General features: G+C 36.6%; 1 protein-coding gene across 1 annotated transcript; it reads right to left on the bottom strand.

Annotated features, from left to right (window-relative positions):
• Positions 1–32,530: 32,530 nt before the first annotated feature.
• Positions 32,531–52,093, bottom strand: RGS21 (regulator of G protein signaling 21). Its single transcript, XM_019740169.1, has 4 exons — positions 52,083–52,093; positions 47,666–47,742; positions 43,889–44,055; positions 32,531–32,734 (listed from the first exon to the last, which is right to left on the bottom strand). Exons 1-4 carry the CDS (start codon positions 52,091–52,093, stop codon positions 32,531–32,533), a joined length of 459 nt encoding a protein of 152 aa, XP_019595728.1.
• Between the last annotated feature and the right edge of the window lie 19,996 nt (positions 52,094–72,089).

Here is a 72,089-nt window from a genome sequence, read left to right as displayed (position 1 = left end):
TCATGTATCACTTTGATGAACCATTTTCCCAAACCTTCAATCCTACTGTTTTTCTTTTATTAGCAAGGTGTCTTAGCTGTCTTACTCCTAGAATTTACAAGGTGTCCTTTCTCTCATTCCATTACTTATTGTTTTTGCTGCCTCTACCATTGGATGGTTTTCTGATTAATACAATGCTAGGTCCTCAGTAACCACTTATTGAATACTTGATTAATGAAGGAATGCACCTTCCGATGCAATTGGCCAGGTTGCTGAATTAAAGATTTTTGAGAAGAGAGCAGTTGTCACAAATACGTGTCTTGACTCATTATTTCGCTTTTGGAAGTCCCAAAGTCAGGGGTTCTTTAGTATATTTATTTCATATTTACTCAGCCGCTAGCAGAGTTTGTTACCCATAGTATGTGTCATAATGCTGTCTTTACAATTTCTGGTTCTGTAACTAGAAATTCTGTGGTTCTACCATTTATTAGCTGTATTAACGATTCCTACAGCTTAATTCCCACTGTAAAATGTAGAGAATAATACTACCCAGCTTGTAGATTTCTTGTGAAGATTAAATGAGATAACACAACAAAAACATTTAGCATCATCTTTCCTGGCATCCATGGCTGCTTAATAAACCGCCCCTTAAAATTTACTGGTGCAAAATAGAAACTTTTATTATGCTCACAAATTCAGATAGAGGACATTGAATTCTGGGGCTTCAGCTTGACTCAAAGAGCTTGGGATTCATCAAATGCTGGAATCATATGGAGGGCTGTCTCCTTACACGCCGGATCTCAATAACTTGAAGAGCAGGCTCCCTGTGGCTGCCTACACATAGCCTCTCTATGTGGCCTGTGCTTCTTACAGCATGATGGCTGGGTTCCAGGAGTGTCCTCAGAGGGGATGTCTGGAAAGCAAGTGTTCCCAGAGGACCGGGTGGAAGATGCATAGTTTTCTGACATAACCTCAAATGTCACACAACGCCACTTTCTTATGTTGGTTTGGTTACAAACTGGTCACTAAGTCCAACCTAGATCCCATGGAAAAGTGATGAATTAGATTCTGTCTAATAATGGGCAGGAGAACTCACAGGTGGAAGGTATTGCTGTCGTCTTTGTTTAATGCAATCTGTCGAAATAATGCTTGACATACACTAAGTGATCCAACACATTTTTGCCATTATTGTGAAGGGGGCTGTATCAGTATAATTTATACTTATGAGTGTTTTTGCATTTGTAGGATTAGTAATCGGCTCTGAATTTAGTGAGCAGTCTGAGTTCAGCACCTGGGACAGCGACCCACTTGGTTGGCTCTGTCATGATTAGTTGACTAAATATGACTGATTTGGTGACTGAACTGGTTCCAGCCTCTGATCACACTTTCAGGTTCTTGATCTCCATTACTGCCTGATACCTTTTCCTGGAATGAGCCACGAGGGTTTGTCCACTGTGATGACTAGCGCCTGTAGATTCATGGTTTTCATAGAGTACAATGAATAGTCCCCAGATCCAGGCTGTGTGTCGTCCCTTCTTCTCATAGCACCATAGTGATATGCATCAGCTCCTTGGGGCTGGGAAGGGCAGTTGTCCTTGTTTAGACGAATTGTAATGTATATGAGTATGTATGGCAGCTCTATCTTGGTCTCCTTTGCTGGTTCCTCATCTTCTCAGTTTCTAACCAAAGTGCCCAGGACTCAGTCCTTGCACTTCTGTTGTTCTTCCTCTAAACTTCCTGCCTTAGTGATCTCATCTAGTGCCATGGCTTAAAAAAACTCTATCCATCTATCCATCCATCCATCCTTCCAAAGCTTTCACACACACATAATTTCTGGTCCAAGCCACCTACGCTACATCTCCACTTGGCTACTGAATAGCAGTTTCAAACTTAACACGTCCAAAACTGTATTTCTGACATCCCATGAGCCTTCAGACCTGCCGACCTGCACCCAGAAACCTCCTGCCTCTTCGGTCTCCTGCCTCTTCGGTCTTCCCCATCCTTTCAGTTGCTCAGGTTAAAACCATCTCATCGTTTGTCTCCCCTCTTTCTCCTGCCATCTGTTGGAAGAGCGCTCCCTTTGAAATACCTTGTTACCATTTCTCACATCCATGGCTGTGACCCCGAGCCATTCCATCGCCACCTCCCTTCTGCTTTATATTCTCATTGCCTCCTCGCTGACCTCAGTGCTCGTGTGTTTGCCTCCCTCCAAGGCTATTATATTTTCAACACAACCGTCAGAATAATTCTTTTAAAAATACGAGCTAGTTCATGTTACTTCTTTGTTCGAAAACCCTCCTATTTTACTCAATGTCTTCCTATCTTACTTAGAGGAAAGTCTAAGTTCTTATTATGACCTAAAAGGCCCTGCAAGTGTGCACGGTGCATAAACACACATACACACACATACACCCACCCATACCCCTGACCGCTCTTGTTTTCTCCCCCTGTTGTCTTCACACCTACACTGTCCTCCTTCCAAACATGTTCCTGCCTCAGGGCCTTTGCAGATGCTGTTCCCTCATCCTATATTTCTCTTTCCAGAGAGCCAGGAGACCAGCTTGCTCATCTTCAGGCCATTGTACAAATTTCACCTTTTAAACGAGGTCTTTCTGACCATCCTATTGAAATCACAACCACCCCAACTGTCCCCATCATCCCTCTCAGCTTTATTTTTTCTGACAGCAGTTATTTACCATCAGCCATACTATTTATTCACTTCTTTTGTTGACTCTCCATTCCTTCACTCAGAAGTGCTGTGAGGGTAGGGATATTTCTTTGCTTTGTTTTCCTTATTTTTCTCCCAGCTCCTGGCGCAATGTCTGTCTGTGCACTCAGGAAATGTTTGCTGAATTGATGAATACATTAATAATGTATACAATATTGCAATATGTTTATATTCAAATGAAATATACTTACAATTACTATCTGTAAGATATTTATCAAGAATAAATACCCATGAAAACCCTGAATATGTATTTTTTGCATAGGCTAGGTTTTCCAGGTATCTTAATTTGTCTCATGCTACTTTGCTTCCCACAGAACCCCACCAGGCTGCAGAACCCTTTTTCACTGCTTTGTGCACTACAGTGCAGCCTACCTTGTGAAATAACTTACACGTTAAGAGTCACTTTAGGTCCCAGGACAATCTGGCTTCACTCATTTTGAATATATTACCATTAAAAGATTTCCCTGTATCATTTTGGGAGATATTGTCATGTCTTCTTAAAAATACTATTTTATAAGTTATTTTTGTCCAATAAATACAGAAATGATTAGTGATTTCAACTATAAGACAAATGCAGAACAAGTCAAGTCAAAGTTTGAGTCACCTATTACCAAATGATAAATGTTCTGGTCTTACAAATAAATATGTTTAGTGCAGAAGTATACGGCCAAGTAGAAATTGATTCTCACGTGTACACATAAGATCAAGAACATAATTTGTCTTCTGAATCTAGGCTGGAAACAATGTAAATTATGTGCATTATAAAATTTAGGTGCATAGTTTGGCCACGTGCTCCATTTTTTCAAAGCTTATATGAAAACCTGTTTAAACACTACTGAGCTCCCCAACAAATGATCTACTTTATCTCTGTACATTTCTCTTAAAAGCCAGAGAAAAGATGGAAAAAAATGTGTTTTACTTTCAAAGGTGAACTGTTCGTGCTACATTTAAGACATGGGTTTTGTTCTGTCGCTCTTGCTTGACTTTTAAATCAGTTGTCAATGTTGTGATACGATTTGAAAAAGCTGACTTTAAATTTGAGTTGTTTGACATGACTGGTTAAACTCATTAAGAATATTGAGAACTGAGTAAACATTTATGGGCTGGTTTATTTATAATCACAACGCTTACATTACAGAATTCCATATGCATATATAGTCATAACCATATAGCAAATTTTCTGTGTTGTTAAAGAGATTGGGTGAATGTAAGAAAAAAAAAAATCCTAGTTCAGAAGGGATTATGCCCTGTTGGAAGTTGTTTTTAAGGCACATCATGGGCTCATAGCAGAATATGTAATGTAGCTGGGCTCCAACACCATCTCAACTGGGTTTCAGGTTGTCTAAAAAACGCTTGGAGAGGTGATGGGGTGAGTGGGTCACTGGGGAACTGGGAGAGCTACTGGGAGGTGACTGGCTATAAGCAAAGACAAAGCCAGGCACGTTGGGCTGCACTCAGTGACACAGCTCGGTTACCTTGGGAGGTGGTGGTCCTGAGCTCAGAGAGGTGGCTGGCACATGAATTTATTCAAGGCCAATGGCTTGTGTCTGGGACTAGAAGAAGAATGAACAAAAACTGAACCACTTGTTTTACTGAAACTATTTTAAAATATTGTTGGAACATTGCCTTGGGATTTCTTATGCAAAGGGGGCAAGAGGCATTGCATCATTTGCCAGAGACCACTCCACATCTCAGTCTGGCATTGGGCGAGCCCAGTGGGGACATAGCTTCCCCATGAGAAAGAGCAAAGCAGCATCTCAGGGCTCCTCCTTGAGCACAATCCTTGGGATTCTCGGAACTATTTTGAAAACACAGCCCTTTGAAGTGTCTGGGGTTAGTATTAGTAAATACCAGGAGAATCTGAGTCGATGTTTTCATATGACCCTGTTTGTCCCCAGAGGTTGGTTAGGCTACTGAGATTCACCAAACACTAAAATCACAATGACAATGTCTGAGATTATACACGAGGGTTAAATAGCTAGCCACGTCTGGCAGATGCTAGTTGCTCAACACAAGTTGACTGAATGAATGAACATTTAGAAATAACAGAACAGGACTAGCGTGCAGAGAAAATCCATCTTCTTTGGAAGGCAGAGTTTATGTTCTAGGGGTAGAGTGGGAAGTCTAGCTCGGGACGAGTTCTGTGAGCTTGACCAAGTCCCTCCCCATCTCCATGGATACTGTTCATCATGGGAGTTTGAAATGGAAGCTTTGTCATGATCCTCTTAGCCAGTAAGTTTGCCACAGTGCAAGGTGATAGGAAAAAAAATGCTACACAATGCTTGATGCTTTGTCCTTTCTTCTTTGTGTTCTTTATTTAGGTGCCGAGTGCCCATTCCCTTAAATTCAGGTGCTCAATGACTTTCTATCCCCCTTTCCTCCAGATCCAGTATTATTTTATTTATGTTAACATATTCATATTTATTCATATTTAGCAGTAATATACATTGGCCCCATTCTTCCTTTCTCTTTCTGAAACAGCTTTGTCAAGGTATAATGTACATACCATGAAACTCACGTGGTAAGTGTGCAATTCAATGATTTTACTAAATTTACAGAATTGTGCAATCTTCATCAAAATCCAATTTTAAAACATTTCCATTTGTCCCCAAAAGTTCCTGCGTGCCTATTTGGAGTTAATCCCTGTTTCCACTCAGCAATATACATTGACGCTCATATAGCATCTCTCATAGATAATTACATTTCTCCTGGTCTTAAAGAATTCCAGATATTAAAGAGGAGACATATTGATGAATAAACGACTGTTAACCAAAGAGGCTGAAATCAGCATCGTGACAACGTAAACTTTTTAAATGTTTCCACGGTACTCTAGCTCCAAGCGTCTAATGTCTGACTTTTCCTGATGAGAGCTAACAGGTCCCTTTAGCTCTCTGCCTGAGAGATGGTATTACGAGGTGCTGCCGAGGAAGTGACCTGCATGGTAGCAATACCTGTGTGGATTGCTCAGAGGGCATTGTGTTCGTGTCAGATGGAAGGGGGTGGGTTTGAGCCCTCCTTTGTCACTTACTGACTGTGTGATACTTGTTTAGCTAGGTGCTGTCACGGGGCTCGTTTTCTCATTGGTAAAAATGGGAGTAATACTTATTTTTCTTTTATTGATGCATGGGGTCATTACAAGGAAGGAAATGTCTGTGAAAGCACCTTGTAAATAGAAAAGTCCTACACGTAGCTTAGTTTTTCTCCCTCGTGATTCATAAAGTTAGACCAATGGTGTCCCCGTTCATTCATTTTACCAAAGCTCCAAAATTGAGTAAATAAAGAAAAGTATGTATCATCTGTTTTTATAGATTCCGTGGTTCATGAGATTCATGGGTTGAAAGTAATTAGTATCCATTTGAATTATACTTTTGTATCACTTGGTTGACTGAAATCTTAGTTATTAGTAGTGCATGTTGAGACTTTATTGAAATGTTCATATCATTTTATCTTGAAGTCCCAGAAATCTAATGTTTGACTCTTCCTGACGAAATTGGCCGAGAGCTTTCATGTTTCCACTGGAGAAAGAATTTGGAATCGTGGGGGACACTCTGTGGGAAATCTCCCGCACAATGGCGTCCCAGTTTCACTCTCAGCCAAGGTTGAAAGCCCAAAAGCTCTCTTGTCTTATAAGGTAGAAGCGAGCTGTTCGAATTGTCTTTGAGTGAAAAGAAATGGAAAAGGGAATTGATGAAATTCTTCAAATCCCACTTCTCAAGCCTCTTTTCTGTCAGATTCCCCTGCTTTTGAACGGAACCCATTGTTCACAAAGGCACCTGAGCCTCCTGAGGCCCAGCGTTCTCGTCTGGGCATGGCGGAGACTTAGGCTTTGCAGGCACACATCGCACAGCTTGAAGGATGGAACCGTTTGGATTTTAAGTTCCATTTAAGTATTATTTCCTGTTGGGGTGCCAGATTTAGTGAGCGGGTCGGCAGTCTTCGTGCTGTTTGGATATGTCCATTTGAAACAGCAGAATCTAAAAGCAGGTGGACACCTCAATAAAAATTTTCAAATACAGTTTCACCACAATCATTGCCTCAGTTATTCTGTCATTAAAACCAAATCAGGGATGAAGAACTGATAATAAATAACTAAATGCACCCTCTTGTTTCTCTATGGCTTTGGGAAGAATAACTGCTGTATTTTTCCTCTCCAGAGTTTCTTACTCTCTAGTTGGGTAAACCCTCATTTGCATGTTTTCATCTTGACTTTGGCTTGCTTTTTACTGACTTAAACATTTTTAATTGAAAAGCACAATAGAACGGTTTTCCATCGCCCTCAAAAATCTAACCTCCGTTCCCTGGCTTACACATCTCTACGTGATCTAACACTGACCTCTCCCTCTGGGCTGAAACGTATTCTGATCTCAACTTGAACCATTCTTTTGAACCATTCACTCTACAGTGACTTGTTCCTTCCTGTTTGGAAAGCCTTAGCACCAGCAATCCCCTCTTCCTGGAATGTTCATCTGTCTCTCTCATCATGCCATATCTGGCAATGCAGGTTTAGTTTCCCAGGACACAGAGTCTGGGGTGGAAATAGGATGCTCCCGAGAGCATCTCTGTGTAAGGGAGGAAAGTGAGATTCGGCACAGAGAGAAGCTGGGCTTTAACACAGTCTCAGGTGGCCCCAATGGGAACTGGGGTGCTGTCTGCATGGGGCCCAGGGAGCCAGGACTTCATTCCTCACCTTTAACAGGTATTGAGTGAAAGCTGTTCCTGGAAAGGGTGTGAAGGCTTGGGGAAGGCTGCTCTCTCTCCAGGGAGGGAAATTTCTAGAGAGGGCTCACCATTGTTTAGAGATAAACTGTCTTTCCAGCCCCCACGTTCTGCCTGACAATCAGATAAGCTGAAGGAGGTTATGACCAGGTAGTAAAGGTCAGAGCGTGTTAAAAACTAGGAAGCAATCCATCCCTCTCAGCACACCTCTCCATTTTTCAGAAGATACAAACCAAGAAAAGCACCCAACACTTTACATTATACAGGCTTACTTTGTTCTTTTTTTTGTATATTTGTTTATGTTTCTATTACAGAAGTAATAGATACTCATAATGGAAAAGTGGGAAAACAGGAAAAACACACATCCAAAGAACACACACACACAAAAACCCCCCAAACTAGGATGCAGGCCCCTCATTTTTTTTGTCCTCGGTAGCAATATATGATTCTAAAGTCTTTTTCACAGTAATTTTAGTTTGCTTTTAAATTACAGAAGTAGTGTTTGTGAAATACATACATATATACTTACATACATGCATACGTATAGATTTCCACACCACTGAAGAACGTAAAAAAAACAAACAAACCAGCAAACCATCGTTCCCCTACTTTTATTTCATTCAATAGAAACTGTTAGCATTTTGGGTTATATCTTTTTTCCAGATGAGAGGGAGAATGTGTGTAGGATACATTCAGGCTATTCTCCACTATTCTGCAAATTATTGTAGCTTTCGTCATCTTGATCTCATAGAAATTTTATTAGACGTATAGTAAAGTATTTAAATTTTCTTGATGCTACTGTAAATTGTATTGTTTTGAATTGCAAATTGCACTTGTTTGTTGCTGTTTTGTAGGGAAGCGATTGAACTTTGGCTTGTTGACCTTGTATCCTCCAACCTGGCTATCACTGCTTTGCCTACATATCGTAAGAGTCACATCTATGAATACAATCTGTTTCACATTGTCTAAACATTTAGTAGATACTATATGTAAATTGGTACTCGTTTAACATAGTTAACTATTCTTCATGTGTTAAATCATATCCAAATGTTATTTCCATTTCTCTTGACTAATCAAGATTTGGAAAATCTTTTTCTTTTCCTTCCTATCTTCCTACATTTATATGTATACCCATGTAGATTTTTATGTACATAAATAATTATTTCTTCAAATGAAGTATAATATTGAATGAACTTCTCTCATGGCACATTTTTCCTTTTAGGTAAAGAATATATAGAGAGAGTGAACCACATATTCTATTATGGCTTGAGAGAAATTAAAAATGTCTCATACTTGAAGTATACATTTCATGTTAATGGAGGAAAGGTGTTTTTGGTTTTTTTCATTTTATTTATGTCTTTGTAAATTTACCTTTTCTGAAGTATAATGTTCTATATCTAGGCCTTAACTTTAATTTTTTTTAAAAGCCGTCAAGGTTAGTGTTGAAGTATGTTCTCTGCCTTCCTGAAAAGGAGTATAGGTATCTTCTGACTGTAGAATTCATTCATCACTCTTGGAATAGGGTATGGGAAGTCTCTCCCGTCTAAACCATCCCAGGTGGCCCGCTCGTCAGTTACAGCCTAACAATCATCAGAATTTCTCTGGGAATATTTAGTTCCTCGTGATATTCCAGTCAGAGAGTCTGGTTCGAATATGTTGCCCTTCCCAGGTTGTACCTTGGCCTCCGTGGTTGGGAATTCTGAATGCCATGCTATTGCCCACAAAGCGACACCATAATCACACATGCCTCAGCACACGCATTCAGAGAGGCAGTTTTTTGTAATATCATTCGTGTCTCTACCATGATTATTGGTTTTGTTTCCCAACTTCCCTTTTCAAATGCTTTCAAGATAGTATTTATCATCCAGCTCAGGGGTCAGCATACCTTTTCTTTCCAGGGCAAGATGTTAAGTATAAATATTTTAGGCTGTGTGGACCCCAGGAACTCTGCTGCAAGTGCTCAAGGTTAAGTTTGTAGTGGGAAAGCAGCCATAGATAATGATGCTGCTGCTGATGACAAAATGGGCATGACTGCGTTCCAATAAAACTTTATTTACACAAAACAGGTGGTGGGTCAGATTTGGCTCACCGGCCTTAACTTGCTGACCCCTGCTGCAGCTCATTGTTACGCATAGCTGACCAGTCTAGAATGAGATAAGGAGCTGTTGACTGTGTTGAATGTCAGTCACCACAGAGCTTTCTCCATTGAGGAACAGTTGTTAGGAAACACGTGTCAGTTGAACTCAGTATTGCTTAATAACGAAGGAGTTGGCTTATATTCTGTTACAAGCTCCTTCTTTCACCAAGGACCGGGAAACATATTCCGTCTAACAAGGACAATTTAAAACTGTTATTGTGGATATATTTCCCGCAGGTCCAGTCTTCAAACAATACCAGATATGAAATTTTAAGTGTGTAAAATGAGATTCTGTTCTTTCTTCTGTCCTGATCTACATGTGGTAGAACTTTCACCTTCTCAAATCTGAACTATTGGGTGCTTTTCTGTGCCGTATCATGTCTCTCACATTAAGCACTTAAGCTTAAAATAATTGTACACACTGGCCATTCAGTTTTGAATTTGTATCTAAATTTTTTTAACCTATTAATTGACAGTTTAAAATGGACTAAATGGCTTACATGTCAAATCTGTCACCATTTAAATATTTTGTTTTACTAGTTGAGATTGGTGAATAATTTGTGGGATGGTGTGATAATTTACTGGCACAAACAAATAATCTTACGGCACAGATTGCATCCCTATTCACATTTGAAAAGAACTTTTCTATAGTCAAAATGCATAGGATTTCAACCATGATTAATACAGCACCTGTCCCTTCTCCCATCAATCACTCAAAATAGGTTGCAAGTCTTGGCTTCATGTGGATGTTTCGAGATGTGAAAGAAAGGATCTCAAAAGATAAAGTGTAGCTTGGTGGAACCATATATTCCTTCCCTCATTACTCATTTCTTGGCCCTTTATTCAGTGTGCAGGATTTTTGCTTAAAACACCAAAAGGTAACAATTCAGTTTGATAGGACTTCGAAAATGTGCTTTATAATTTAGATTTAGGTTTTCATGGCTTTTACCACTTTGGTCACATACAAGCAGGGCTATTTGATCACATTCTATTTCCTGTTTCAACCCTCTCCAGGGCAGAAATGAAAGATTATGGCTGCGTTACATTTCTACAGCGCTTTCATTTATACCCCAACCCTAGCATACTTTCATGTCTGCAATAACAATTTTGATCCAAGTCGGATTTAAGGGAACATTATTTTTTTTCCGATTGACCTATCTTGTGACTGAATTTTGCAATGAAACCGTATCAGGTTGTTATACACCATTGCAACCGGGCACCTTAACATTAAATGGAAGAAACAGCATATGTTACTAGATAAAAAGCGGGTTTTACCTTGTTTCATATTTTTTGAGCATAGAAGCCACTTTAAAACTTTTCAAGTCTTTAAAGCATTAGCTCCAGATATTTTAAATGTGCTAAGGTTAGAAAGTGCAGAGAAAAATACAGAACAGAGTGTGAAGGAAATTCTGATGCCCTATTAAATGGAGAAAAGTAGATGACAGTTCAGGGCCACACTGGAAAGAAACCAAGAAAACTAGGTTTCCTTGTGTTAACTTTCCTACCTACTGGTTGTGAGACAAGATGGGTAAGTCACGATCTTCCTATGTCACAAGATGTCTACAGAATTCTGATCGTAATTTGTAACCAATTAGTGTTACCACGTTGAATGGACATAATGTGATCAAAGTCCATGCAGCAATGTTTTATTTAGAGCGTGTAAAATAGATACATGTACAATGTGTCTAAGACAGTTTGGAATGGAAAATAGCTACATGCCGCCCATGACTCTCCGGAAATGAATAGTGACCAAAATATCTCGGTTGCTTGGGGTCGAATGTTGATGCAGCCCGTTACTAACTGAATGACCTTGGGAAAAGCTTCCTCTTCTCTCTGTGCACGAATCTCTTTGTCTATACAATGAAGAATACTAATCTCATAGCTTTGCTGCAAGGGTGAGCTATCTAATACATGTAAAGTATATGGAACAGTTCCTGAATACAGCAGGCACATAACAAATTGCTGTAAAGTCAGTTTTCTGTGCTACAGCCTGACGATGCTACTTTTGGACTATATGCTTAAGTGTACTGAAGAGCAGAAATTTTTCTGAGTTATTGATAGTCATGCATACACCATAAAAGACTGGGTAAATAAGATCATGTGTAAGAGAGCCCATACTCTAATAAATATGATAATTATGGTGGATAATAATATACTAAAGTTATTCTAAATGGTAGAGTGCTCTGGGTGACATTTTTTCCACAAACTACCATTCTAGTAACATGCATTTGCTTTAGTATTTCACTTGGGAAGGACGGTTTTGCCTCAGCAGCTATGACTTAAAAGTACGATAGGTTCTATGTGGTGAAACACCTTATCTAAGTATTGATTGGAGTACTTTGTGTTCTATAGCAAGGTGACACAAAGTAATATACATTTAAACAGTTGCTGGTTTGATTTTATTACATTTAGTTCTGAGCTTTGCAGATCTATGTTAGCTGAGGTCCACTTGGCACCATATGCTAATAACAGCGCTGGTACAAGAAAGTTTATGTGTATACAAGCAGTGTTACTGTGCTTTTTGTTTAAATGTGTGGATGTGCCTGATAGCCACGTTGTCACTTCTACTTAGGAAAATATATTACCTTGAGAAACACAATCACAGTACCTCTCTCCAAGGTCCTATAGAATGTTCTGGATTTAGAAATTTTATATTCTGACGTATATATATACACACATATGTATATATATATACACACATATATATGTGTTATATATGTATATATATAACATGTATATGTGTTGTATATATAACATATATATGTATATATAATGTATATATGTATAATATAAATCCGAATTTCTTATGAGCAGCGCACATTTGCATAACTTCACAGGAATTCTAATTTTTAAATTTGAAAAATTTGTGATAATAGAAAATGTTATAACTATCTTCATTCTTTCTTACTTTAAAATAAATTGCCTAAAAGGGGTTTGAAACTTTCTTCTTTAAGGCCTTTGGACTCTGTCTCCCTTTCCACATTCACAAAATGGTGTCAGCTCTTTTACATCACTGACAAAAAACATACCAAAAGATAAATGTGACAAATAGAATATTTAATAGTTCACAATTGAAATATAGTTAATTTTAATAGGAAAATGATTCATTTCTTAAGTATGTGTCATACAGTTTTGTCCACAATGGTAGATTCATTTGGAAAATGCAGAATGTTTTTTTTTTCTTCTGTAATAATAATGTTTTTTATTTGCTTATAGTTTGAATTAAAGTTGAAAATATTCATATCATAGGGTAAATGGATAATTTGTAAAGATTGCTTAGGGGTATTCTGTATTACATTTTGTTCTGTGGTAGACTGTAGAATTTTATGTTTATTGGGTCTAGATCATTGACTGACATACTTTATAAAATGGTAAATCATTTTAGGTCATAGTTAGCAGAATATGGATGTGACTTCTGTTTTTCAAATTATGTCTGATGGACTTGTATAGAAATTTCTTTATAAGAATTCAACAAATCTAATTCTCATAATTTGTTGTAATTGAATATTTTACTCACTCTTTCTGTGCACGTCCTAGGCAAGATTGCAGATAGATTGCTAATAATCCGTGTTTTCTTTTAAACAATACTTGAAAATATATGATGACATAGGAATGACAAAGTAACAGTTCATATTTTGATATTGGAATATGTATTTTAATATTGTCATCATCCTTACTGTCCTCGGTGATTCAAGCAGAGAATAGACAGAAAGATCCCTCCTTTCAGTTGTCAGAGTCAGGTGCTTTAAAGGGAAATGCATGCAGTGAATTTCATAATTTTGTTTAAAAATATCAACAGCCCAAACCTGGAACTCAGGGGGTTTGTACCAGTGAAAGAAAATTGATGATGAGTTGAGGTAACACAGAACTCTGGATTGTCAAGTCAGACCCGCTCGCAGGAGAGCTCTTACCCAATAACAAGCTTTACTAATCATTTCGGGAAGACATATAGTCATGTGAAAGGCAACCAGGGGACGATCCAAGATCTTCAGGGCACTTCCTCAGGTTGCACCGTGCCAGACAGGATGTGCTCTGGTTCAGGTGATATTTGAGTCTCTCTGTGATATTTATGGCTACATAAATGACACAAAAGAGGGCCATTTTACTCTGACATATTGCCATTTTATTTCCAGATGGTTGTATAGCTTATGTGACATTTTCCAGGGAGCCATGTGCTATAAATTTATAGATTCCGGGTTTGTTTCATACAAACAATCCTAGACAAACCAAGTGTTTTCTGCTAAAACATTTTCATGGATGAGGACTCTCCTGGGAGAGAATACCATTAGTTTGTGTACCAGAAGAACTGTCATTATGTTTACAAGGTTTGGCTAGACTAGCTTCTTTGTTTCCCAGAGTGACTTCCCTATACCCCTCCTCCCACTAGGAGCCATTCTTGAAGACGATGGGTTCAACCACGGGGCAGAAAAGAGACTGGAAGAAAAGTTCTTGCAATTTAATGCTCAACTCTGGAGGTAGCAGTTAAGTTTAGAGGAATCGCAGAGCTCATGACTTATGAGTATCAGGGCACAGCTAAGCAAGATGGTAAGTGCCTCGGAATATCAGAGTTGTGGGTTATCAGTGTTTGAGTGAAGTACCCTATGGACCAGCCTGCATCACCGTGATATCATAGAGTTCTACACATCCAGGCCCGACAGGTGGAGGCAAGATTTATAAGTTTACTGGATCTCTAAGAAAGGTGTGGAACTAGATAAGAGAGGTAGGAGAGAGGAGAGGGAGGGAGGGAGGGAAGGGGGGGAGAGAGAGTGAGTGAGAGAGAGAGAGAGAGAGAGAACTTGATTTGATTCAATTTTATATTGTAAAGGTCTATATTACCTTGAACTGGCAAGATAAATTCTTTTGGTGAAAGGGAAAAGTGTGAGCCAAATTCCATTCAGTTGTAGAACAGTAAAAATTCAAGTTTTGCAAAGACTGAATTCATGACAGTGGAGTTTCAAACACTATTACCTTTGCTGTAGAGCAAAGAAATAATAGAGTGGAATTCTGTAAGAAAACACTTCTGCTCTTACTAGTTGTGTTGTGTGCATGGTGTTACTTAATCTCACGGATTCTCAGTTTCTTTATTTTGTAAAGTAAGTATCACTATGCCTATTTATACAGTTAGTGCAAAGAGGACATGATATACAAATGAAAGCACCTACTGTGTGGCCTGCTACATGCTTGGCAAAGCACAATCAGAAGCAATGTCATCGATATGATAATGCTCCTTGTCATTTTGAAACGTATTTAGCGTCTGCTTCCACACTAAGACAACTCTTCTGTGATCCTTTGAGACTTGAAGTCACTTTTTGTATTCTTCTGCTTCTGGTATCCAAACATTGTGGCTACCAAGTGTTCAAGCGTTATTAGAAGTAGAAGTTACTGCTCCAAATGACTGAAAAATATATCAGGTATTATACACAAAAATCCCTTTGTATCAGTATAGTCATAGGTAAAATCAATCAGTGATTCTCTACAGCTGCTGGTCTGAAATAAGCCTTGCATTTCTAGTAGTCCTTTATAGCAGTGATCTTTTTTTTTCCCCTCCTAATGCTGATGTTTAGTTATTTGAATTCATAATGGGACTTTTGTCGTCCCATTGCAATTTATATGTGAGGATGAGGCGAACACATTTGTGATAGTTCATTTCTTATTCATTTATCCATTTTATTTTACCATGTCAGTGGAAGTACTGATATTATGGGCATGTGTGCTATACTTTACATTTCGTGAATATATATGAGTGTGTGTGTGTGTGTGTGTGTGTGTGTATTTATAGTTGGCATTCAATATTAGTTTACATTAGTTTCAGGTGTACAGTGTAGTGGTTCGGCATTTATATAATTTATGAAGTGTTGGTCATCAATGTAAATTAACATAAAAAGTACTGAGCCTCACCTCTACAGTGGATAGACTGCAGATGTTTATAGACAGAAGGAAAAAAGAACCTTGAATATTTAACAAAATGACAAATACAAAACATAGGTTGTGATTTTTCACTCTTCCAGTGGCACGTCATGCTAATTTAAATTATATAAAGAAAAAAAACCCCACTTTATACAATCTACTTGAATTTCTGAAGAGTATCTTTGAGGTCCCACAGAGAACTAGGGTTTAACATATTGTATCAGTGTAACATAGTTATTTTTTTCATGACAATGGCTTAGAGCTAGAAAACCAAGGACGAGGACGTAGTTATTCTGTGCTAAAGAGACATGCCAGCAGTTATCCCAGTGGAAAGGTGTCAGGTTAGTGTCATGTTTGCAAAAATGGTAAAGCTACAGATTATTTTAAAGCAGTTAAATATTTAATAGGTATTGATGTAGGTAGTGGAAAAGCATTTTAGATACAGAGATGGTATCCGAAAGGGTTAATTTACAGTGATGCAGCAACAAAAAATGCTATGAAATGGACAGAGGTGGGTAGAAACTTTTAGGCTTAAAAATCTTAAAGAACGAATTGCATAGAAATCGAATCTAGATGTACAAAATCATGAGCAACCTGGATAAGGGAAACCTTGTTTTTCCTACAAAAATCTTGAAGTGATAGAATAAATGCACGTATTTCAAAACCTTAGTGAAAAAAAAGAAACTTTTACTTGATAAATGAATAACAGAATTTAAGGAAACTAAAGGTTAATAGTTATAGAGAATACAGTTTAATAAGAAGGGTTATAGATTGTTTTCTTTTACTCAAAGAGCCTCGTGTAAGTTATTACAATGTCTGGCATTGGTTTTGATGGACAGCACGAGATCCTACAGGGTTACTTTTAGGGTCCTACATGCAAATACATTTAAAATCCACAAGGGAGCTAAATATAACAATTCCTGTTTGGATCATTTGAAGGAATCGTTGAAATAGATGGAGTTAAGTTCAACAGAACCAGATTTTACAATATGCAGAGGTAGAATTAATTTAAATAAATATTAAACAAAACACGATTTGATATCATTAAGCACTGCAAGAAAAATTCACTAAAATATTGCTTCACAATTGGCTAAATAATGTCAATAAAATATTGTTAAAACTGTGTATCCTACTTATGCTTTTTAATATTATATAAAATATAACTGGACAAAACTGTAGGAAACTTGTTTATTATAGATGCATATAACTATATATAAATATACACTTCAGATTTTAGGAAGCTTTAAACATTGTCGCAGGATCCATTCATATGGATATAAACAGCTGACTTGACTATTAATGATTCTTAGCTAATATTAAAGTCTTTCTGAGTTTTGATTATGGAATGTATGGAAGAGAAATTTGTATCTTTCCAAGGAACCTGCAGATTTATGAGGAAAGAATAGGCAGGTTGGTAAAATTAAGATTTGTGTCTCTCTTAGGGAACCTCACGCTTATAAAGAATGGCCACTGTGAGTAGCAGGTAAGAAAGAGCCAGGGACTGATTTGTGCCTGAAGTAGCTGTCTGTCTTTCCCTTTGGTTTCATGAAATGACTTCTTGAGCAGCAACTTTCTGTCATTAAGATGAAAACTCTGTCAAAATTGTCCTGGAGGAATTCTAAAAGGTCTGGGGAAGTAGTTTTGGTATTAGCAAGGCTGCCAGTTTTTCACATGAAAAAAAGATTCCTTTTCTTAAATCCTAATTTATGTATTTATGTGGTGTGTGTGTGTGTGTGTGTGTGTGTGTGTGTGTGTGCGTGTGTGTAGGTGTGGGACAGAATGAAAAATAACTGAAGAATGGGTAGATAGATATTCCATCAGAAATATCAGATTTCTTTTTTTTTTTTTTTGTATATGCAAGTGTGAAGTTTTAGAATGTCTGAGGGTGAATGCCTATGGTTTGTTCTAGTTGACAGAATAGTCTAGGAGTCATACTGTATCGTGAGAATATATGTTGAGAAGCACATTTACATGGAATGACGAAAGCAAAATAATTTAGGTTAGTCCTTGAGGTTAAATAAGAGCGACATATTCAAGTTTCCACATAACGTTTTAACCCTTTTCTCGAAAAGCACAATATCATTCCATGAAAAAGGCACTGTGAAAAGGAGGGGCCTGCATCAGGATTTTCAGAGTTAAAAAACAACAACAAAAAAAACTAACCAGAAGACAAAAGCCTCTTAGTAAAGCCTCTTAGGGCTTTACTGTGAAGGGGAATCCCTCACGATGTCACCACCCGAATTTAGGTTTTCCTTGTACTCCCAGCTCTGGGAGAAGAGAGAAAAGCTTCATGTACTTTTTTGCTTGGTATGATTTCATATTTTAAACTAATTATTTTTACTGTGCTTCTTTTTTCTTGATTGCACAAAAAAAAAAAAAAAAAAGGAAAATGAATGGAGTTTCAAGTGATAGAATGAGAGCACAAGAACCTGTCCTGTTTCCAGCTTCTGTAAGACTCTGTTGGAATTGATACAATGTGGGGTTATTTTTGCTCATGAATAAGGGGGGCGGGGAAGCAAATAAATTCACCCCGAACTTGTGAAGCCAAGCAGAAAAGCATGGTTTTCATATTAACTCCTTGATTTTATAATTGTCATCCATGAAATAATTATGGTTTGGGATATAATTCTTTTCAATGTTCAGACCTCTTCAGAGCACTCTGGTGTTTAGAGCTTGCTTTGAAGTTAAGAAAGCTCTGGATACAGGTCAGATTTCTGGGGAAAAAAAAAATACTGTGAAAGTGCTAGATCAGATTTCACTGGCAGAAAAAGGTGAAGTCGTAATAGGGGATTTTCGTCGTGTTTTGGAAGGTGCCAAAACAGTCACGTCAGCACAGCTTTTGTGCGATTGGTTTTTTATTCATGCTGCTCAGTTCCATGAGGGATCATCAGAGATTCCCAGTGGCCTGGCCACATTTCTCTCCCATTATTGTTCTTATTTTAGAACTTTGCTTTTGCTTTAAAAAAAAAAAAAAGCATGACATGCCAACCTCACGGCAAACTATCTCCATCCATGTGATTTCTATTGAAATAGCTGCAATTTACAGAGGCTACAGATAAAGAGGACAGTTTATTTTCTATCATGTGATATTATTCAGGAAATAGCCTTGATGTTTAGATTCAGGACTTGAGGTGTCACATATTTGCTCTCTACCTAAAGGCGCCCCATGGATTTCACTTTCATCCTGAGCCACAGCCGCTCTGCGTCCATGCTCACCATTTCTCCCAGCACTTCCATCTTCTTCCCAAAATTTCCGCTCGTCCTGCAGGCCACTCTTGACTTCCACGTGGGTTGGGTGGTTGCCTTCTTTGTGGTCATGGAAACTCACACCCTTTATGGAGTGATGCTAAATGTGGTTTAGCACCTACATTAAGCTTTCTTCTTTGTAGAAGCAGAAGAATTAAAAATCCCAAAGATAAAACTTCGGAGGGAAAAACAGAATATGAACAGTGGGCACTTGTCTGAAATGTTCTGCATCTGGAATAAACATTTGCAACTTTGTATTCTGAGGCATCTCCTGTCACCGGTCTTTGTATTCCACAGGGCTGTTTGGTCGGAATATGGCAGTGTAATTATTTATTCACTTAGTGTTGTTTCACGAAAATTTCAAGTGGCTCCTAAGGTATTAGTACACAGTTAGGAAGACGTGTAGGTAGATGTTAGGACAACTGTTCTCCATTGAAATTCTAGACCTTTCTATGTCTGTTTTTTCTTTTGTTTGTTGTTAAATGTTAATATTTTGGTAGCTACTAAAAAGCCTAGCTAGTAACTACTAAACCATTAATGCCTGTGTCATTTCATGTACAGTGTTCAAATCACTTCTCTAATTGTTTTAAATTCCTGTAGCTAATTGAAAAATCTAGGTAGTTATTCCACTGTTGCCCCTTGGAAGGTGGGATGCCTTCCCCACCCCAGATTTGGTCTGGACGTCAAGACCGATGGCACCACACGTGCAGTAGGAGAGTATGAAGGATGTATGACTCACAGGAAGAGGATTCTGGGGAAAGCAGGGCAGGCTCCCACAGGGCTCTGAAAACGGCTGGGTAGGACAGACAAAGAGTTTGGGTTTTCCTGGGGTGAGAGGGGTGGTGCGGGGAGGGTTCTCGGGAGGAGTAGAGACTTGCCTCATTTGAACTTCCCACTAAGGGGACTTGGCACTAAGGGAAGGAGCAAGCTGGCCCTTCTTATTGGTTGCCCAGATGTGGGGCAAGAGGGAAAGTGGAAGAGATGGGGCTGTCAGTGGTCACATGTCGAAAGTGGAGTCCAACTCTTTATTACAACAGCAGTAAAAATGACCTCTTTAAATCAGACCCTTGATAATGTTTCTCCTCTCTACAGGCGTTGTAATCTGTCTGTCTCTCTCTTTCCCTCTCTTCCTTCCTTCCTTCCTTCCTTCCTTCCTTCCTTCCTTCCTTCCTTCCTTCCTTCCTTCCTTTTTTTCTTATTTTCATGGAACCGGTCACAGTCTGACATATAACTGTGACTCTGTTTATTGTTTGCATCTTCCAGCTGCCGTTGTGATGTCCCGAGAGCTAGGATTATGCCACTCTGTTTTCTTTACGGCTGTATCCTCAGCAGGAAGCATAATACGCATAGAATAATCTTTTAAAAAATAAATGTCCGTCAGTTTTGCTCGACTATATGCACCATGAAGGCAAGACTGCCCGCTTCTATCACGGTTCATTCCAGTGATTCAGAGAAATACTTCGCACCTCAGTAAATATTGGTGGAAAGAATTCATTCCTTTAGTTACTTTAATATACTACTTCTGCATGCTTCTCGTATCTTTTACTTTAAACAAAGAGACTAAAGCTATCTTTTATAACATCTTGACTCAATAAAGTCCTGAACTAGAGCAAGAAATAGTCTATGGAGTCTTGTTGATTTGTTTAAAAGTGTGGGCAGAGCAGCAACTTAACTGAAGAAGTAAGACTTGGGAATGCATTTTTGATGACCAAAAGATGCTAGAATTTTAAATAATTTTGGGATTAGGTAGCCATAATTACTGTTTTGTTCATAGAAGCAAGAAGAACTGTCTTACTTCCTGGAACACTAAGTGAATTTTGAATTTAAAATCAATTATGTAAACTGCAGGACAGAACAATTGAAGCCTTGGAAAATCTGATGAATAACCTTCAGATGAAGTTCATTGCATGTGTTTACTAACAAACTATCCCCCAATCTAAATGGATAAATAATAGATAAATAGACATAAAGATAAATAAGTCAAAAAATGCATAAATGAGGTGTTGTTATGTTTTCCAGTCTACCCCACATACATAAGAACACAAAAGTTATTGTCTTCGAACTAAGCAATCATTTTTTGATTTAAGGAATGTCCTGAGACTTAAGCTGATTATTTTCAGTTTTCTTAAACATTTAGTTGACTCTAATTTAGTAACTGTGATTGCAAAGGCATTTGATATTTTGGAACTGTGCAATTATATGGCTGCCAAACTCCATGACCGATTGCAGTGCTGTCGCAGCCTGGGAAAGGTGGCCAGGCCAGAAGCCTTTTCTGGTCTCCCAGCCTCAGGTAAGTTAGCTTCTCCTGCCTGCCTTTCCCTGACTAAGGGAGGTGGAGACCTGTGTGCTTTTCAGAGAGTCTGTTGCTCAGCAACCGGCCTTCCCTCTTAGGAAACAGGTGGGGCAGGGAAGGAAAAGAGATGAGGGGGTGATTAAATGTTTGTCTGCTATCTCTGATAAAGCAGAAATCTCTGATAAAGCAGAAAAGAAATTGTTCTGGATAGAGATCTGTAACACACAGGACAACAAATTAATCTCATTAGGCAAGAGGTTAATATCTGTTACCTAGAAATGCTATTTGCTCTCTCATCTGGGGGAGAGTTGTAGTGGTTTAAATAGTATCGAAGGCCAATAGCATTGCATTTGATAAAGTTAGAAATTTTCGTGTGTTATGGCCATTACCTCAAGGTCAAAGAAGAAAATCCATTCTTGAAAGACAAGAAAGGCTGTTTTGTTTGATACAGTTGACTTATTTAGTTATTCAGAGACATTTAAGTGTCATAACAAATTCTAGCTCTTTTTAATGGCATAGCAATTTATTGAAATGTCTTTCTTTTTCTGAGATTTAGGAACACTGACGGATAATGTCTCTCAAGAAAAATTCCCAGTGAAAAACTGCTTTGCAAAATTTTGAGTCGCTATAATTGAGAAATTTAAAACAGAAAATGCTTTTTTAAAACCAAAAATTTCTTTCCTGTATTAAATGATGTGAGCTTGTGATAGCTATATACCATTTGGTGGATTTAAATTCTAAAAGATTTAAACGTCAGATCTGCAAACTGATGGTAAACACAGACATTTTGGTGAGGAATATTACGTGGAAAGAAGAATCCATGATTCCTTAAAAGTTCAAGCTTTCCATTCCTCTTAAATCTTTCTTTTAAAAAATATTTTGTCTCAGCTGGAATCATTATACATGCAAAATGATCACACTTTTTTTCTCTTTGTGATGTGACTGGTATGCTATTTAAAAGGGACAATTCACTTTTCAGTTAAGACCTTTTAAGTGTTGTCAGGGATCCAGCATCTCAGTTTTAAAGTGTAGGTCAATTTAGGAAAGATGGCGTTACCTCCCAGGAAACAGTCACGTGTCTATGCAGGGCACTGGGGGTGTTTCTAAAGACTGGTTGATGGCTTCGCCAGAAGCTAAAACTGGATATTTGTGCTTACCTGTGTATCTGTTTACAATTCATTCATTCAGTTACAATTCAGCTTTTACAAGGCCAACAAGAAATATGAATTAATTAATTTGGGAAGGATTTACTGCCTTTCCCCTTGTTTTCTCAGTAGGGAATATATTGGCTTTGAGAATTGAAGACAACTGAACCTACTTAAAACCCTTTGAAAAATGTTTGGTGAGAGTGAGCCCATTTTTATTCATGATGAGCTCACTATATTATAAATCCCTAAGTCAACTTCTACATCATGTTCTGTAAAGTGGGGTTTAAACTTCCTCTTACATCTTTGATATGGTATTGTATTGGGGTGCTGTCTGAGATTTTCTTTTTGAAAGTATTTTAGATCTTAGCTATGGTTAATTATGTAATAATTGAGAATAATACTGCTACATAACTAATACTAATCTACCTATATAAAATAATATATGTTTCTATTCATATTTACATATCATATTTTTGAGTTTAGTTCATATAGTTGTAATTATTACGATTTTGTTTAATATTGCTACATGATGAAACATGGAAAAAATATTTTTTTATCACATACACACATATTTATATTTTACCATGACCCTGTAGAATTAGTTCAACACATTGCAATTGTAACTTTGATTTCATATCTCCATCTTATATTGGTCTTTCAAACTAGAACATTTTTTTGCCTACGTCTTTCTCATTCTCACTTTTCAGTTCTTGCGCTGACACGTAAGCCTCTGAGAGTCAGAGCACAGGGACATTCTACCCACATCCAGAACCATTTTCCAATCCCTTGTATTATTGCTCAGCTCCCTTTACTAAAATAAAAAGAGGAATAGCATGCCTCAAAACGCACACAATTTAAGACTATTTTCCCATAGGGTATTTACATTTTAACATAGCCTTGTTGTGTTTAGCTCAGGAAAACGTGGCAAAAGTATGCGTATATTATTTAGGCACAATGTACTTTTTAAAAGAATAATAACACAGGTGCATATTATCCTCGCAGCTTTACCTAAAGCATGGACTCTCTTGCTATTAAAGATAGAGATATTTAAGGTTTCTTCATGACTGTAACAGACTAGCAGTGTATTGAACAATTTGCATTTAAACGTGATAATCAGGAAAAGGAGATTCTTTACAATATAAAGCTCAGATAAAGAACAAATTTTATATGCAACTGTGCTGATTTAGATGCAGAGGAGGAATTCTAACAGTGGGGCAACTGTAGAAATTAAGGCTAACGCTTTTCCTGAGTGCCCAGTAATGCTGAATTACAATTGAACCCCTATAGAAATAAATGTGACATCCAGATGGTTACCAAATGAATATATTATGCTCTGTGATGTTTCAGTGAATTCTGAACGAGTTCGGAAGGATGACATACCAGGAGATGCTGAAGCACTTCAGACACAGTCAAATGCCTGTGGTTAAATAGAACTCTGTGGAATGTTCCTTATAGAAAGCGGGTTTTCTTATTCCGAAGGAAAGTAGAGCAATTTGTTCTTTTCTTGTAAAGTCTCATCACAAGTAGGACTTCAGTTTAAAAACTTGCTTTAGTTTTCAAAGAAACTCTTGTGTTCGAAAGTTACTTTGCAGTGTTTTCAAACTTTAATGTGCTAAACTTGCAATCTTGCCTTTACAATGTCTGTACGATTTATTCAGCTACATTTTCTGTGTTTAATATGAAAAGCAGTGGTGATAAGTCCTGGATAAGTGGACTAATGGGCAGAATATTAATAGTTTATGTTACCAAAAGGCTTTCCAGTAAACTAGGGAATGAGAAATTCTGGTTAAGTGTGTGTGTGTGTGTGTGTGTGTGTGTGTGTACGTGTACGTGTGTACACGCGCTGTTGAGTCAGAATAACTGGTGTCTGTATGTGCCGTCCTCACAGCCCTGCTCAGCTCCTGGAGACTCAGCCTGTGGCCCCTTTTATGGAGTCAGTCCATCTCCTATTTGGTCTCTCTCTTTTCCTGCTCCCTGCTATTTTCCTAACATTCTTTTCCAGAGAACCCTGCCCTCCCACGATGTCCCACAGTAGGACAGCTGCAGCTTTGGTGTTTTGCCTCCAGCGATGTTCAGACTTAACTTGCTCTAGGACCCCCTCGTTCGTCTTCCTGGCTGTCCAGGGTCTCCACAGAACTCCTCCCAACACGATAGTGCAAATGAACCATTTTCTTTCCCATCCGCCTTCTTCCCGGTCCAACCTTTGCGTCCATATGTAGTAAGTGGGAACACGAGGGTGTGATGGTCTCAGCCTTGATCCCTAATGACACATCTGTGCTCTTGGTGACCTTTCCTAGTTTTTCCATCACTGCCCTTCCGAGTCTCAGCCTTCTCTTAACTTCTTGGCTGTAGTCTCCATTTGAATTGATGATTGAACCAAGCAAATCTTTAACAGGGAGAGACCTCGCCTCACAATTTTAGAGAATCAAAAACCTTAGGGCCAATTGACTATTAGAGAAAACTCTTAAAGTATAGCATGAGTATTAGGGCAACTTGCTAAAGGTAACATAGGCCCTCCCTCTCAGATGTGTGGCACTAGATCCTAACTGTCACTGAGATTAGTTTGAGAAACCCTTCTCTGGGTGAAGCAGTCCATGCAGCTACAGCTGTGACTTCTGTGGGGCCAGATCCCCAAGGCTCTGGCGCTCAGCAGTTAAACTTAGTTGGCTAGCCACCCTTCCTTGGGGATTGTGGAAAAGCCGAATGAGCTGCAAGCACTTTCCCTTGTCATTTCCTTGTATATTTAGACTTTGAACCGGATGCAAATTTAGGGAAGAGCTGTTTTCCCTAATGGAATGAATTTTGATGTGGACTAATCAGGCTGAAGGTGCTTTCCTTCTACAATACATATGTGGGTCCCACTGGGAAACTCATCTGGAGATAAGCTGGAGATTTACATCAGAGTTTAGTCTGTGAAAAGTGGTGGCTGTTTTCTCATTACCCTTCTAGACCGTAGGCCAAGGAAATGGGCAAGAGAGTGGCTAGCTGATATTTTTAAGGAACTGGTTACAGAATTTTACTCACATCTTGGCAGTAACTGCATTTTTGTCAACTTGTATTATCCTTTTGTTCCAACAAAAGATTAAGCAGACCAGACTGAAAACTCTGCAGAAAGAAATTAATAGCAGAATAATAAGCAAAATAAAATACTCACATAAAAAAACTTACTGAAAGCAGTCTGGTGCCGTGTCTTAGACATTTGTATTACACAATAATGGGTCAAATTACCTAACATATTTTCCCATTCTGTGGAGATTTTCATTAGGGTTGGAGTAGAGATAGCATAATTTTAAAAATGAGACCAAAAAAAGGAAAGTAAGTAATTTCGATGCATTGTTTTGATTATGGTTTTCCTCAAAACTTAGAGTTTATTTAGTTCAAGCGTGTATTACGAGGATATCTCTGGATTGACAAGGAGCTGTCCCGTGCCCCTCACAGTGGAAAACTGTTTAATTATTTTGAAGATTTGGATAACACCAGAATACAGTATCACTGCCTACATATGCCAGTGGGTTTAAAGGGGACTGGAAGGAAGGCTTAGATGCCTACTGCACAGCGCTTTCAGGGCTGAGGCAACACGGAACATGGAGCCGACTTGCAAGTGGGCAGTGTTGTTTTGCCATATTGCAGAATACCATGTGGGGCCACAAGTGGTGTGACACAACTAACACCGTCTGTGGGAACACAGGATTGGAAACCATGACTTCCTTTCAAAAGATAGCAAACAGCAGATCCGGGAGCCCTGAAGTTTCCGTTGAGTCATCTCACTCGTCACACTTATTTTACATGCAGTCTGTTTATCTCAGTATTGCCATCTGTAGCATATATAGGCCTCTCCCCCCGCCCCCCACCCAGGGATTTCTCTTATTCATTTGCATGCAGCTTGTTGAAGAGCTTCCAAAGAGAAAAGCCCATCTCACAAAGTCATATACTTTGGCATATTTTTATGGAGAGTATCTTCTCTGATAAAAGATGACTATTATCTTTCTCTAGTGATTATTTCCTCCTGCTCAGGGAATGGCTTCCCGCAAGTTCAAGTGCCTCTCTGAGTTCACCATCCACAGAGCAAAGATGTCTGAGCCTTTTCCCTATGTTCTCTGTAACAAGACTAGTTATTGTCTAGTCGTTGGGGGGTGTTTGGGAGACGGTGCTCCACGGGTCGCTCACATTTCTGCCCATCTTGCACGCAGAGGCACTGATACTTTTGTTCCAGTTTACATTTTCACAGTTGTTGTATCGCAAACAGGCTTGGAAAATAGAGTGACTCCCTCCAGGTGAAAAGATAAACGTGATATCTGCCCATTATGAAAGTTTCAGGTTCCCTAAGCTCAGGCTTTCTCTCTTGTAACACAAACCATCGAGTATGCAGGTCCCATCGCCCTGGGACTTTACCTGCTCAAGGTGGGACTCAAGCATCCCGATAATCTGCTATTGCTACGAGTAACAACATCTTTTGTCTCTGATTTCAGAGTCCTGGGTCTTCTGCTAAAAACAACAGAATTGTGGTCATCTAACTTGTTGGCTTGAAAATAGGGTTACATCTCATATCCTTCGCAGGAAGTGAAAATAGTAAGGTAAGATACATTATTTAAAGCATTGTGATAGAGAATTAATTAATGAAAGCTTTGGTTTTAACACGTACTCCCACCATACATTTACTAACATTTTACTGATGGTGAGTTGTTGTATGGTAACTTTCGAATAGTACTAACAAGAAATGTTTCATTATGATCCAGGACGTGCATTGGTTCAGTGTTATAATGAAGGTAGAATTATATTTGCATAATGTATTACACAGCTCTTGACAGCCAGTATACTGTGTGCTTTGTCCCAAAGTTGCTACTTTCCTAAGCTTAACATTTTAATCTCAAGAGGAAGATAATCTTAAATGGAAAGAGTTTTACAGTTAAAAGTTTTTCAGGTACTTTCTACCATAAAGTTCCTCAATTATCTTCTCATATTTTATATCCCCTAAGAAATTGTGTTTTGCCCAAGACATGTTTCTGAAATAGTCATGCTAACAAAAATCTCTTTGTTCACAGTCCAATACGGTTATATTTAAAAACTGGTATGATTTAATTACTATGAAATATTGTTTTCAATTCATAGAACATTGTGATTATTTATAAGTTAGGTAGGATTTTCTTAAAATCTTCAAGAAACCTAATACGAACAACAGTTTGGTGTTACTAAAGTATAGTTTTATAATATAGGCATTTCCTTAGATAAAAATTTTCATTAAGCACTTCCATAAGAAATCAAATACCTTTTTATTTCATACTGTAGATTTAATAAAAGTAATTTAGCATAACAATTTTGTTCTTTAGGTTTTAGAGTTACCTAAAAAGTGCAAGTTCTTTTTCATTAAGCAAATTTAGTAGATTTTAAGAATATTGTCTAATAATTATGATGTTAATAATGATAAATGTGTTTGAAGTTAGTGACTTATGTATATTTTGTAGTTTTCTTTTTTTTTTTTAACATCTTTTGCTAAATAAATAATCGCCGTGCAATTAAGTGTGAGTGAAGCTTCCACAGGAGGTTGGTGCACTTGGCCATGACCAAGCCTTTGCTTGGAAGCCCTTCCTTCTGACGACACCAGTCCTGTGTGGAAAGCCCTTCTGTAAAATGGGGACATCCGGAGTTAGGGTTTATTTGCTATTTTAGAAAACTGCTTCTAGGAAAAAGGGAATCCTCTAAAAGAGTCTGTGGAATTGTTGGACAATAGACAATACTTTAAAAGCAAACTTTGAGTAGATCAATTATCAATTCAACATTTAAATCTCTCTAGAAGGGCTCTCATTTTTAATAATAGATTTTGGAATGATCTCATAAAAGATTCATGTTCATATATTAAACAAACATCACCTTGAATGATTAATTTTAAAATGTATTATTTCCTACTAAATGATAGGAATTTCCCATACCTTTTCTGTTTATAGTAAGTCAGGAAAACCAGTCTTATTATTTTGAATTCATCATTATGTGTCTTTGTGGTAAACATGACATATTTGGCAAGTAGGACAAAAACAATAATTCACAGTCATCATTCAGAAAAATATTTACTTTTTTAAAGGCCTGAACAAATGCTTTTAAAATAAGACATTTCAATTAAAATCTATGTAAAATAAATGCAAGAATATTTAATGCACCTACATTATAAAACATTCAATTTTTTTCTTATCAATTTTTAAAAAGTGCCATCACTTATTAAATTTTACATCTAAGGCATCCATCATCATTCACAAACTTAATGGTTCAAATATTACAACTTATTTTTCTAAATGCACAAAAGGAAAAAAGTATCAGAATAAGGGCACCATATCATATATGTAAGGAATTAACTGCTTCAAAATTCTTAGTTGTAAAAATATGTCAATAAAATAACGTTTTATGTGAGATATCCAGGAATAGTTAATTAAACAATTGCCATCCAAGAAAAAAATGCGAATCGAACAAGACAGTTTTCTTTTCTCAGAAATATGCATAGCTGACTTTACATACGGCACAAGGCATAAATATTCAGTGGCTAAATAATAATGTGATTAAACTTCATTTTTTTTTCTCTGCTAGACATCCAATCCTGTTTTTGCATTTTAAACAAAATAAGGAGAAAAAAAAATGATTTGGCTTCTTAAAGAAATGGGTTCTTTTGAAAATATTGTTTTTCCATCTTCTGTATCCTGGGAAACACACCAATATCTGTTCACTTATTATTTGAATTAATTAGGCATACATATTTTATAGTGAAACACACACTATAAATAGTAATTGTATAAAACAAAAAAATTCCTCTGGAATGGCATAGCTGAAGTAAATAGTTGTCAATTAATATTCACTCCTGATGCTTTGCCATTAAAATGCAATGGCAAATGTGACAAAACATAAGAGGTACATTGAGCAAGTGACTCTATCCGTATAATAATTGATTACTGCTTTAACATCATCCCACCTTTTTCACACAGTTGTGAACAAAGTTCACTTTACATTAATTGGCGTCACCATGAAATAAATTACATGAGTATGTGGTTGGAAAGCCAATTAGGCCCGCATTAAATATCATTGGGATAAAACTGTTAGGGCTGTGTGGGTGAAGCCTAGTGACAGAATTTGTTCACAGGAAATAAAAGTGTGAAGGCTAGCGATACTGAGACCAATTGTCTGTTTTGTTTGTAAAGAGATTTTCTTTGTTTATAATGGATTTTTTTTTTAGTTTTCCAACAATGATTGCTATTGATTGCTTATATTACAACATAGCCTATATGATTGGGAAGATTAGCTTATCAGCTTCCATCTAAACAAAGGGAAGATCTATTCAATCTAAATTTCCAATCAGGATTAATAGAATTAAACTTTCCTTGAAATTCCAGGAAAGAAATCTAGACTGTTCTCCAAAGTTATAGGCTAGAATGCTACGATTGTATAAAAGCCAAGATGATGTTAAGCTTATGACAAAGGATATTGGAAAGGAAACGGAAAACGTTTTTCTGTGCTTTTATTATATCAACATGTGCTCTCATCAGGAAGAATACAATGGATGCACATGGTTACTATGCCACATGAAACTATTAGAAAACTCTAGAGAAAAGTAAAACAATGAAGCTGAGTAAAATGAATCCTATATATAGATAGATTGAAAGAAAGTTTGGGAAAGTAAAGTTTGACACTAGCTCATGTTTGTAATGCCCTAAAGCTTTCAGATTCTTGCAATATTATATTTTAAAAAATCTGTTGATTGCAGTTTGAGACTGAAATAGATCCTTGCTGGGCAAATAAAAGAAACTCTATTTGCGTAAACTCACAGGAATCAGTATTCATTATTGATGAATTACTGCTATTTGATATGCAAATAAATTCAAAATAATTTTAGGTAAATTCATGTCATAGCTCTACTTTGGATTGTTAAGGAAGCTAAGATTCTTTTAGGAATATGCCATTTGATTTTTTTAGGTCTGTCCAATGGAGGGCAAACAAAAATTGCTTTAAAATATATTCTGTAGGAACTGTCAGAAAGTGGAAAACACTGTGTTTGGGCAAACTCATAATTTGACATGTATATGTCAATGTCTTATAACTTTATTACTGTTTACTGCACAGCTTACTTTTTAATGTACGCACTTCATTTCTTAAAGCCGATGCAAATATTTTTAGAAAACAACATTATGGGATCATGAAATATTTAAGTATTTTACCAGGAATGTTAATATTGTTATTCATTTTTTGCAAAGAAGCCCTTTTTATTTCAAAATCCCATCCATAGACTCACTCATCAATGATCAGTGATGAAATAAAGTAACATATGGAGTGAAAGTGACATAAATAGAACCACATGAGAAAGGTACACATTCTCATTTCCAAGTATTCCAAAACCTTGAAATTTGTTTTTATCCCAAAAACCTGGAAAAAAAATTTAATTCCCTAAACCTGAAATTGTTTCCTTTCGTGTCCTGTTAAGTTTCGTGTACAGCTTGAAATGGGAATGAATTGGGATGGGGAAAGTATTGCTATTGAGGGTCTTTGGTTGGCGTCTATAAAACGTCATTCAGCAGCTGCTTGTTTAGCAAACCATTGTGACACCTGCTGCGTTTCTACCCACTATGAACCATCTCCTGCTCCGAGGTTCCCAGGGCACCATTAGGGCAAACCTGAGAGGCAGTCATTAAAAATGCAGCGTTACAAACTAGCTGTAAAAGGACATTTGGAATATTCGGTAAAAGGAGCAGTGCCTGGATATTTGAGGATTGGTAGGAACTAGATTCCAGGCTGCAGCACAGTTCTCACTGGGAAAGAGAATCCAGTGCTGCTCGGGAGTCAGTTACTCGGGTGGCACCTTGGGAAAGAAAGCACTGTTCTTACCAGCTCTGCATCTTGCCAGCTGTGTGACCTCCGGGAATACCTGAGTTCCCATTTTGTTCACGTCTAAAAGATGGGATATGATTTTAATTTCTAAGTGTCCTATCTTCCAAAGTCTTTTTCATCTATGGAAATGATTTTTAAGTTTCCTATTTCAATAGAGACAAAATTAAGGGTGGAGACTTCAGAATAAATGTTCAAAAGTATGTATCTATTTTCCACCAAGTGTATTTTAAGGTGCAGTGAACACTTCACAATCAGTTTGTATTATGTCTTCCTTTAAAAAAAATTTGCAAGTGTACAGGGAATATTCCATTTGCATGTGTTTAAATGTTTATTTTTGGTGACAAAGGGCAGATAAAATTTTGTCTATCAAATGAATACTTTATGGAAATATAAAATGCCATGCTGTTTTTTTCTTTAAATTTTTTAATGTTCATATAATCTGCAAAATAGAGATGTCAACAAAGATAAATAAATCTGTGTGAGCAAAATGGAAAGATAGAAGATGTGTTGAATCTTCATAGATTTTCTTATTGACATGAAATTATTCACACTTATCACAAGGCATTTGTATACAGATAGAAATGGTTTTAGGAACATCTCAAAATAAATGCATTCAAAAATTTTCTTTGAGTTTTATAAACAAGTTCCTGTGCTAAATGAGTAACAGATACTTAGCTCTATATTTATTTGAGTAGATAATGTTGCAATAATTTTTACTTTATGGGACAATTGCTGCTATGCCGTTCATCATATAACAGCTTATCCATACTCCTTATTCATTCTCTTCTCTTTATCTTCTTATTAATCTAAGAAAATCGATCTTCTCTACCCCCAAGGCCCTTTCCATACATGCCCATGTGATGCCACTGGATTAAACCAAGTGATATATTTTGACAAAGTTCGGTCAGTGGTATTATTAGACAGATTATAAATGTCTCATACATTCTTGCTATTTTTCTAATTAATCTGAGGGCGGCCACAGCAGTTGAGATAACCGTCCCATCACTATGCAGCAGACCCTGATTGGAAAGAAATAGTTAAATACACTAAATGAGGGGGTGTGTTTGGTTCCGAATTTCTCTTTTTATAGAAGTGAGATTTTGAATAATGCAGATGGTATTTAGAATCATGTCTATGATGCTAAACAGTCTCCCACTCAGCAACATGAAAATATAAAGTTCCTTGGATTTATAATATCATAAAAATATCCACTTATGGTTTCAGAGTATATCATCTCTCTCTAAATTCCCTTTGTATTTTCCTAGTAGATGATTTTTTAAGGACCTGGTAAAATGAATAAATTTTAAACAAATGACTTAGAAATTCAGGCTTCATATATAAACTATTATTTTTCTGTTGGAGTAAAACAATGTTTTCTAAACCCTAAAAGACGTAAGATTGCATTTGTAGATGTAAAACATTAAAATATTTTTTTGCCTTGAAGTAAGGGTTGATCTGTCCTATTGCTTGTTTCCCCCCAAGTTAGAAGCTGATTATTAGTTTCTCACTTACCCTCTTTACAAGAAAGGGAGCCATTTTTTATGATTTCCAACCTGTTTGCTATTTACCAGTGTCTTATAAATCTCTGACTTGAGAAATCGAGGAAACGAATCCTTGGCCATGAGACTGTAGATCAGCTTCTGAGCCTCGTCGAAGCATTTGAGAGTTGGTTCTGCAATATTCTTTGAGATGAGATCCCTCGTGCTGAAATCAATGTTAATCTGTGGAAGTAAGTTTGCATATCATTAGATTAGTTTAATCAAAGAATACACGGTTTATGCAGGTGGTAGATTCGCATGTTATTTGATTTTCTTTCCCCTAAACACAACGATAATCAGATGCAAAGCAGCAGAAAGGTGAAGCATTCATTGTCAGAGGCACAACACATGTTTGGTGTGTTTATGTCAGGTCGAGAGGGTTGGATTGGACAGGGAACACAGGTGAAGCCTTCCTGTGAGATGATAAAAACTGGAAAAGTGAAAAGGCAAACCAAATATTGTATGATTTTAAATTTATTTTCCCACCCATCCTTTATTTTTGTCTAGTGCTTTGGCCTTCATACCTAAAATGTACTTTCCAGAGGCAGAACAATGGCTAGAACAATAACCAGGCTGGCCTCCACTAACCCATTCCCATTCTCTATACTTCCTGTGCGTTTGCCACAATGTTGCTTTTCATTCTCATTTGTACTTTTTTTGTTTGCCAAAATGGACCAAATATCACCCCCTCTACACTGACCCCATGCCTCCCACAGAATATGTGTGTGTGTGTGTGTGTGTGTGTGTGTGTGTAACCTGTCCCATTACCATCACCACACATCACACATCACCATCATATGGAAACACACCATTCACCTGCCAATATGTAAAATGCCCCAAACCTTCTTGTGGGGAGACTTGTCCAACTGTACACATAACCCAGGATATGTTCAAGTTGTTTCATTTAAAATGAAAATATTCATGAAGTGCAAAAGAGATTAGAATCTTAAAATTGAGAGCTCATTAAAGGCAGGTGCTGTATATCTTATTCACCATTCTATTTCTCGGCACTTAGCAGAATATCTAACATATAATCAGCAATGAATAGTTGTTTGTTGAATCGAATTAAAATGTCTCTTGGAAAAATGAGGGAGATTGTAAAAATGCCAGAATTTTGGAGTCTGGTAAAAGTAAGACTATAAAGGACAATTTATGTTTAGTGAATTGAAGTTACAAGATAGACAGACAGACCTGCAGTCAAATCCATCCTCAGCTACTTACTTGCTGTTCGTATGAGCGATGCAAGTTCTGTGATTTCCTTTTATCTTCAATTTTCAGGGTGTAAAATGCCATTTTCATGGCATCTATCTTAAAGAGTTTTAAGGACTAAATGAAATAAGGAATATCAAACTATTTCAACATTATTATTCTAGGAAGAAGAGAAGAGGAGAAAAAATTTAACTTAAGAAAAATCATCAAAAGGCCACTATTTGCTCACAGAGTTTTTCTTTCTTAAGTCCTCCATCAAAGTTCCAGATCAAACGCTCCAGTTCTCGGGAAGGCCTCAAAGTCTGGAATCAATGTCTAAATCTTCACACAGGAAGATGGTGCAGGATACTGGAAAGACTTAGAGAGAATTTTCAAATCTGTGCTCTGACACCTATGATCTTGGTGACCAAAGGCGAGTGATGTTAATATTTCTGAGCTCTGCTTTCTCATCTTTAAGGTGGGTAATTTTTGACTGAGTTTTTATAAGAATTAAAGTGAGATGATCCATACACTCGCTGATTCTACAAATATTTATGAGTGTCTGTTATGTGCCTAAAGCTTTCTGTATTTGGGGAAAGACAACCAACAGCTAAATAAATAGTATTCTTTTAGATTTGAACTTGAAGGATGGAAAGAAGTCAAGCCAGTCCTCTAAGAACTTGGGGAAAATCGTTTCTGGCAGTAAAACAACCCATGCAGAGTCCCTGATGCAAGAAATAACGTGTTATGTTCTGAAAAGCCACTATGTCTGGATGGATGGGATACAGGGTGTGAGAAAATAAGTTCCTGTGATGAATTTGGGAGAGGAGATGCAGGCCAAGTTTTGTAGAACTTATGTGCTAGGTAAGGAGGTCGTATTTTTCTACCAGAAGCAATAGGAAGACATTGAGGGTTTTCAGCAGGAAAATGGCATGAGAACATGTTATTAACTTAATATCGTGCTGGCCTCATAGTGGATATCAGTGAATGGTGGCTGTTACCAAGATCTTGTAGAGGTTTTTAAACATCTAGGAGAATCTGTTTGTGTTGAGGGCACATGAGAATGAATATATATTTCCTGTTTTCCTCCTTTATGCTGTTATTTATTTAACAACATGATCTGCAATTTGTTTAACTTTATATCCCCCGTAATGGTAACTATAGCAACTTAGCCCGTTGAAGCATTCATTCATTGAGTGACTTTCACTGACAGCGGGGCCAGTGTTTTCCCAAGATGCAGTGTTACCTGGTTGTTATTTTAAGCAGAACTGAACACCTGCAATAAGTCCTCATTCCCTGTCTTAGCCCAAAGCGCTTATCTTGGAATTCATGGTCTTTACAGTATGGTCCCAAGTTTTTTGTTTTTTCTCTTCTGCGTGCCCTGTATCTCCACCAAGCTAGACAATTCCCCTCCAAGTCCTTTTCTTTTCCCACCTCTGACCATGTTTCTGTACCATCCCAGTCGAGCTGAACGTCATTCCTTTTTCCAAGTCTTTCACAATCTTTTATGTCTTTAAGGCTACATTTAAATGACATCTGCCGTGTGAAGTTTACCTGTGGATTTTTTTCCCTCCTTTTTTGACCTCTCCAAGGATTTTGTGTTACTTAGACAATATTTGCAGTTTGCTCTTCCCTCACTATGCTTTGCACAGTATAGACTCAATAAATACATGTTGTACAAATAAATTTAAAAAATATTTGTATAATTGTTAAAAATCCTGTTTAAATTTTAAAGAGAACCATTTCAACATAGTAATAGTGCTAGTTACTATCATTTACTGAAATATAGTAAGTTTGTACTTCTCTTTTCTTAAAATATGTATATATATATATATATATATGTATTTTTGGCACCCACTGTATATATATTTTTCCTCATTCGTCTTTTATTTTGTAATTTCACAATGAGCATTTTCATTCTCACTTTTCTCTCTCCAGTTTAGTCTTTTATACCCTCATCTCTTGCCTAAACCACGTAATTTACCTCTTATCAGACTTCTCAGGATGCGTTTCCCTCCGAACACCATAGACAGCATTGCTTTATCAGTTTCACCAAAATACCACGTTCATTGTACAAGTATCCAGCTGAAAACCCATTATTTTCTATAACAACATTGAAACTACTTACTCTGGCCTTTGAGCTTCCTCACACCTGGACTTCAGTGTGTTGTGTGAAAACCATCTCCTACTGGCCCACCGTGGTGACCACGCAGCCCATCCGCCCTCATTTCCCAGAGTGAATCTTGCACCTAAGGCCCTCGTTTGTGCTGTTTCACCATCTGAAATCCCTCTTACGCCCACAGTTTTATTCTGCACAGATTTCCCTCATCTCCTATGATTCAGCTTAAGTTGAAATCCTCCCAGAACCCTTCCTTGATCCCAGAGGATAATTTCCTTATTATTAGACACTATTTTCATTTAAAAATTTTAAGAGCTTTGATTTGTTGCTTACACACATTTGAATACAAAGGCTTCTTTTAAAGTTAAGTATTCAATCTGATTATCAGAGAAAAAATTTTGTCACTGCAAAGGGAATTCAATAGGTTATGGCCTGGAATTATCTGCCCTTTTTTCCTATTTCTTTCACCAATTCCTTTTATCTCTACATATCCCTCAAATTGTGAGCAGAGAAGGTATGTATTCTCCAAGTTCTGTCCCCTCTCTTCTCCCTAGATTTTTTTCCTGGTGACTCTTTCTATGACACATATCTGAGCAATGGTATTATCTCTAAAATAATCATAAGGGTATTTAAAGATGATTATTTTAACTGTAAAAAGTATAGTTAATATTTATTAAATATTAGTCCTGATGTGCCAAGTCTTTAGATGGTTACTTTACATCATATGTAGAACTCTAAAATGAACAGTATTATTACCCCCCGTTTTTCTGGAAAAAATACATATATATGAAAAGGTAGCTATTTCGCTTGAAGTTATTCCTAGAATTTATTCATTTAAAATATTCTTGAGTGGGAGTTCAGGAATTTTGTATGCACCTGAAGAGATAAGGGTGATTAAGATGAAAAGTCAACTGAAAAGACAGATTTGGAAAAAGTGATCCAAAGGAAAAATTCTTTCTGAAGGAAAGGAGATTTGATGCTGGTCTTCGAAGCATTCTTACAAATAAGGAAGATTAAGGAAGGGACTTGTGCGTGGGAGGGGAAACTGGAAGAAACCCAGTGGGTTTGGAGGGGGAAGAAAGACAAGATCCTGGAGAGGAGTAAAGATGCAAATCATGTAGGACCTGGTGGGTCTTGGTAAGGAATTTTCACTTAGCCTGAAAGCGGTCAGGAGGATTTTAAGTAAGGGACTGATGCAAACACATGTCTGAAAGGACATATCGCTGGATGACCAGTGGAGTGGGAGCTAAGTGTGGAGAAAAGGAAGAGAATTAGGAGCATGTGCCACAAGTTCAGATGGGTGGTAAAGGGGAGTCCATCGATTTCAAGGATATTGAGCGTGCGGATTGGATGGAACTATTGAACAGTGATAAGCTGGGACGAGGAACAAAATCTTTAAGAATGACTGAATTTTAGGAAGATTCTAAAGCATGCGATGGCGGGAAGTGCTGATGGATTGGATGTGGGCTGTAAGCAGAAGGGGAGAATCAGGGATGACTACCAATGATTTCTCCAGAGCAAATAGGAAAGCGGAGTTGCCCTTCACTGAGATGGAGAGACTCAGGTAGAAGAAAGTCGTGAGTAGGAAATCAGGACCCAGATTTGAATTTGTTACCTTTGAGATGTCATTTCAAAGCCTTGGGACTGGAAGACATCACCGGGAGAGTTAGGCCCAAGCAGAAAATAAACGAGGACCGCCTCCCTCATTATAGTGTGTCTTGGATTATGAGTCAGAATAACAAAAGAAACTGCTACAGAGCTGTCAGTAAGAGATGAGGAAATCAAGCATTAAAACCTACTGCGGACAGTATTCAGCTAAGAGAGGGTGATCAGTTTTGTTAAATGCTCCTGAGAAGTCAATCTGAGTGAGGTGTGAGAGTAGGCTACCAAAAATGCCTGTCTTTCCTTCTTGACTCCTCTGAAATCAGTATCAGGAAAAAAGGGAAAACATTAGGCCTGATTGGTATTTTGACACATGAATTCCTTCAATAGAATCACTTCTCGGGGTATGTCGGCAGACTGCACCCATGACTTTGCACTCATTCCAAATTTGATTTTGGTTGGGTTCTATGAGAAGATACATGGATACATTTCCATCTCAAAAAGTAAGGCAGAGGCGGTGCTGAGCTTGAAGTACACTGAAGGCTGGACCCTATTAGGAGGGGACCTAGAGAGACAGACTTCCCCCCTGTGTTATCTTGGGGAACTACTGAGCTTAGACTCTGCTTAGCCTCTCAAACTAGTAGGTCCAGTGCTTGCACTGAAAAGTTCATCAGTTGATGAAATAAACAGTTTACTGATTTATTTCATTTACTGATTCAGCATTTTGTTTACATGGATACTCTTTAGTTTCAAAGACTAAAGAAATACAGTATTTTAATTGCTTATTTTTTCAAAAGGTCACAAGTTGTCGTAGGTATCAGACCACTGAGCTGCCAACCTCAGAAAACAAGACGCAGGACTGTGATTTTTACAGAATGGCAGCTGAAATGTCACCACGACTGCTTAGAGGCTTTTAAATCCTGTCAGCTTTGAAAAGGCTATGACATAACTGACACTGACAACAGTCCATTGCATTAAAATGACTGCCTTCGGAATGGTGTTTATGGTAGTTGTTTAAACACAATTTTATTATAAAGATCCAGGATATTTTAATACTTATGTGATTTTGTTAACTACCAGTTACGCATGCCAAATTCCTCTTTTCTCCATCAGTGGTTTTAAATTCTTCTGGCTTTCCACAAATTGTTTTAGCAGGAAGAATGCATTTTAAAGTGTCCCTTTGGACTTTTTTTGTGACCCGAAACTGTGCTTTATATATTTTTACATAATTTGAATGAAAAGTTTTCCACTGTGCTCCCACATTCAAATTAGATAGACTTTCCTCACTTAGAATACACAGTATAGCAGGAGACTGCCATTATGCAAAGGGTGTAAGCATGTGTCAAATGCCCCACTGAAATTGGGTGGGCAGCACCTCAGCCCTCAGTCACCACAATTTAAAGATGACCCTTCAAATGAAAGCCACCTACAGTCACATTCTTGGTGACATAATTTTACTTTGTCACCACCAGCACCTCTAGGCTTACTTCATTTTTGACCTCATTTAAGGGGAATGGATTCCTGAAACATATTCCCAAGGGTGTCCATGAAAGCTGAGAACGGCAAAGTTTGTAACATCTGGAAGGAATCCACCCATGCACAGGACTGCATCCGTTTGTTGTCATTGGTTTTAGAGACAGAAATAAATGACACGAGTTGGGAGGCAGCACATTAAATTGGGCAAGATAAATACGTGTACAATCATAACGTATACAACCGTAAGGACTGCTAAAAATACGTGTACATAAGCAAACGATGAAAGGAAGTGGGATTGACTGGGTTCCTTCCCCAACCCAACACGCACATCCAACCATTCATTTACGTGGCCCAGGGATGTGTGGACGTTTTAGAAACACCCGAGTGCTTTGGTTTTGAGCTAAAATGTAGCAACCATGTTTTCACAGGGCCAAAATGATACTGCAAATTATTCAAAGAAATACTCCTGCCACTTTTTTTCCCCCCGCCACATGCCATTTTCGAATCAGGGCTTCAAAGTTTATGAAGTTATACCAATCAGAGAGAGTATATGAAGAGAAAGCTTTTGAAAGGAAGGTAGACTCTCGGGGACGAGATAATTTCATGCTTTTGCTTAAATAAAAATTTCATGTTTAGTATAAACATCAAGGGGCCCAGTCTGGATCATGAACATTTAAATGAGTAGTAAATCCAGCGAAAGGAATTTGAAACCCAACAGCATGGCTGTAGGCCTCCCTCCCCATGATCTTTGCATCTTAAGGACTGCAGGGCATGCTATTTTATCTCTAAGGCTCAGTTCATTTTTCACCTGTGCAATGACGATGGTTGTCATACCTTCCTTCCTGAGACAGCGACCGAGAGGATCGAATGAGATAACCCCGTGAAAACACTATGCAGACGTTGCTTATAGTTTCATCAGCTCCGCTTTCCTTTTCCTCCTCCCTCCCTCCTCTTTCTTCCTTTTCCTCTCTCTCTCTCTCTCTCTCTCTCTCTCTCTCTCTCTCTCTCTCCCTCCCTCCCTCCCTCCCTCCCTCCCTCCCTCCCTCCCTCCCTCTCCCTCTCTCCCTCATCACCCTGTTTAAAAGATACCTGTATTTTAGGATGAAATAAATAAGGGTGCAGAAATCACTGGGGTTATGGAAGTACTGTTACCCCCCACTGCCTCTGAGATTCAAAAAGTGTCCTGAACAGACCCATTAAAATGTCTTCTCCTTTATGACTGTAGTTTCTTCTTTGTTTTATGAGTTAAGGCGTCCTCACAGTTAATAAATACATTTAAGAATTTAATATTTTGTACAAAGATTTTTGACTGCCAGTGTCTTTGTTCCTTGATTGGTGATAACATGAAGTTCAATTTGTATAATTTTTAAACCTTAAACTGTGGTAAGATTTGGAAAACTTTATAATCCCGCAGAATGACAGTCAACATAAATAATTTTCTCTTTGGTCACATTTTCTTTTAAATATAAGGGAAAAATAAAATAAATATAATATATAAACTATATAAATATAATGTTATTTGAAGCATGTCAGTGTCTAAGTCGAATATAAACATAGTGCTTTAAATTGTTTGAAGATTCACATATTCTTGAAATGAAGTAATATTATTTTCTTGGAAATTTTCACATGTTATGAAATGAGTGGTCCAAATTGAAGGAATAATAAATACAAGCTTAATAATTTTTTTCTTCGCTACCCACAGGTTCTTACTGTGTGCAAAGCAGAGGCTTTAACAAATATTATATATTGCTTGTCTAATAATTTTCTCCTTTTCAGAAAATCACTTACTCAAAATACCTGACTCACACCTATTATTTTCCCTGCAGTATTTTCTTCTGAATCTTTCTAGATACAGTTCATTCAATGAGTAGCTCTTTGTATCTGAAACTAGAGATGCACTGACATGTTTTTATGTTTATGTATATACATTTATCATGTCTTCAGATGTACTTAGAAGTTAGTTAATGGTTGTTTTCAGTGGATTCAGTGGCACTTAGAAGGACTAAGTGCTCCTGAAAGAAAGAAAGGGATTAAAACTTCTTAAAAGCTGTTCTGCTGGATGTAAACCCCAGACACGTGGCATCATTCACCCTTCTCATCTGTTCTTTGTGGTTGGTCCTGTTAGAGATTCATTTCTAGGTGAGAAAACTGAGGCTCAGAGAGAGTAAAAAGCTTACCACAAGATTTCAAGATTGGAATTTACGTCTAGGTAGCTCCCAACTTTAGGTTTCCTACATCACGCTAACTTTCTATTAGTGTAGAAACCAGAGGGAAGACAACATTGTAAAGGAAAGGGCTAAAAGTCCAGTTGCAATTATTATCCTCTCAGAGCTGAAAGTTCAATTTTTATGTGCAGTCGTTGGCTGCTAGAACAGGAAACAGAACCATTGGTAATGTCAATTTATAGACAGGGATCATTTAGTAAGTTCAGTCCAGTCCAGTTGTAAATTGTCTAATTGCATCAATGAAAACTAAGTCACGCTAGACATTTTATAGATGAGGAAATAAAGACACGAGAAGTTGAGAAGAAAGGAAATAGGACTTAATAGACATCTGGATAACATGATCTTGTGATGGTTCTTTAGGATTTTCTCCCAAGGAAATTGGTTATATTTTGATTCTTTATAAGAGTCAGTTACGCAGCAATAATTGAATATGGAAAATGGAGAATATCTCTATGGATCTCATTCTCCAATTAATTTTCTACTTATGAAAATCCTATTTTCCAACCTCCATATCAAATGTATCACCTTTTCTTGCTAAGTCTGCCTACTAGATAAATCTAGAATACTTGTCACACTTTCTTATCTTTACTGCTGCCTATCCAACCTCATTCTCCCATTCCTCATTAGCAATACCAAAACGCTTATAATTTCTGGAAAACACTAGGGGGCTTTGTCAGTCCATGCTATCTATAGTCTCATTCTGAAATATTTTTCATTTGTTCTCTTTATAAATATTACTTACGTTTCATTAAATACCTTTTCGAGTATGAACCACTCTGCAAATTCATCCCTTAACTCTTCAGAGAGATTTAATCACTCTGTTCCACTGTGCTAATAACAAACTTTAAATGTGGTTTTATTATATGTTGCCTGGTGTATATTTGATGGCCTTTATTACAGTTCAGTCTCTCCTTTTACTCTGTGAATTCATTGTGTGGACAGCCACTCGAAAAATTGGTTTAATGAATCAACATAATAACAGTTGTATTATATTTAACTTATGACTGGTGGTCTATAGAGAAATACCTTGAAGAGTGCAATTGGTATATAATATAAGAGGCAAATATCCTTTAATTATTTGAATTGAAAACAATAACAAACAATAGGAAGGATAATGACCATTTCAAATGTACATAAACTTCTTTACTTTCAGTGAAGTTTGTCAAAACCAATGCTAACATGTTTAGATACTCAAGGTGACCATATAATCTATTACTTGAAAAGCAGCCATAAATTTAATGATATTTTATTTTGTCCAAATTTTTAGATGGACAAATTATAAAAAAGCTGTAAAAGTTCATATCCTAAAATAATATTTATTTAAATTATTACTGTATAAATTTATTTTGTAAAGAAAGATTAAGAAAATAAAACTATTTTGTCAAAATTGATAATTTTTTATGTATTATAAGTTTGAATTCAGCTATAATTAAAAGATTACATTTCTGTTTAGAAGATTTTTCATACATAATGTTTACAAATGTTAGCGCAATCACTGTTGATTAGATGGATTCATAAAGAAGTAAAAAAAATCTGGCTTTGAAATCAATATCACAATAAATAAAACATTTTTGGAGTTGGTTTCAAAGACTTTTTATAGAATGACACATTAATCAACTTGATAAATCTTATATGCTATTTTTAATTTTTTAGAATTATTTATTGATTCTTAGATGGTGACTTGGAAATGAATGTTCAAATAGTTCCATAGGAGTTTAAGTTCTTTTCGTTTTCCCCCTAGAAATTCCAGGCAATGCTTCAGTGGTTCATATTTCTGGAATGACATACTAGGCCAATATATGCAGCAGTAATTTATGTCCATTGAAACTTGAACTACTGATGGGGCAAATTTATGCCCTAGATATGCTGAAAGTGTCTGTATTTCCTCCATCCTGTCCTTTGTCCCCATAAGGACACCAGCCCTTCTTGTGCCAAGAATCCTAACTTTTGATTAGCAAGTATGGTGACTGAGGATATCAGTACGGCACCTCTGAAGGAAAGAGGACTTGTGCTAGTAGTTTATGTTCCGTACTAGTAGTTGAATGTAACTTCCTGCTTGCTACTTCTGCACTAAAAAACCCTTTGCTTATATGATATATTCATTGAGTAATCAAGGTGGTTTTAAAATGTACATTTTACTGTCAAACATTAAAGTGCTACATGGACAGGATCATGGGTTTGGTTCTGAAAGTTAAATGCAAATAAGATATTACACATATACAACACGTTTTGGGGGCTGTTACCCAGGTTTCTCTCTAAGGTCTTTTTTTTTTCTATTTTTCTGATCTTAAAGCAGTACAGGTGGGTCCTGATCCCTTGAGACAAAGCCTCACAGCTTTGGGTCATTTTCACTGTCAAAGAAATAAAGGTAAGCAAACCCTGCTTTTGGAAAGTAAGACATTACATGTCATACTGTGGACCTCCAAAATATTAAAAATAAAGACTGCCTCCTGTTGGTTAGGAGTCCCCCACCCCCACACTATTTTTTAAAAAGTTAAAAATTTGTTCAAGTATTCTGTTCCATATTGAGTTCCATGGCTTACAAAAGGAAAAACAGAAGTGAACTTGAAATCCAAGAGCCCAAGAACCTCTACTGAAGTTTACGAACATTTTCTATTTGAATACACAGCAACGATTTGATTTCTCGTTAGGTGGATTTAGTGTCTTTTTACCGGGGGCAGATTTGCTAGCAGATGATTATTCGTTATCCTGGAATATTTCACTCACCTCTTTAGGGGCATCAGCTTCAATGAATTCAGAATAAATCTTCCTGGCTTTGGAAACAATTTTTTCTGCACTTTCTGTTTTCTTGAAGTCTTCACAGGCCAGCCAGAACTCAACGTTTTCTTCACTATACTCTGATTTTAGAAATGTTCGAAAGGCATCTAGACCAGCTATAAAATATATAAGACGAAGTTTTACATCACATAGCTCAGTAATATGATCAAAGTAAGCACATTGTATGGTGTGAGCATTTCCTCACCCGTAGCAAATATTTATTGTCCCTCTAAATAGAACACTTATGCATTTTAGTTGTTAACTTTAGAAACTGTTTGGCTTGGTTATCATAAACCTCACATAGCTTATCTATATTTCTATAATTAACTCCATTAACCAAGAAGACCTGTACTTTTTCTTTCTAGATCTGCAAAGTCTAGGAGTTACGTTTAGGGGAAAGTCTTAATGGCAGTTACTTTGTAAAAAACCTGATGGACTTTGCTTTTTAGAACCTAATGCACGAAGTTAATGATGTTACTAATGTAGGGTAAAAGTGTCCTTGTTGCCATGAGTAGGTGAGAAAACACAATTTGATGGGAAGGAGTTAGATTGTGTTTGCTTGAGCTTAAAACAGTTGAGGAAGGGCTGGCCTATATCAGTATTGGGTAAATATATTGGCCAACTCTAAGCAAAGAAAGTAACTGGCAAAGCATTTGGTGTGAACGCTTCTTCTCTTTTTGTGGTGATGGTCAACTTTAATTCACTAAGGCAAATGTCCCCCGCCCTTTGCCCTCGTGGGAGCTGCTCTAGGTTAGCTTGTGTACAGTGTTTTCTTCCTGCTTTTAGTATCCCCCTGAGCATGCATTTCTCCAGAAACTTCAGACCAGGAACTGCAAATGGGCTCATTTACTTCTAGGCTCACTGATGTTTCCTCGCCTCGTATGAGTGTATGCATTTCTGTTAGACTTAATAGCAACAGGCAATGCTTGTTGTAGTGAGATTCCCATCGGTCCCACTTCTCCCCATTATCTTACTTTCAGTCAAATTTACACACTTACGGTTCCTTTCTCTCCTACATGTTTCAATGGGTGATAACCTGTTTAGAGCCTTCTTTTCTCTACTTTCCTCAGTAAAATGTGCCCCGAAATACTCATCTTTGGTATACCTAGAGCTCGTTTGAGAAGGGAATATTTGCTAAATCTTTGAGGGCAGAGCATGTTAAGAGTGTGCCTCTAGGTAGATCGGTTAGAAAGATGACGGTTAGATTCGCATTGTTGACTGAACTCAGCCAGCGCTCTCAGTTCATGGCATTGGTCCCTTTGGTCCCCTGTCAACAGCAATGTATCTGTTCATAAGTGAGACCCTGTGGCTCTCTGAGGATGAAAACACATCAGCTCTGTGCCTCTCAGAGGGCCCTCCCTTCTAGAACGTGGGTGGTTTCCAACTCCACTTGCCAGGACGGCCCCCTTGTATGTGCTCAAAGCAGCTCTTCCCTGACTCCAGGCGTGGAGCATAGATTCTTCACATTTCAAAAGCGGGAGATGTAAGTTTATGGAGAACTAGGGGAAAGAAAAACTGACTAGAGGAAAAAAATGCGAGAGAAACATTGACGGAAAAGGGCTTAAGTCAGGTGTTTGTCGGTTCGGGTAGGTAGGAAGTACAGAGAAGATTAGTAAGAGAAACTAGACAAGGGCCACGGAGGAAGATCAAAGCGCTAAAAATACTGGATTAAAATAGATTTAACATTTTTTTTGAAAACGAATGGAAATAACAAATCAAGGCAAAAGGTTATTGGGTACCAATTAAAATTCTCAGTAGAAATATTGGAGACTATGGATGTAGTTACTATGTGAGCACTATAAAATTTAATTAACTGCATGCTTCTGGAATTTACAAATACACCCACAAAGCTTCTGTGACACAAATTTAGGTAGTAAAAGTCTTCTTAGTAACAGTTAAATTCTTCTATGACTTTGGCCCAAACAATGATGAATTTGAGGGTTCTAAACAGGATCTATGATAAAATATATTTTATATAGAAGATAAAACAATACTTTAATAATACTGAAAGAATATTATGGATTCATTAAGGCATATGAAACTTACTCCCATGAGGATTATCTAAATACATCTTAGAGAGATGGGAAGAAGAGATGAAGAAACAATTACTGTTTTCTCCCATCCTGCAATTTCAGTGACTTACCTGAACTACCAGTTATTGTAGAACACAATGGAACAGAGGAAACAACTAACACTGAAGGTAGTTATCTCTGTCTTGGACACACTATTTCCGGAGCTACTATTCTATACATACAGTCTGAATGTTTGAAAGACGTCAAGAGACTTTGGAATAATATGCTACCTACAATTAAAATCCTATTATCCGAGGTCCCTCTTTGCGGGATGGAATAGCTGTTGGGTAGATCACGCTTGGGCTGACGAAGGAGTCAGCAGTAGTGGGTGAAATGTGTTCTAATGCCTGTGCCCAGTACACGCAAGGCATATCCTCAAGTCAACAAAACAATTAGATACTGTGGTGAGTCCCTGAATTGTCAAGAGCATTGCAAAGCATAGACGCTCTTTCTCTGGTGTTATCAAATGCAAGAAGTAAGCCGCTGAGCAGAGGAATTTACAGCTTTCCCACACTCCATGGGCATGAAATAGAAACCCCAGGCTTCATCTCCAAGCCTTCCATGTCTCCGTTCTGTGGGGCGGTCATGTAGACGTGCCCCGCTCTGGAGCCAGTGAATAAGGCAGAGATACTGTCCTTAGCTAACCTGACCTCTTCCACTGCTTCTGTATTTAAGGAAAATGAAAATGCCATTCAAACTTTACAAAATGTAGTTCCATATCCTGATGTCTTTCATGTCTTTCCTTAGTTGACTTCTAGGAGTAATGTGAATTATTTGACCCTATGCGTTAGCATTTACTTATTTAAGAATCATAAAATCAGAGTATAATTTCATCTAGTTCAAGCTAACATTATATATGAATGAACAACCATGGAGAATAGAATCAGCTTCATGTTTTTAACTTTTCTAATATTCTGGTATTTACTTTATGGATTTAAAATGGAAATACGACTGTATTAGTACAAACATATGACATTTAAAATTTGGTCTACATATATCTGTGTGGTGTCACGTTTCCCATATGAGATAGAGCTGCAGCAAAACAGGATTATTTCTCATAAGAACTGAAGTTCTATATACCTTTGTAAAGGACTATTTTGTATCAAACTCTGGTACCTTTTATGTATAATTGGCCAAAATTACCTTATTGAGCCATCATATCAGATATAAATATGTATTAACATATGCACATATTAATATAGGCATATACATATAAATATGGTTTTGCATTTACTAAGCATGAGAATGGTTCAGTTAAAATAAATACTTAAAACTTTTTATTTTAGCCTACAGGACATTCTTGATTCATTTAAATTTTTAACTTTTCAAGTTTCTATGTTTCTTTCAACTTGTGACAAAGATAGTTATTAGACACATCAAATGATAGTGGGTCTAAGGAAATAATAAATTTCCCACTTGCTATTTGGAATTTTCCTTCTATTTTAATATTTGCAATTTCTATAATCTTGTTTTATTTTAGACTCAACCTAATTCCATTTAGACTTTGGGCCGGTATAAATTTGTATGACTGTGGAGAATCTTCTACTTCAAAAATCGATCCAAGTCATACTCTATACTGTGTCTCTAAGTTGCAGGAGTTAACAATTTACTGTTAAGTATTGTATTTTTAAACCTATTCTTACTTGGTTCTTACCTTGGTTGGTTAAAAGAGTGTCCATATTTTCAGACCACGCCACTGTATCTGTCGCTGATGACCTGTGGAAACAACATCTACCCTTGACGATAGCATTGTGATCTTTTTCTTTTATACCCTATAGTAATATTCAAGTTACATGTATTTGTTGAATTGCTTCATTTAAATGAGCTTTGCACCATTAATCAAACTGCAAAAGATCCATAAGTATTATATATTTTTTTCCCCACAGTGGACAGCCATGCAACACCAAATTTGAATGTAATTTGACATCAGCAAATTATTAATCCAGCTGACAGTGTTAATGGTATTTGAAAATTCTTGAATTCTAATAAAGGCATGAAAGAGAGAGAGATGGAGCATAGTGAATGTCTTCTCAACTATGACTCTGTTAGTTAATTCATGTAGCATTACTAGTCTATTCCTGAAAAGTTGTCATGATAACAGTAGGGAGGAATGAACTATTTGCCAAGTTTTCACAATATATGATATTATTCATTTCATAATTATGTATATCAAAAAAGTTTTTAAAAAGTTTTTATTAAAGATTTCTAACATGTAATGATCTTGAAAATGTTAGTGTATTGTGAGAAATCTTTATCCCACTCTGATACAGTTTTTTTTTTTTTTTTTTCTCCTTAGACTGGTATGCTTCTAGTTCTGGGCTGATTTATTTAAATTTAGGAATCTGTCAGGATAGAACAATATCTTTTCCAAAGCAGTCAAAAAATTTATAGACATTAGCTATCTGAAGGAAGTATTCTTTGGGGGGATATGATGTACAAATAATAAATCAGATTTAAAATATAAACTTTTGAGATACAAATATATCATGCATTATTCCTCTTAATAAAGATTGTGATGAAATAAGCCCCATCCATAAAAAGTATCTGCTGCTCAGGGGGAAAAGAAAATCAACACAAACTAAAAACCTTGGATTATGTAGCCATGATATGCAAATGACTTCATTATGCAAAGGGATGGTCTTATTGAAAGTTTCCTTTAAAATGATTGATAATAAAATAGTCTGATATCTAGTCATTCCAACAAAATCTTACATTTGCATATCAAGGTGACCAATCTTAAATGTGTTAGTGTGAAGCATCTTGAAGCTTGTATGGGCTACTACTTCTTGTAATTTGTTTTTTATTGTTTGTGTTAATGTTAATTGTGCTCCCTTCTCCTGTGGCTGTTTCAGTTTTATTTTCAGATAATAGTGTCTGTCCTCATAGAGGATGCGTAGAAGGGGCCGTGTGACAGGTATTCATATCGCTATCTTCCGTTCATTACATTTCCCGTCTCAAATTTTCTTCCCCGATGGTGGACCGATTTTCCTTTCTCCCTTGATTGACTAAATCTTGGGGACACAAGATTTCCCATGACGCCATTTGAACCTATAGTTTTATATATTCAAATGGGTATTTTAAACGAATTGGGTTGTTCTATGTCCATCATTCATAAATGGAGAATGGGACCCAAGTCTAGATTTAATTTTACATCAAAGGGCTTTTGTGCACTGTAAAACCTGTTAGTCTTAATAAACTTATGGTATAAATCCTATGACTTGTAGAAATTCTATAGACAGTATTAAAATGATCACTTAGTCACTTATAAAGCATCTGTAGAAAAATGTTGTATTTGCAGATTGAAATTTGGTGGTTAGATGGGTGTTTGAGTTAAAAGCTACTTTGGAATGTATGGTCCTGAATAGGGTAGAGAGATGTTTGCAGCCCAAGCCTGGCCACACCGTACACCAATTCTGAGGAACAACCATCAAGGAAAAACCCTGAGAAAAGAATCTGGGCATCGTTCAAGCATGAACATATATTCAGCATTTGGTATGTAAGTTCTCTCATTACAGGAATAAATGTTATTTTCCAGCTCCAAGACCAGTGTGTCTGGTCCAAGAAATATTTGTGGAACATATAACCGAATGATGAATGAATGACCGATCCCCCAATAGTGGCCGGTATTAAAGCCTTCACTGAAAGCCATGCAGTGGCTTTCAAGATGTTGGTAGATGACAGTGATAAGGCTATTGCAAGGTGTTAGTTGACTTGTATTAGCTTCAAAACATGTTCTTGGTGAGGAAAGAGGAGAAATTGTGTGAATGCATCCTTGAGGAGCGACAGACCACAGACCTCCCTGTCAGCTCTGAGGTGTGTGAAATTGGAGGCAACGGACAACCTCCATTGTGGAAGGCATCGAGGCAGGTCCTGTCCTTTTGGGAGAGCCAGGCTCTGCTAAGCCAGAAGCAAAATAAATATTCAGTGAAGAGCTTATTGGATGTAAGGGAGTCTTTTTGGAATGGAAGTGTTCAAGTAAATGGTAGCTATTCTTACGTGGTATGTTCACCAATGTAGGAAAACAAACAAGCAAACCAAAAAAACACACACACAAAAAACACAAAAAACAGAAAGAAGCAACGTCTGGGAGATGATGTAAAACCAAGGACAAAAGAAAAATCCTAATGTTTTGAATTGGAAGATATACTAACATTTCACAGAGAGTCTATACATGTAGAACATTATCGATAATGGAATTAGAGATACTAGGATATTTTAGTATTATTTAAGGTCCCTGTAATGCTCACATTATACAGGAAAAAGTTGCCCTTCACCGCTGAAGTGATACCCCTGCTGGTGTGTGCCAATGCCTGAAATGCCCTCAGATCATCATTTTCTAACTGATTTCAAGTTTGACCGGAAAGGTTTGATTTTGATTACCCAACATGATTGGGTTGGTGGTAGTGCAGTACTTACTTTTTAGAAGGTAGACAAATGCAACTATTTTAAAGCAAAATGTTAATTTGATGTTTGAATTTTGGATTGATTGTATATTTACAATTCTGTGGAAGAATAAATTCTTGCTGTATATAAGTAAACTAAAAGATAGTATTTATAATAATATTTCAATGAACAACCATATATGGATTGTTTGCAATTTATACCACATTGTGCTAAGCATGTCATATAGTTTACCTTACTTAATCTTGAACATAACAGAGTCTGTTTTAATCCCATGTTACCCGTCAAGACACTCAGAGATGCTAATAACTGGTATAATATCTCACATATATTAATGGGCAGTTAGAATTCAAACATAGGTGTATCTGTTTGCAACCTGAATACTTTTTATAATTCTTCCTAGAATGGTTTAATCAATACATCTATCCTTGTACTTTGTTTATGGTTTAGAACATTTATTATAAATACTTTGAGAGTGCTTCTTCTAAAATAAAATTTAATTGCACTTCACACACATATTTCCTCTATTATAATTAAATTATGGAAATTGACTACTCAATAAAAAGTTTTCAGAAGACAGAGGTTCTTAAATGTTGTATATTATCAAATGAAAATGGAACATCTCTTATGTTAGAGGTGAGTGAGAAGTATGTTTTATGTGTAAGAAGATGCAACTATATAAATGTTAAGAAAGAAATTTGTTGAATTAAAATTGGGGAAAATGATGGTTTAAAAATATACTGATTTGGTTGAATTTTACTGAACATGTATTACTTTGAATAAGTGGACGTTGTGCCACTCTGTCATTTTTCTCTCTCTTTCGTCCTTTTATTTGGAGTTTAGTTGTGACTTTGACAGAGCTTGTGTCTAGCTCATCTCATTGTGTATGTATTTCCTGTATAATTTGTATGTATAATCCGAGAAACTTTTCGTGTGTCTATGATTTGCCATGAAAATTCACGACGTATCTGGAGCCAAAATCGCACTTAGTAGTTCATGGGGTTTTGGCTGATTTCCTTTCTGTTTCCTTCATTAAGCCAGAGCCATCAAGGCTAGCAGTCCCCATATTTTGTGTCCGGAGAAGAGCCAGGCCAGATGGGAACTGCGTGAAAGCTACCAGTTATCTTGCTAATTGTGCCAGCTAGAACCAGTTGTATTGCATTAGAAATGTGGTATCCAACAACTTATGTGTTCACACTCAATTAGCAGCGTGCTGGAGAATGGGGAGTTCAAGCATGGAGTCCATGTGCCCTGAGAAGCGACAGCTGCTTCTTTACCCAGCATTTAATTTCCATGTTTAAATTTCTAAATAGACATCGCGATAATGAATCATTTTTGCAGGGATCATATATATATATCTTATGTCTCACATTTAATAATTTTCAAGAGCTTCACATAAAGAGAGCTCCCTGGTGTTTCTCTACTTTATAACCTTTCTTTATCTTAGCACGTAGATAGCATTAACTGTAAATGCAAGCAACGAGTTGTCCACGTATGTTAGAAATGAAGAAGAAACCAATGGAGAAAGGAGAAAGAAATAGATCAGGAAGAAAGACAACAATTAGCATATTTATCACAAAGGAAGGAAACAAAACATGGAGAGTAATGGAGACTCAAGTGTTTCATTTGTACCTCTTCTGAGATAAAAATAGCTTTAAACAGCAACTCACTTCACTGGCATTTTTCGTTCCACTGTCTGACTGTCACAGATGATGCAGAATTTCTCTTTCTGACTGATCTTCAAGCTGAAGGTAATGTGACAGCAGGAACATTCCCATTAGTATGCAAATACCATCCCCAGGGCCACAAATCAGCATTCTTTAAATCACTCCATTCTCAGCCTTTTGCTTTTTGTTGTTAATTTTCACTGATCAAAACACTTAAACTTCGAAGTAACAAATAACTCTCTGAATAAATGCGACATTTCTCAGAGTCTGTGGCATAAATGAAATAAATTTCATTGGAAGGTTTGCTTTCTAAAGTTCATATACATCCATTTACAAGACAGCTATTGCTCACATGAGGTCAAATCAACTCCGAAAAAATACATATAAAACGTAATATTCACCTTTAGGTCTTTAATCTGCCAATCATTTTGTTTTTCTTTGATTTTCAGAAAGTGTGGGGAGACTCTATTTTTAATACACTCATCTTAAACAAATATATATGTTGAAGTATTTTTATGGTTTTATGCATGGACCAAAATGTTCTAGTACAAGGCATTATATTTTTTTTGAAATTTATGTACTTTTTTTACAACTTAGTAGTAAATATTTCTCTCTTTCTTTTACGCATGAATGTCATGGAATTTTATGCCAATATTTCCTTATGAAATGCTGATATTTAAGGTAATAATGCTTGAATATAGTCATCGAAATATAGGCCATCTATTGGTATTTTTTATTTGTAGTCCAAGTTTTATACATATAACCCCATGCTTCATCAAGCTTTTATCTCACTATAGCAGAGTTCTTTGGGAGTAAAATCCTACTTGGAGATATTTATGGCCCTCAGTGTAAATCAATCACTCCTGAAAGATTGATGATTTTCCCAGGTGGAAGAAACAAAGGAGTCAGAAGACAGCAGAAAATCTGCTTCTCCCTGATTTAGGATTGAAGCACCTTTTTTGTTGATGTATAGAAATGTGAGAGGGTCCCTCATATGCGAGTGGCCCTGGGCTAATGGGCCTGATGGAAGTAGGAGAGATGACCTAAAAAGTCAGTGTTTCATTAAGAAGGGATATCATCAATTAGCGCAATTCATTGTGTTAATTCAAGCGCCAATAAGTAATGTTCTTATGATATGCAACAACTGAATCATTAACTATATTTACTGTGTTTCCCTGAAAATAAGACCTAGCTGGGTAATCAGCTCTAATGTGTCTTTTGGAGCAAAAATTAATATAAGACCCGGTATTATATTAAAGACCTGGTATTATATTATATCATACCCAGTTTTCTATTCTATTCTATTCTATTCCATTCTACTTTATTCTATAAGACCTGGTTTTATATTATATAGGACCGGTAATATAATATAATATAATATAATATAATATAATATAATATAATATAATACAATATAATACAATACCGGGTCTTAAATTAATTTTTGCTCACAAAGACGCGTTAGAGCTGATGGTTCAGCTAGGTCTTATTTTTGGGGAAACACAGTAGACTGTGTTTTGCTGAGGGGGGGATACTGAAGTACTGACTTTATAATACATGCTTGAACTTCTTGGAAAAATAAATTGTCAGAATTGAAAGACCCTCTTGATAAAAACCATACTACGTCTGTAAGAAATGTAAGCCAGGAGTGGGCTTATTTTACATGAAAAATTTGAAACAAAAATGGAAATTTCTTTTCTGAGTTCAGTGCAGTGGCCAGCATGCTCTTTTTCACACATCCTTCCACAACACACACAATTATTATTTGTTTAATGTACCCTTCCCATTCCTTACATGCTTCGTTTAATTTTTCAGGGAAAAACTAAGAAGTAGATTTTATTTATGAAAATGAAGGTTCATAACAAACGAGCAGGTGAGTAGATAAACTGCCTTTTTAGGCTGAATGATTACTGTGTTCAGTATATCTTGACAATACCTATCAAACATGTATATGTATTGTTGAGACATCTACATATCGCCAGCTCTTAGTCCCAGGGGATTCAGGTTCCGTTCTCAGAGCTCATGTCTAGTGTGATGGGCTAAATCATAGCCCACAAAACTGTCTGGGTCTTACTACCTGGAACTTGTGGATATGTTACCCAACATGGCAACGCTGTTTTGATTATCCACATGGGCCCAGTGTAGTTACAAGTGTCCTTACAAGAGGAGGGCAGGAGGGTCAAAGCCTGTAATAGAATATGCGAGGACAAAAGCAAGAGGTTGAAATGAGGAAGGGGAGAAAGGCAAGTAATGCAGGTGGCCTCTAGATGCTGCTAAAGCAGAGAAACAGATTCTCCCCTCACAGCCTCCAGAAGCAACCAGCTTTGCCAACACCTTAATTTTAGCCCAGCAAGACTGATTTTGGATTCTGACCTCCTGGACTCTAAGGTAGGAATTTGTATTGTTCTAAATCACTAAACGTGTGGTGGTTTGTTACAGCAGCATTAGAAAACAAAGACATCCAAGGAACTCCAGTCTCTAAAACCCTGTTTAAAAGAAAGTAGGGATGGAAGGCAATAGGCATACATTTTGAGAGCAGAGCTGTGGGTTCATGTGTAAGTGTGGACCCTTTTTGCTCAACAGTAACCTTGACCTCTCTGGGCCTATTTGCTACTGAAATGGAGACAGTACCTCTCTCCCAGGGTACCGTGTGAGGCTGCACGGAAATACCTAAGCCAAAGCACCTTACGTAGTGCTATTTATATATGCTTGCTTTTTACTTCTTTTCCCCTAATTTGACATTCACAGAACCATATTTAAGACGAAATGTTGGGCTCTTATGGACCATACCACCCTCATGGAATCAGTGAGGGTTTCTGGTAAAGATTTATCCTATAGTTTTTTTTTTTTAGTGTTTACATTGTGTCAGGACTCGTGGTAGGTGGTACAGGAATATCAAACTTGAATCAGACAGTATGAAATTGGTAATTTTGGAAAATTAACATGACGAGGCTGCGTGAGCATGAAGTGGGAGAATGTGAGAATACAGGCAGGTAGAAGAGTTAAAAGCACAGTGTAGTGGCCTACGCATGAGCTGCCCAGGGTTCGCAATGACAGAGGGATGGAAAGGACACACCGCAGTGTGGTGCTTGTGAAGAAGGGATAGCCTAGAGAGGTCCTAGGAGCATATCTCAAAGCAGATGACTTGAAGAATGGTATCCCCACTGGTGAGCATGGTAGGAAGAACAGAAAAGCAGCTTTGGGGAAGCGATAGGTAAAAGAAAGTTGAGATGCACAGAAACGTGGACTAGACAGTTTGATTACTTTCCTGTCGCAGAGGTCACAGCATTTTGACAGCCTACTTAAAAACAATACATTGCTTTTCAATCTATATAATGCTTCTCTATGATCCTAAGACAACCATCGCTGTCTACACTTTACTACTTAAGATGGGTGAGGAATAATTAAATGAGAATTACATTCTGGACTTGCAGAATTTAATCTAAGTGACAGTATAACATTTGATCTCTGTGCAAGTTCTAGATAATGTTCATAATTAAAAGAAAACATGTTGAATTGATTGTGTGGCATCCAAGTGAGGATTTGTTGGAAAAAATATAGTAGTTAAAATAATCAATGCTTAAAATGTATCAGAAACTTAGCATTATCTCCCTGGTCGTGAGTCTATGAGAGAGACAATGATTTTATCCCCATTTTACGTGTGAGGAAACTAAGACTCAGCGAGGTTAAGTAACTTGCTTACAGGCTGCAGAGCTAGAAAGGGGTAGGGATGGAGCAAGGATGATTAGCGAGATTTGGAAACTGAATAGTGTTGAGAGTGAAACCTGTGAAATTGCGTTTAACAAGGGAAACAGCACGGAAAAAAGGAGCAGAGAACCACGGGCGCAACTCTTTACTTCAGAAATATTTAAATACTTGAGTAACTTCAGTCGGTAGAGCGCCACTTGTATGACCTTGGGAAGAAGATAGCATAACAAGGCCTAAGAAGACTTATGATATCGGGTGGTGTGGAGTCGCCCTTAAGATAACTATTCATAGCTTTTTGGGGAAAAGAAACGATGACAGAGAATGTCAGATGGTGAAGGGGTTAAAGAGAATGAGGACAGATGACATACTGCAGAGTTGGCCGAGGTGGTCACTGGAAAAACAAACAGGGCCAGCAAGAATGAGATGAGGTGGAGAGACAGTTCACCCCAAAGCTGCACTGATTATTAGTCCCTATTTTGTCCCTACTCAAATTATAAGGGAGAAGGAAGAACCGTTATCCTTTTTCGTTTTTACCTTTGTCTTTCTCGATTTATATAGCAGGCTTATAGAAGTAGTTAGTTAGGGACCAAGTAACTTAACACTTAAGGTTTTTTTTTAATAAACAAAGGAGAAGAGAAAATTGTGTTTTTCAGATCGGCTTTGCCTCAGGTGACTGCCATAGGAGGTGCCATTTATAAAGCGGTGAGCCCGAGTGTTGTGTGGTTCACGAATTATTTCTGAGAACATTCTAAGAAAGAAGTTTGAAATGTTTTGAGCAATGGCAACATCAGTGACATGTGTCTAATCCCCCAAAGTGGCTGCTTAGAAATAGAATGCTCATTTCGATGTTTACTTCTTCGCATGCTTATTGACAAATCAGTCACATTACTTGCTGGGCACACCTCATGGCTGACTGTATTACTTTCTCTGCATTATCTCCGAACACTAAATCACTGACAGTAAAAGAGACATCTGCCTCAGTGAAGTGTACTATTTAGAACTTTAACAAGCTTTCTGATGCAAGCGAAAACCTTTCCTTATGTTCTAAAAGTTAAATACCATTTTACATTTTCATAGATTCATATACCTATTAATTAGAATTAGATTAGACTAGCATGATAGAAATGAGTGAAGCTAAATGTATTTATCAAATAAAAAGTTCAGATTCTCTCTTTCTTTGGTAAAGAATATTTAACTCCACATTATAATCTCATAGTCTTCACGATCTGTTGTTAACTGATTCCTCATAGTTTTTCTTTAATGTAGATGAGTATTTTAACAACCTAGAGATAAATAACCATTTAATTGACTTTTCTCCCCCATGTTTCAAATTTGTCTCTTACCATCCTGTACACACAGGCTCTATTTGATTTTCTCCTGAGCTAAGCTTTCCTTTCTTTATATCTGGTAAAGAGCTCATTAGTCAATGCAAAAATATGTAAGGAAGGGTAGCAGTCATGGGAGATATTTATATAACTAAGTAAAATCATTTTTAAAAGGATATTTCAACTGGAATCTCTGTACGTCTTTGACTAAAAATATTCTGTACATTTTTTGTTGCCCAACAGAATATTCAAGATCTTTTAGTAAAAAATAAATAACCACAGTCTGGGTAGTGGGATTTTGACATATTGAGAAGAATTATTCTCTGTACATTGTAGCTTTTAAAAATATACAATAGAGCAAAGATGCTAAGGTCCTCCTTATATTTGGGAGAGCTAATCCCTAAATATATATATATATATATATGGAACACAAATCCAGGTACATTAAAATTCTCTTTTACATCCAAATACATTTCAAACATAGCATGCAATATTCTTCACTGTTTTCTAAGGCGATGGCTTCCTTTATTTTATTATGTATTACTAGAATCAGTTGTCTAAGCTATGATATAAAGTTTATTTTATTCTGTTATTTCAGCCAGATCCAAATTCTAACTAGAGATAACTTGGCCCTTTCTACTTATTAGTTATCCAGAATGGGAAGGGTGAAAGGCACATCAAATTCTCACCAAGCCAATCACCTTTCTTTCTCAAAACATGGCAAGATGATTTTCATGTCTTTTCTTCATAACAAGGTATGATAATAATTTTGCTGTCATATATGTGTGAGAAATATAAACCATACTATATTAATATATATGTACATATTTAACTTTTAAACTTGTGAAATTTATTTTTCCTGAATATGGAGGGGAACTAGGCAGTGAAAAGCTATTCACTCTTTTTTAGCAAGTGTTAGTAAAATATCTGGCTGGATTCACAGGCTAGTCAATCCTTTAACTTTTTGACAGGCTCAATGAGCTTCTCTTAATTGGTAGATCATTGCTGGAAGAACTCTCTTTTCAACATTATAAAGAAGGCAGGAAGTCATCAAATATGTGCGCTGCCCGGAATCCGAGTGGCAATGTCTTCCGTGGAATTGATCATTCCGTGACTACTTGAGACTTTTAATCATCTGATCAGGGGTGCTTAGGGTTGACTAATAGACTGGCTACAGGAAATTTAGGAATGTCATACATGCATTAATTTGCTATCAATCGATTTTAGACAATATATTTTACCCAGAAGGATATTATACAAAGTTGTTCAGTGTAGATACACTTATAATGAGTATACTTGTCTAAACAGCAACAGAAATCTTCCCCGGTTTCCTGTTGCTTACCTAGTAAGGCCTGAATGCTTAGCATGACAGTATGTGAACTATTTCTCTAAAACACAGGTTATGTTTTTTCCACCTCAGATGAATTGGTTGCATGGTATTCCTTGAAGGTAGGTACCTCTGTCCTGTAACCACCCTAGTTCGTGGAATTTTTTCTACTTCTAAACACCTCCAAAGCATAGCTTAAAAGTTGCCTCTTCTTTAGAAGCATCGATGTTGTCCAAAGAACCCCTGCCAGTCCCCTTTAGTTGGTAGCACTGTGAAGCTGCTACTCACCAGCTTTTTCTTTTTTAATTAAAGTTTATTGGGGTGACAATTGTTAGTAAAGTTATATAGATTTCTGGTGTACAATTCTGTAATCCACCATCTATCTATCACAGTGTATGTTCACCACCCAGAGTCAGTTCTCCTTCCATCACCATGGATTTGACCCCGTTTACCCTCATCTGCCAATCCCCTTGGTCTTTCCTACTACAGCACTCTGTCCGGCGTGATCTTCTTGTCCGAGGCAGGCAGAGGCTTGTACATCTCACGCTAGTAGCACAGGGCACAGTACCTTACATTCTAAGAATGCCCAGTGAATATGTACCAAAAAAAAAAAAAAGAAAGGAGATGAATACGGTCGGAAAGCAATATGAAGAACTAAGGGAATACTGGAAATATTGACAAAACAACGTTAAAGAGGATGTTAATAAATAAAACCATCCATGATAGTGATTGTCATGAGGAAGCCCCTCTTTTATGCCAAACACTGTGTATATCTGGGCATAGGGTTTAATTTCATTCTTACACACATTCTGAGATTCTCATTATATATGTGTGGAAAGAAGCTAACAATGTCAGTTCCCTCTGCCTAGCAGTCACTTCAAGTGAAGCAAAAATTTAAACACAGTTCAACCAATTCCAAAACCTATGTTCTTTCCTTGCAAATAATTTAAAATTTCAAATTATGTTCATCCTTTGATGTGAAGGTATTTGTCATAAGTTTGAAAGAACAAAAGTATCGGGCATTATGAATTTTTTTTTAATAGAAGACTTACGTCTGTGAGAATAATATAATGCAGAGGTTTGTTCAGGATCACATCTTAATACTGTTATTTGTGGGTCCAGACATGGTAATAAGCATGGAATTGGAAGAGTCTGTGAAATCCAACTTAAAAATAGGATTTGTGCAAACTCATTAGGCAGGCTTTCAATCCCTGTAATGATATAAGTGGAAAACAGATCAATTTATTTTAAAAGAAGTGTTACCTTAGTGTCAACGTAACCTTGGTGGGAGAAAGAAAAGAAACGGAAGAGAAGGGGATGGTGGTGGTGGTGTGTGTGGGTGTGGATCTATAACACATATTCTTGCACTAATTTGACTTTGCGATTTTACCTACTTTATTACAGGGGTTTTCTTAGTAAGTTACTTCGTAAAAATACAGCCTAGATTAGTACAGGACATGCAGAGCCAGAGACAACAGTATGGCTGCAGATGTCCATCTTCTTATGAGCACAGTACGTTTAGGGAACCATATATCAAAGTGCTTCACTTCTCCCACAGGATTACTGATGTGATTTTGCGTTCTCCTTTTTTCAGGCCATACAGTATATTGTACTTTACTTTTTAAAACTTTTCTTTTGACATAATTATTAATCCACAGGGAAGTATGAAAACAAGATAGAGCGGTCCCATATACACTTCTCTCCGTCTTCCTTGCGGTTGCGTCTTACATAATTGTATCAAAATACCAAAGCAGCCAATTGACATTGGCATGTGTGTGTTTAGTGCTGTCATTTCATCACATGTGGAGATTCATATAATCAAAGTACAGAACTGCTCCATCACTTCAGTGATCTCCCTCATTCTTTTCCTTTATCGTCACTTCCTCTGCATTATTTCTAATGCCTGGAAATCACTCATCTCTTCACTTTTCTTGTTGTTTTGATAATATAATATAAATAAAATCATACAGTGTGTGACCTTTTGAGATTGGCTGTTTCCACCCAGTGGGAAGTCCTGAAGATCCATCCTAGTTGTCTGTGAACAGTCCATTCCTTTTTAATCGCTGAGAACTATTCTGTAGTATGGCTGTACCACTCTGTGTCTAACCATGCACCTATTGAGGAACGTTTGGTTGTTTTGTTTGTTATAAACAGAGCTTTTATGAACAAGTGTTTGTAGATTTCTGTGTGGACATACGCTTTATGTAGAATAAATGCTGTGGATTGCATTTGCTGGTTCATATGGTAAATGCATGTGCATCTGTGTATATGTGTATTACATACATATATATGTGTATGTACATTTACACACGTCTACAGAGGGTGCCAAAAATGCATATACATTATAAGAAAGGAAAAGTTTATTAAATATGTAATATTCAATATATACCAATAACAAAAGATAAATACAAGTCACGTTTGACTTCTGCCATGACAAGAGGTGTCAAAGTGGTTCCCATCAGCGTCCAGACACTTCTGATGACAGTGAACTACTGCTCAAATAACTTTAACCAAAGTGTCCACTTGTATACATTTTTTGGCACCCCCAGCATATTTAAGAAACTGCCAAATATTTCCACAGAGGCTACCATTTTACATTCTCATTTGAAATGTATGAGAGATTTAGTATTTCTACATTCTAGCCAGCATTGAGTTTTCTTTTTCTTTTTTTTCTCTCACTGTCTCTGTTCTAATAGGTATGTAAAGATAAGCCATTCTGTGGTCTTAATTTTAATTCCCTAATGGCTACTGATGTTGAACATCTTTTCATGTATTTATTTGCTATCCATTTCTTCTGGTGTCGTATCTCTTCACATGCTTTGCCCATTATTTTCTAATTGGTCCACTAGTTATTTTTTTAAAACTGTTGAGTTTTTAGAATTCTTAATATATAGCAGATAGGAGTCCTTTGTTATATATGCGGCTTACAAACATTATGTCTTAATAATGCTTCATTCTCTTACCAGGGTCTTTCACAGAGTGACAGTTTTTAATTTTTGTGAAGTCCAATATAATGTTGTGATTGTTTTCTTTTATGGATATTTTTTTTGTATTATTTTTAAGAACACTTTCCCAAGTCCTAGATCTCAAAATTTCCTCTTGTTATATTAAAAATAAATTTAGAATCTTATATTTTACATTTAAACCTACATTCCATTTAGAGTTCATTTTTACATAAGATGAAAGTTTAGATCTAGGTTCTTTTTTCTTTTTTTTTCCCTGTAGACATACAATTGATAGGTTGGCTGGAATATAATTTTAGGCTGAAAACCATTTCCCCCTATAATTTTGATAATATTGCTCCATTGTCTGCTTCCGTCCAGTATTGCTTATGACTGATCTAGATAATTCTCATTTTTAATATTTTCATTGCTGCCGTTATGAAATATTTGGCTCTGTGCCTTTCATTCTCTAAACTGGACGTACTGGGTTGATCCTTTTAATATGGAGCTTTACCTTCCTCAGATATGGGAAGTTATCTTTCATTGTTTTTTTCAATAATCTTTTCAATTCTGTTTTTCTGCACCTTCAATTTATCAATTAGATTATGAACCTCTTGAGATTTACTTCCATTTTTGGTCTTTTTTTCCCCATTGTGTGCCTTTAGTCTAAGAATCTGCTTCATCTGCCTTGCTGCATGATACCTTTTTTGCATCATATAAGCTTTTCTCTTTAGAAAAAATGCATTGGGGTGATAAGTTTTTCAAATAAAAAAAAATTGCATTTTATTCAAGACCCTTCTCCATATATCTTTGTTATTGTGTATATATGCAATATTTATTCCTTTAATATTATTGTGGAATGATCTCTTGAGGGATGGGAGATAAGTGTGTTTTAATCTATTATTTTTATACAAAAAAGAGACACTTTTGTATATAATTTAAAAATTTCTCTAAAATAGTGAATATCTTAAATTATTATTTTCATTTTTGTTCCTACTATTATAATTTTTTTATCCCATGAATTGGATTATTTCAGGGAATTTAATAATTAACCTCCAAATTATTGATGTCACGTATGTATCAAATACTTGTACCTTCATTATTAATACTTACTCTTGTTTATGCCACTTACTAGGTATTTACGCATGTCTAATTTTCTGAACAGTGTATATTAACATGTGGTAGAATGAAATTGGACCATTATCTCACACTATGTAAAAAAATCAAGTCAAAATGGATTAAAGAATTAAACGTAAAACCTGAAACTAAACTACAAAACTAGAAAAAACAGAGAAAAGCTTGTTGACAATTGATCTTGGCAATGCCTACTTTTTTTTTTTTTTATTTGTCACCAAAGCCACAGGCAACAAAATGGAAAATAGACAAATAGGATTGCATCAAACCTACAAGCTCCTGCAATCAAAGACAATAATTAACAGAATTAAAAAGCAGCTTATAGAATGGGAGAAAACACTTGAAAATTTATTTATCTTATAAGGGGTTAATATCCAAAATATATAAAGAACTCATAAAACTCAATAGTAAAAAGAAATAGTATGATTAAAAATATGGGTAAATGACCTGAATAGACATTTATTAAAAGAAAAGATATAAATGGCCAACAGATACATGAAAAGGTGCTTAAAATCAGTAATCATCAGGGAAATGTAAGTCAGAACCGCAGTGAGCTATCGCCGCACACTTCTTAGGATGGCTGTTATAAAAAGTGATAACAGGTGTTGGTGAAGATGTGAAGAAAAGGGAGCCCTGTACACTCTTTGTGGAGATGTAAATTGGTGCAGCCATTATGGAAAACAGCATGGAGTTTCCTCAAAAAATTAAAAATATAAGTATCATATGATCTGGATATATATTCAAAGGGCATGAAATATTGATGTAAAAGTGATATCTGCACTCCCATGTTCATTGCAACATTATTCATTTCCAAGACATGGAAATGACCTAAGGGTCTGTCAATAAATATATAAAATAAGAAAATGTGATATTTGGACTATTATTCAGCCATGTCTTTTCGTGGCTTAGTAACTCACTTCTTTTTAGTGCTGACTAATGTTCTATTGTTTGATTGTGCCACTGTTTATCCATTCACCTCCTGGAGGACACTGGTTACTTCCAAGGTTTGGCAGTTATGGAGAAAGCTGATGTCCATGTGAAGGTTTTTACATGGATATAAGTTTTTAACTTGTTTTTGGTAAATCTAAGGAGCCAAATTGCTGGATTGTGTGGTGAGAGTATGTTCAGTGTTGTAAGAAGCCACCCAACTGTCTTCCGCAGTGACTGCACCATTTTGCATTCCCCCCAGAAATGAATGGGATTTCCTGTTACTTCACATTCTCACCAGCTGTTGGGGGTATCAATGTTTTGGATTCTGGCCATTCTAAGAAGCGGTATCTCATGTTAATTTGCATTTTTTGATGTCATATGATGTGGGGCATCTTTTCCCGTGCTTATTTGCCATCTACACATCTTTTTTGGTGAGGAGTCTGTTAAGATCTTTGTACCATTTATTTGTCAGGTGCTTTGTTTTCTTATTATTGCATTTTAAGAGTTCTTTGTGTATTTTGCATAGTAGTCCTTTATCAGATGTGTCTTTGGCAAATATTTTCTCCCAGTTTGTAACCTGTCTTCTCATTCTCTTGGGAAATAGTTTTTCATAGCTGAAGTAGTCTTACTTTCCCAGTCTACTCTTAGAAACATCAGTTTCCTATTATTTCCATTCAGCTTCTGAATGATTTCCTTGTGCCTAAGACATTTGTTGGTATGGGATAGACTTGTGGGCTTACTTACCTTTGATGGCATTCAATACAACTTAGTTTTCAACATAAACGTTAGAAAAGATACATGGTGTTTAATAAACATCGATAAAGCTGATATAATTTTATTCAGTGTGTGGAGATTTTTAAATGTTAAATCTGTCTGTCTGTCTGTCTGTCTATCTGTCTACCTATCCGTCCGTCCGTCCATCCATCCATCCATCCATCCATCCATCCATCCATCCATCCATCCATCCATCCACGTTTATCTATCTATCATCTATCATCTATCTATCTATCTATCTATCTATCTATCTATCTATCTATCTATCTATCTATCTATCTATCTATCTATCTATCTATCTACCTACCTATCTACCTATCTACCTACCTTTCCACCCGTCTGTCTGTCCATCCATCCATCTTTATCTCTCTCTCTCTCTCTCTCTCCATCTCTCCGATAATACTTTTGTTGTTGTTTTTTTTCAATGTGCAGATTTCCAAGTGCAACATAATCATTATTTCTACTTTCCAAATGTGAAATTCACATTGAGGAGAAATACGATTCCAAAGGGAACAGCAAATCACGTTTTTGACTTTTAGTTCAATTTTGCAACCAGGGCAACATGAAATCCCTGTTAATACAACTACTAATGCCTTATCCTTCTGTGAAATAGATCTCTTTCAGAGAGAAACCTAAACATGGGAAACATTATACCAACGTAGATCAATAACCAAACTCAAGTGAAAGCTTTCCTGGTGGGAAAATTAGGTAAGTAGAATAATTGTAGAATTATTCTGGTAGAATCAGTCATCATCATAAGGCTTTACCAACTTCATTTTAATAAAAATGTTAACTATAGATATCGTTGGTTAGAAGACTCATTGATCTTTTAATATTCAAGAAAATTCTTTATGCTGATTTCCTGGCATAATGACTGTAGAGAAATACACATACGTCTGTGAAAATAGTTAATATCTCTTACATATGTCATTTCTATCTGTTTTCAGCTATATATTTGCTTTCCTTTATCAATCGTATTTCTTAGGCATGACTAATAAAACATAATATAAACATTTACATGAGGTGAAATTAGTTTGTAAAACTCAATTTTTTCCTTGAAAGCTACTTTTTTGGTATGAATTCCTTAGCATAAGGCTATTAATCTGTCTACAACTAACTTGTGCATTTTTATGGCTTGGGATGTGGCTGTTTTCTAAATATGTGTTCTGTTTGCATCATCTCAAGATCTATATGGATAACCTTCAGGAAATTTCTCTTGACCACCCTATGGCAGAAGATTTTCAAACCTTCATCTGCAGGTCAGATGTGTTTCCTGGTCTCCTTATGCTTTCATTTCTACGTAAAATTTCCACAAACATACCAGCGTACCTTTTTTCTTATCATCATTGCCTTCTGTCTAAACGATTCCTTCCTCTGCGATTTCTTTTTCAGTCAATTTCTCTGTCATCTACTCAGTGACTTGAGCAAAAATCTGGGAGTCATTTTTGACTCTTTCCTCTCTCTCACCACATCCAGTATAGTTTCCTAATATCTCTTCACTCATTCACTTCACTTTGTCTTGGCGTCCACCAGTCTAGTGCAGCTTTGGCCTGACAGTTCTGAAACAGCCCTTGAAACTCGGTTCACTGGTGTCCTATTTTGTCTTCCTAAAGGCCATACTCTACCAGGCGGCAGGATTCATCTTTCTGAAAAGTAAATATGAGATTATGCCCTCGCCTGAGCAGATGTCATGCAAATGAATGCAATTTCCTCCACAGCCGACCTTCATGCAAAAACAGAAAGAGGCAGCCGCCTCCGTGAGGTAAACTGAGGAGTGCCTGATGTTTCTTCTTCTCAAACTTCTCTCTCTTGCAGTACCATCATTTTAGATGAAATTTCCATCTTCTCCATTCTTTGTGTGAATACATTGAAGTCTTGTTGTAAAATGCAATACTTTTCTTCTTTTTTTTTAAATTATTTGTTTTGGACTATAGTTGTATGGCGAAGTTGGAAAGATAACCCTGAGTTCATGCAGAGCCTCATCCATTCTGCCCTCCCCCCGCCTTAATATCTTACATTATCATGGTATGTTTATCAAAACTAAGAAACCAACATGGGTATATTACTGTTGGCTAAACGCCACAATTCGTTCATATGTCACCTGGTTTCCTACTGATAGCTTTTGTTCCGGCATCCAGTCCAGAATATCGCAGTGCATTTAGGCAACACTTAATTTGATAAAGAAAATTAAATGCAGTTATTTATTCATAATTTAGTTTATGACAATTTATTAGATTCACTAGCCAATCACTTTTTATACTCTGAAGGAATGGCGGGAGAGTAAGGCTGGAAGAGTGAACAAGTGGACACGGGCGGTGAAATTTGGAGAGAGTGTGTCGGGGTGTTTGAGTGGTGTTCTCTAGTGTGGGGTCTCAGGCGGGGAGGGATATGGCATTGGTGGGAGACCCCCGGAAACCTGGGAACACCCTGGGGACACTTGATTGAGGAGATGCAAAATGGAGGGAGGAATGAATACAGGAGCAAAATGAATCATTATAAACCAAGATTTTAATTACAAGTTCGTTTGAGAATAATATTTATTGATTATATAGGTAAAGATCAAATGATTATGATTCAAAACCCAGAATGGGAAAATATTTGGGAAAACAAATGAAAAGCATATGTACCATTGACCAGTTCTGCAAATTTACAAATTTCTTCATAAGAGATTCTTGTGTGGCCTTTAAAGAGGATAGTGGTTTGCGGGGTAGAGGGGGTGAGTAAAGATATTCTGAGGTTTGGGGTGACTAGTTTGATTACTGTCTTGCCATGACAGGATTTTCTTCAGCTGATAATAATTTATGATTGACCTCAGGTACTTGAATGTCATGTTTTTATATTCACATGAATGGTCTCACGTTCCAAGGGAGCAAATAGAACTTTCAGGCTGAGTCAACTACGTAGCAACCTGAGGGGAATATCTGTGTGGTTCTTAACTTCCTTGAAGCGTCAGCTGTAGTCCCCTGCGAGGGGCCGGATATTGGATTAGCTGTTCCACTTTTAATTTCCTGGGAACATATTGTGTGGTTACAAGGACACAATAAGAAAAATCTGCATCAAATACTTTTAAAAAAATGAGACATTACAAAAGATTTATTTGCTATAATCTGCATATGTGGGGAAAGGGTTTTGTGGGTATGGGTTCTTGTTTTGGTTAATTTTTAGAGTCAACTTTTCCATTTTAAGATAATTTAATGTGCTACTCAAAATGAAGGATTTGTTGAAGTATTGAGAAAGAAAAAGTTATACCAAAAAGCATATTATCACCCTCAAATCAGGCTCTCCTTGATATTATGTCAGTGTATGTAGGTAAGGTTAGTGAAAAAAATCCATCGATTTATTCTAATGGTACAGACATATAGCAGTCTTTTAATTTATGATCATGTTTATAATATGCATGAATATGCAAACAATTCATAAAAGTAACAATGCATAAAAATAAAATCCATAAGAATTCGCTTTGTTTTATAAAGTGTCAGTAAGTTTCTTATTCATTTATATTTTTAGTGTCAGTATCTAAAATTATAATTAGAAAACAGCAAGGGTCAAGGATGATTTTTCATTAGAGTGGGATTTCGTCAATATGCCTGGGGATTAGAAAAGCCTAAAGTCATAAAACTTTCCTCTAGTTCTAGTGAAAATTCAGCTCTAATGTCAAATCATTATAAGTTTATTAGGCACTTGTCATAACAACATTTATTATGAATTAGATCATTTTATATTCTTGAGACTGGGAAAAGTAATTAAATTGGTGGTTTCATTAGTTGATGGACAGTTTTAAAGAGTTTATTTCTTTTAGAAAATCAAGGTGTATTGTTCTCTCCTCTTAATAAGTGTTTGTAGAAAAATGGGTTTAATAGAAACCTAAATTTAAAAGAATAAAATAATTTTGTTATGAATATTGACTTGATTTTATTAATAAATGAATATACTTATTTTATAATGCTGTGAAGCCTTAGTTTAGCATTTAAATATTAGGATTTTTTTCATCATTACATAAAGCTTCAATTTTAAAATAAATATTTAATTAAGTGAATTAAAGGCAGAGATTCATGATAATATCTGTCATACAGTCTATTCTTTGAAAATATGCTAATTGCAGGCTTTATAAATGACATTGAGATTAAAATTTTTAAGTCCTAAAGCATTAAAATTAACCTTTACGATTTTTTTGCTGGCCAAATTCAAGCATATATATGATTTATTTAAAAACCAGTCAGGCTGGGGGCGGGGTGGTAGAAGAAGGAAAAGGGGGACAAATATATGGTTATAGAAATAGAACTGACTCGAGGGGAACACGTAATGAAATATATAGATGATATATTACACAAGTGTACACTTGGAACCTATATAATTTTACTACCCAATGTCACCCTAATAAATTTAATAAAAATTAAAAAAAAAAATCAGCCAGCTAAAAAAGAATGTTTCAGTATTTTTAGTCAATTAGCTAATTTTAAATTTGCTGTGTCTTCTCATATAGTTTCCTATTCTCATGTTTTTTCCCCTGAAACTACTAAGGTAGCAGTAGGAAATTAAATTCACAATATAGCACATCAAAGATACCATGTTCTGATGAGGTTTGTAGTCCACCGTTGATAGCCCTGTTTTAGATTGCAAACGTTTTTCTTAACCAGAAAAACCTGAAGGGCTTATTACAACACACTCTCTCACACAAACTCACTGTCCTTTACATTTTTTTATGGTCTGAGAATTAAACACTTACGGAGTTTCTACTGCATGCTGTCCTGTCTTCTCAACCTCCCCTGCAAACATTGTAATGCAAAACAATCTGTGTGCAAAATTCTTGCAAACTGTGTATTGCTATTTTGTGTGCATAAGTTTTAATGTAAATACGTAAATCATGTCATCTGATATATTTATTCTGCTTCTCGATGTCTTTCCTGCAGCATTGTCCTTTTTTAAAGATGTATCTGTGTTGTTGTGTCCTTTCCTTCTAATTTCTGGAATATAGTTCATTGGGTTTTTCCTCCATATCTTCCCTTTAATCGAATTCTTCATCCCCCAGAAACCGCAGGGATGGCTCAATGAACATCCTCTACAACCCCCTTTATCACCATTGTTTCCATGAGGGCACTGAGGCATGGAGAGTTGTGTAATCTTACCAGGATTGCACAGCTCGGATTAGAACTCGAGCAGTCAGCTCCCAGATGCAGTGCCTGGTCCTGTGTATTATTCCAGACGGCTGTCTTCAGAACCACTATGCGGGTCTCGACTTTGACCTTAGGACATAGCTTCAGCAGAATAATTCAGTGATGGATCCAGGAATCTGAACTCGGTGTGCTTTGTAGTAAAGCCCATAGTGTGTAATGAAGAGCTAAAAATGCTATTTTATAGAGCTCTTGTCAAAACTGAAGTGGGACGGGAATCACCCATTAGTAAATGTCTACTGTGTGTCAGGCATGGTAGCAGAAATTTCATGTTTCCTAATTTATCTACTTAGGTACCCTATGAAGTACTGAAATGACCCCCTTGGAACAAATCAGATGACTAGCTTGAATTCTCACAATGTACAGTTGCCAAATCGCGAGTTCACTCACTATGGTTAAGCTCGCAGAGCTCACACTTAACCACAATGTCTCATTTTAATGAATGCAATCTTTAAAAGTAACAATAAAATATGGAGGCAAGTGTGTTGACTACCCAGGTGTTTATGTCATTTTGGCAAATTGCATGCAGAGTCAGCCTTAGCAAATGTTCGTGTGAAATTCTCTCCAAATACCAAGTTCTATTTGTGTATCTGTGTTCTTATTTTTAAATAACCTACAGGAAGCAGCAAAAGTACAAAATACATGTTTTGTGTATGAAATCGAGATTTATTCTCCTAGAAAACAGACATTTTGGAGCTAAATTGATCAACATATTGGAAATGGGTTCTCATATAAAAAATCTGGTTGTACCCTTAAGGCAGTTTGAACCCTGCCTCCCTCTGTGTTTGTCGGGGTACAGCTGTATACCTGTGACTATGTTAAGACATCGTTTCTGTTTTCCACTGAGCTCTAAGTGAAAATGACCTGTAAGTCTTCATGGTGATTATGACTGGGAATTCTTGAAGGGTCTGTCTTAGTTCTTAGAAGGAAGATTTCCAAAATCTTTTTTCAAAGAATTATTGAACAGAAAACTTTTTATTCTTCAATAGATCATTTCTTTTTTTCCTGAGCTTGAGCAGTGATGAGAATGATGGTGAATCAATATCAATTTAGGTACTAGAATGTCTCCTGAATGATAAACCCCATCAATAAAGACAGAACTAAGCCAAAATTGGGAAGTCAGTAGTTTGGCATAGTAGTGTTTCTTCCATTAGTAATACTTTTCTCCCGTATTTCTGCTCGAAGACCAATCTTGGGAGAGGACAGGGTTGCCGAAGGGCTAAAGCAGAGGGTTGAACCCAGCACAAGAGTTCTCACAGATTTGGCTATTCTGCATGGGTCACAAGGATGGGGAAAATTAGAGGCAGGTGGATGGTGAGATGCTGTGACGTCCCCCAGATCCAACCACGTAGGAGACTGCTTTACTGCCGCCCCACAAAGAACTGATTGGCCTTGGCTCAGAGGTAATTAGCAGAAGTAATTAATAGTGTTAATTCAAGGACACTGCGGGTGCTTGATTTATTTTCGAATCAAATGGAAAATTGTAGTGTCCCCTTAACCAACTTAAAGGCATACTTGACATTTTTAAGTTTAATGACTGTGTTTAGATAATGCAATATTTTGACAGTGTTTAGAAATAACGGCATTGATCTCTTTTAAAGGCTGCTGTGTGGTGGAGATATTAATATTTATTGATAGAATTCTAGCACATGGTACAAACTACTAGTACGTAATTGTATGCACTTATGGATGAGTATGATACATATTCTAGAAAATGTACAAATATGGTGACACCACTTTTTGAGTTTGGGATGGGCAGACCAACTACAAATACCTTAATAGACTGCACATTAAAAATGTATAAACTACTCTGAAAGAATGTAATATTTTTTAGGATTTAGAATTTTATTTTGGATGGTATGAAGATGCAGGTCTCAAAATTACTTTTAAAATAGTGGAAGGATAGTGAAAATAATAACTTAAATTCATGTTTAAAACTTTAAACATTGTAAAAGTAGAAATCTTATTATTTTCAAGTTCTGTCTAAGTTATTTAAACTATATACAGAGGGTGGCCAAAAATATATGCACTTTTAAGAAAGGAAAAAACTGTATTAAAATTGTAATACTCAACATATACCGATAACAAAAGATGAATGCAAGTCATGTGTATACCTTTTCTTGGCACCCCTGGTGTGACTACAGAAATAGAGTAATTTTATATTCAGTGTGCTTTTTTGTGCTATATATAACATCTTACATTTTCTTTATTTATATAATTCATTAGTTTAGAATATAGTAATCAGCCGTCTACGAACTGTGAGCCTTTGACTAAGGTTTTGTTATTACTTGTTCTAGTAGCTTTTCTAGCAAGATGGAGGAAAAGGATGAGATAGTTCTTTACATTCCTTCTAGCTCTAAAATTCTGTGGGTTCTGTGATCCTATGTCTTCTTTCTTTTTTTTTTTTTTTTTTTTGAGTCCCTGTGGTGTCTGATATGCTTCGTTCATCTTACTCTTTTTACACATTTGAATCAAAGTCTACTTGGCAGAGTGTCGTCAGGTCACTGACAATATGTAGCAATATATTATTCTGTGTAAATGTGACCAAATGAATAGCTAGTAAAAAGTTTTTCTTTTTACGATTGTAAACCTGCTGAATTTGTTGAATCACATCTGATATTTGACATTTTCATCTTTACGTGTCATCATGTTAATCTTTAGCAAGTTCATTGATATAACAAACTTTTAATCTCTATAAT

Source organism: Rhinolophus sinicus, chromosome 6, assembly GCF_057876585.1.
Source record: "Rhinolophus sinicus isolate RSI-liver-muscle chromosome 6, RSI-T2T, whole genome shotgun sequence".
Taxonomy (NCBI): domain Eukaryota; kingdom Metazoa; phylum Chordata; class Mammalia; order Chiroptera; family Rhinolophidae; genus Rhinolophus; species Rhinolophus sinicus.
This window is presented reverse-complemented; position numbering and strand designations above follow the sequence as displayed.

What these genes read in the sequence shown, in the direction of transcription:
- RGS21 (XM_019740169.1), bottom strand. An exon ending in CACTCTTTTAACCAACCAAG is followed by an intron (nt 44,056 to 47,665) that starts GTAAGAACCAAG and finishes TATATTTTATAG; the next exon opens with CTGGTCTAGATGCCTTTCGA. An exon ending in AAGCTGATGCCCCTAAAGAG is followed by an intron (nt 32,735 to 43,888) that starts GTGAGTGAAATA and finishes TTACTTCCACAG; the next exon opens with ATTAACATTGATTTCAGCAC.